General features: G+C 42.5%; 5 protein-coding genes across 8 annotated transcripts in view; 3 read left to right on the top strand and 2 right to left on the bottom strand.

The window, feature by feature from the left end:
• Positions 1 to 1,404, top strand: part of sox8a (SRY-box transcription factor 8a) — a 5,675-nt gene extending 4,271 nt beyond the window's left edge. Inside the window, exon 3 of the mRNA XM_061700498.1 lies at positions 1 to 1,404. This exon is cut by the window's left edge and continues 1,964 nt beyond it. The gene's annotated coding sequence lies outside the window, so the exon portion shown is untranslated.
• A 32,990-nt stretch (positions 1,405 to 34,394) lies between these two features.
• Positions 34,395 to 35,695, top strand: LOC133415121 (dexamethasone-induced Ras-related protein 1-like). The gene is made up of 2 exons (XM_061700952.1): positions 34,395 to 34,677; positions 35,172 to 35,695. The coding sequence occupies exons 1-2, from the start codon at positions 34,407 to 34,409 to the stop codon at positions 35,693 to 35,695; spliced, it is 795 nt and encodes a 264-aa protein (XP_061556936.1). The 5' UTR covers positions 34,395 to 34,406.
• Positions 35,696 to 36,768: 1,073 nt separating this feature from the next.
• Positions 36,769 to 54,021, bottom strand: med9 (mediator complex subunit 9). 2 transcript variants are annotated; one of them, XM_061700747.1, is made up of 3 exons: positions 37,620 to 38,920; positions 37,334 to 37,473; positions 36,769 to 37,189 (listed from the first exon to the last, which is right to left on the bottom strand). In XM_061700747.1, the coding sequence occupies exons 1-3, from the start codon at positions 37,650 to 37,652 to the stop codon at positions 36,970 to 36,972; spliced, it is 393 nt and encodes a 130-aa protein (XP_061556731.1). In that variant the 5' UTR covers positions 37,653 to 38,920; the 3' UTR covers positions 36,769 to 36,969. The 2 variants fall into 2 exon arrangements, with proteins under 2 accessions (XP_061556731.1, XP_061556732.1); XM_061700748.1 differs by lacking the exon at positions 37,620 to 38,920 and adding an exon at positions 53,818 to 54,021 and having other exon boundaries at positions 36,770 to 37,189.
• On the top strand, positions 41,384 to 66,969 carry LOC133414979 (ubiquitin carboxyl-terminal hydrolase 22). Of its 3 annotated transcripts, XM_061700745.1 has the most exons (14): positions 41,384 to 41,967; positions 42,430 to 42,462; positions 51,158 to 51,290; positions 52,777 to 52,890; positions 53,509 to 53,610; positions 54,104 to 54,270; positions 57,183 to 57,342; positions 58,419 to 58,524; positions 60,103 to 60,261; positions 63,487 to 63,613; positions 64,087 to 64,178; positions 65,174 to 65,236; positions 65,457 to 65,606; positions 66,026 to 66,969. In XM_061700745.1, exons 1-14 carry the CDS (start codon positions 41,848 to 41,850, stop codon positions 66,066 to 66,068), a joined length of 1,569 nt encoding a protein of 522 aa, XP_061556729.1. In that variant the 5' UTR covers positions 41,384 to 41,847; the 3' UTR covers positions 66,069 to 66,969. The 3 variants fall into 3 exon arrangements, 2 of the variants coding, with proteins under 2 accessions (XP_061556729.1, XP_061556730.1); XR_009770083.1 differs by lacking the exon at positions 66,026 to 66,969 and having other exon boundaries at positions 65,174 to 65,367; positions 65,457 to 65,545; XM_061700746.1 differs by lacking the exon at positions 42,430 to 42,462.
• A 4,281-nt stretch (positions 66,970 to 71,250) lies between these two features.
• LOC133414787 (somatostatin receptor type 2-like) overlaps positions 71,251 to 71,588 on the bottom strand; it is a 1,116-nt gene continuing 778 nt past the window's right edge. Inside the window, exon 1 of the mRNA XM_061700412.1 lies at positions 71,251 to 71,588. This exon is cut by the window's right edge and continues 778 nt beyond it. Coding sequence (XP_061556396.1) covers positions 71,251 to 71,588 — 338 coding nt within the window.

Raw genomic sequence — 71,588 nt, 5'->3', positions numbered from 1 at the left:
TTGTTCCTTATGAGCCATTCAAGTAAATTCCACATTAATCTGCCATTTCCTTTTGCACAGAATTCAGCAAAGATAGAATATCGCTGCAACATTCACACAGCGAGCGAGCGTATTGGTGTTTGGGAAGTAGTTTGTCAGACAGCATATTTTACTTTTAACACAACAGAGCAGGAGAAGGAAGTGTCAGGTGTGAAATGTGACCTCTGTTTCAGAATTCTCCAACTTATTTCACGCATTGGTCCTGCAAAAGAGCCAAAACGGGTGGCCTCTTTCACGCACAAGTCAGAGCCGTAAAAGTTAACGTAGCATTTCACACAGACTGAAGCAAAGTGGTAAATTACTGCAAATGTGTGCACGTTCACACAGCGACACACTGTCCCGAAATCAGTAAATAGGATGACTCTAAATTGAAATATTTTGCCGGACACTGATCGTTGCTTTTAACACAACAGGGCAGGAGACGTGAGTGTCGCGTGTGAAACTTTTTATTGCCTTTTAAGCTTCTTCTTGGACAGAAATCCCATCAGAGATGCTACTCCAAGTGATTATCAACCTTTGCTGTTCACACAATCAGATAATTAGATGATGATGATGATGATGACCAGGAGGATTCATTGATTATCAAAATAGTTGTTCCATCCAAATAAGACATTTGAAGACATCTGCTTCTACTTTCAAAGACAAAGATCAACATTTTTGATGATTTTCTGACATGGTACAATCCAAACCAGTGATTGAATCATAATTTATTTTAATGCCCTGTTTTGTTTTTTTCAATAAAAGGATCAAAATATATTTTTTATCCGATTAATTGAAGAAAAATAATCAACAGGTTAACCGATTATTAAAGGAATCGTTAGTTGCAGCCCTGGAAAACGCGGATACATTCAGGCTTGAAAGATGCTGTGTGAAAAGGGATACTGACTAATTTCTGGGACGTGAGAGGTGTACACATTAAGAAAGAAATGTTTTTAGTTTCCCTGCATCAAAGTCTTAACAAAAGCGACTGGTATGAATCTTACAGTGTAAAAGTCTTATATATATATATATATATATATATATATATATATATATATTTATGTTCTTACATTATTGCTTTCTCTCATACACAGATGAAATGTTTTTTTTTATTATTATTACAATTTTTGCTTTGATTAAAACACCTAAAGGAAAGACATCATTCCGATTAAGACAGAATTCCAGGAGGGGGGGGGAACAAAAAAAAAAACATTCCTTGCGACAGAACAGGTGTCGGCGAGCTATGTCCGGCAAATTGCGATTAGTCATGACGGAGGGCTGAAGGAAATGGGATAAAATAACACGGCCTGCTCTGAGTGACGCGTCAGCTGGACGACACATGGGTGTGTGTATGTGTGTGCGTGCATGTTCGATATGTAAATGTTTGAGTCCATCCCCAGAGTGAGGTTTTTTTTTTTTCCTCCTCGCGTTTTTATCTTAGCAGCCATCAAGTGCCGACGACGCGTTTCCGTCTGGCACAAAACGTCTTTGTGCCTTTTTGAAAAATATACTGTCAGTATTTCCCGTTAAATCTTGACTTTTCTTAATCATTCCTTACCGCTCTTAAAATTTCTCCAATTTTCTTTTGTACATTATTATGAGTGTGTCATTTTGAGGACAAAGGTTGTGAAAATGATTGTTCTATTAACTCGAGTTTTTCCCATTCAAACACTTTGCGAAGCTAACCCATGTGCTCGCTGATATTTTTGGGTGTTTTTTAAATAAAATACATGTTCCTGATATCTCTTATATTGTCTTTTTTTACTCACGTATGCATGTTGTCACAGCATATATCGTAGCCCAGACCCGTGCAGAAGAAGGGAGATTGTTGTCACGCGTGTGATGTGGCCAGTACTTGCCAAAGATTCCTGCAGTTCCTTCAATGTGCTGGCTGATTTGTTTGGGTTTTAAAATACCACATGCATTACCAACCTGCAGCATAGTCCAGGCATCTTAAGAATACTGGAGATTGTTGTCACATGTAGGACACAACCAGTACTTCCATCAAATTCCTCCTTTAATTTTGACGATGGATTTTTGTTTCATTCCCATGTACTGTATGTCTTGCCACCCTGAGCCACAGCCAAGACCTAAAAATATGGGAAAGTGTTGCCACACATAGGAGAAAGCCAGTACTGGCCAAAAGTTCCTGCAGCATTTTTAATGTGCCGACCGATTTATTTATTTATTTTTCAAAAAGGCCGATTTTTATTTTTTTTAATTTTTAATTTTCATTTTTTTTGTGTGTGTGTGTGTGTGGTGGGCAAGACTTCCATCTTGCGGAGATCTTTGTCACATGTAGGACGCATCTGGTATTTGCGTGGGAAATTGTTGCCACCTGTAAGACAAAGCCAGTACTGGTCCAAAACCTCTGCGTCTTTAATGTGCTGGCGAATTTTGTATGTTTGTTTGGTTTATTTTTTTTAAATACATGCATATGTCTTGCCGTAGGCCAAACGCTCTTACCACCTGAAGTCATAGCCCTGACATACAGTCAACAATACAGGAGATTGACGGCACATGTCGCACACAGCCAGACTCTTTTTTTTTTTTTTTTTAATTTAAACAGAGTTGGAAATAATAAATGAACAAAACAAATTGATGATAATGATGCTTAGTCGCTGACGGGCAGTCATTTTTACCCCAAAATGAGTGACACTCTCCCGACCCCGTCGAAGTTCCGTAGGAAGAGCGGCGCTCAATTCTTCCTTTTTAGAAAGCGAAGACGGGAGAAGAATGGAGCGGAGAGACCGTCCCGCTTTGAGCGAGTCGGGGTTGGCATGCATGTCAAGCCGAGTGCCAGGGCCGCACTGCTGAATTTTAATGATTCATTATGCCGCGGAGGGGCCTCATTGTGTCCCTTTATCCGGAGAGCGAGAAAGGAATTAATTGGACAGAAAATGGAAGGGCAAGGGGAACTGACGAGCCATTAAGAGGGTCCTGAATGGACAATTAGATGCACACGGAGAGAGATTTTCTCCCTCCGTTCTCTCACTGTCTCATATTTATAAATTAAAAAAACAAAACAAAACACAAACTGTAGAATCATATCAGCGCACATAATCTGTGGATAATAAAAGAAGATAATACCACAGCAGATGGGGTGTGGGTGGCTCAAGAACGAGTTGTTTTTCTTCCCTCAAAGTCCTGTTTTTTTTTTTTTTTTTTTTTTTGCACTAGTGTTTGCCAAATACTTTCAGGAGGAACTCTTGAGAAAGAACAGGAGTGAATAAAAGTGAGGGGAAAAGGCTCTTCAGGGTGCTTGGGTCCAGTTTCCCTGGAACTTGTCCACTTGTTTCTTATGGGGAAGGCCTTCTCGAAAGGGCCGCTGTAAATACAGTGGATTTAAAAAGTCTACACACCCTGAAGAAAATGTAAGGTTTTAGCGATGATGTGAAAAGAAAGAGGAGGGAAATCATTATATTTTGACCTTTCAGAGTTAAAAACTCCAACCTCGGTTTTATCACACCATGAATATTTTTCCACATGCTCTTAGGAGAATTCCTGTATGCTTCTGCCACATTTATTTTGGGTGTTTTTACTTACACCTTGTCACCATATAAGGAAGAAGGAGTTTTAATAGAAAACCAATTTTAAAAAAAAAAGTCTCTGTTCGATTGCAAACTGCACGTATAGGTCTTTGTTTTTGTTTTTTCGTGGTTGTTTTCTTTTCATTAATATTCAGGATACTGACATAATAATTTGTACTAGTGTACCGAGCAATAACATCTATATCATATATTATCTTACTTATTATTATATTCCTGTACTATGTCGATGTTCATATAACGTAATAGTTATATAGAATCATAAGGAAGTAGAGATGAGGGTATGAGTAAATATAGTTGTACTTTTTCCTGCTCCTATTTGAATATGTGAAATTCAACTTGATTTGTAAGTCATTTCTTTTTAATATTTTTCAATCGTCTGATTCAAAGAAAGGATTCAATTCAAACTCAGTTCTACCCTGTAACGCAGACATATGAAGAATATGGGAGATTGTTGTCAAGTGTAGTACACGGCCAGTTGAGAAAGGTTGTGAAACCTGGATTTCTTATTCACACTCCCAAAAAAATAAAATAAAAATCCCACATGCGTTTGTGAAATTGCAAGGGTGCTTTTGCAAATGTTCTAAAAATAATTTTCCTAGCTGTCGACTGTGACTGTTATCACATGTAGGACACAGCCAGTACTTGCCAGAAATTGCTGCATGCCACTGCATAGTCTCACTGATCTTTTGGGGAAAAGCTTGTGCATGCAAAGCTAAGCCAGGTGTTGGCTGATTGATGTTTATTTGTTTGTTTTTCATAAAATACATGGTCTTCATCACCGTGACTCTTATGGTCCTGATTTTGGCCCAAACATTCAAGGTTGAATTCATGGGACCAAATCACATTTCCCACATGCTTCTGGGAGACTTCATGTATCTTTGGCAACTTTGAACTTCATTTCGTAAGAAAGGCTTCTTTCTTGCCAGCATAATCCCACTGACTAGACATGAAGAATATGGGAGATCGTTGTCACATTTAGCCAGCACTTGCCTGAAACTCCTGAATATCTTTTAACGTTTCTGTTGGGGTGAAGATAATGATTTGGGGGTGAATGTCGGCTTGTCACGTCGATTATGAGGGAGAGAAATGCCAACATTTTGGAAGTCGGACAAGTTGAGGCACTCTCGAACAGATTATGTATATGTATGGTTTAAATAGTTTATGTGTCGTGGTAGGTAGGAGAGAGTACAGGTATGTCTGGCGATCGTGGGAAAAGATGACGCAGTTCATGGAGTGAACGGTGTCGTGCGGTGAGTCAGCGTCGCTCACGCCGTGTTTCATAGCTCTATATCCGTACATCGTTATTATTTTGCCATCAAAAGCCCTTTCTCAGCCTAGTTTTGGTTTTCTAGAATAATATTCTGTGGGTGGTGAAACATCAGTCAAAAGGCTCTAAAATGGCTGGCAGCGTGAGGAGCTCTGCAAGTTTGGCTAGCCGACTGTAGCCCAGACACTTGGAGAACACGGGAGATTGCTGTCATGTGTAGGACACAGCCAGCATTTGCCACGGATTCAGTTGTACGGGTTGCAGTTCATATTCAATTCTGAAACGATACGTCTCGGTCTCATTTCGTGCATGATCAAAAGCTGGCCATTTAACAGGGGTGTGTGGATGTTTTATATCCACTGTAGCTTGTAATACAATTTGGATGGGAATTTGGGGGAACTTCCATGTGAGCGAAGGAATGGAGGAAGGGAAGATACAAACGGACGGAAATATCTTGGAATATGTAACGATTGTACCGAGGTTACATCCCAAAGGACACGCGTGGGGAAACTGGCGCTTCCGCCACCTGACCACATCCCATTGGTTTGTCTTTTTGTTTTTTTCTTCACCCCCAAGTGGGTTAGCTCGCCCGCTAGCGTAGCCTCATCCTGACTAACGAGCCTGGCTGACTCAGGGCATGTTTCAGAGGATAAAAAAGGGGGAAAAAAACAAAAAGAAATAAGAGGGAGCCGGGAACTGGGAAAACGGGGAGATTGTGAGGCTGATTTAAAGGCAGAACAAAGTGGATAGGAAGAAAATTTCTTCATCTCCCCGAATCTTGCTGGCTGCTTTCCACTTGGATTTCTTGTGTTGGCATCCACAAATTTAATTGGCTCTTGTGTGAAAGCTGTTTAGCTCGGGGGGAACAATACTGATTGTACTTTAAGTTTATTTCTAACCGATAATGCAGAATTATTGTTCTTAATTCAAATGTATTAACTGATTAAAAAATAGTATCACCAAGATATTATGACCACTACCATGAGTACAGATGCAATACGAACGGTGAACTGGCTGGTTTTAGACCAGTGATACGTACAGTTCAGTTGTATTTAACTTTTAGTAAGTACATTTGCATTTTAGGTACAGATTCTTATTTTATTGTTGCATATTTGATTTTCTTATATTACGTATATAATAATATATATTACATTTGTACAAATAAAGGCCTTGACATTAGTGTGCCAAGCTGCTCCACCTATGCTGGCTCAGTTTTTGTTTTTTTTTCTCCCCCTTTTCAATGCCCTTACACCGGGCTCGTGCACCAAATAAAAAGTCTCCAGTATTTCATTTATTGACGTCTGCTGTGTGTTTGCAGCGGCAGGCCAAACATAACAGGGTGGCAGACAGAATGAACATTCACCTCCGCAAAGGAAGGCCGGCGGCCAGCGAGCGCTGGCTCTCCGACGTCGCCTAATTGACGCCGGCTCCAGCGCGCCGCCCTACGCCGACTTCTCGGCTACCTCCGTCCGTTATTTCCCACGAGGACCTTGTGTGAACTTCCTGAACATGTCGAGTGGATGCAGATCCAAACCATAATAGTGAGTTCCGGGTAAAAAAAAAAAAAAAAGGATTGAATTAATAAAAGAAATCTATCAGGCATGGAAAAAAGGAACAAATTAGTTTTGAATAAAAATGTACCCTAATGGTGATAATGATCGCATTTAGCAAAAGCGATTTGCAGATAATTCGTCGGGGCTGTTTTAACTTTTCCCGGCGCACCAGATGGGGGTGAAAAGATTAATTCAGACAGTGTTTCTACTTCTTTTAAGAAAAACATAGCACTGTCTACTGCTCATGCATTTCACATTATTGTCGAATTCGTGCATTTCATTGTGTTAATGGTGTATTAAAATGCCGCTTTTGTACTCAGCACAGATTGAATGTTTTTAATTTAATACCAAAAAAAAATAAAGTAAAGTGGAGAGGAAGGAAAGAAGATGCAGCAACAAATTGACATCTGGTCACGTTGTGTTTCTCTGAACAGTTGTCCACAGTCTTTCACTTTGTCTTTTTCCTTTCACTTCGGCTTGGCACGTGTGACTTGCGAACGGGGTGGCAACGGCGCTGCTCATCTTCTATCCACAGCTTTTCAATACTTGAGTATTTAGCTGCCCATTGATGCGTTTTGATTCTCCTAATCTTGACACTTTGTTACTTATTGCCATTTCTCATTAATGCTCGCGTACCAGAATGGGACCGCTTCAACGGCAGTCAAGGTGGAGGGAATTATGAACAGTTCCATCGAACATCTGTGGGGTGATCTGAAGAGGGCGGCGCACAGGAAATGTCCTCAAAATCCGACACTTTTGGAGCATTTTTGAACAGAAATTCATATACAGACTCCTACTCGAAAAGATAATACATAAGTCAAAGGTGCTGCCACAAAGTCCACCTTTGAGGGTGTGCTTACTTATGCAACCAGCTTATTGCACATTTCAAAAATAATAATTATAATTCTTCCCCTTAAAATTTGTTTTCATTGCACAGGTTAAAAGTCACATTTAAGGTGGAGAACATTTCAAAATGATTTATCGGTTGCATTTTTTACATCACTAAAACCTGGCATTCGAACAGGGGGTGTGTAGACTTTTTATATCCCGTGTATATAGAGAGCAGAGCACAGGTTGGTTAACTGCGAGTTAAACCCTTAGGAGATTCCAACTCGGTCGCTAACCAAAAGAGCAGCACCCAACGCAGCATGTAAACAGTCTCTTGAATGAATTCAAGTTAACGATCGGTTTTCAAGGTGCGAAAATTTGGGTCATCAGTTAATTTCCTTACATTTCTCCGTAATAAATAAACAATGAATTATTCCATCCACATCTAACTGGAATTTGATCAAGAGTTAACGCCCCCCACCCTTGACCCCCCCACCAGAAAGTTTGGTGGAAATGGTCAGCATAGTTTTTGCGTAATCCCGCTAACTAACGAAGCGCAGTCAAAACAACACCGCTGGTCTTTGCGCTCGGCAGAGGTAATAAACGCCGTGTCAACAAGGGAAACGCTCATCTTGCCAAAGTAATTAATGATCTCGAATTAGCATAATGACCCCCCCCCCACACACACACACACACACACACACTCCGCTTCCTCTTGCAACACACTCACTATCGCTCCAACACAAATTGCACTCCTCTGTCAGCAGCCAGCCAGTGGAGAGTGAGAGCGAGCCACCAGCATGTGGGACCCACGAGGAGACCGGAATGTGGAGTGTGGGAGGAACAAATCTTTGACGCTCGCGATGTGCCCGAGTGGCCGAAAGAGAAAAGACAAAAGCGGGAGAAGGATGGAGCACTGAGTGAACTTGAGAGGAGTAATGATTAAGTCCCATCAAACTCAATTCCGCCCCTCGTACACACCACAAGTCTGTGCGGTTCTTTTTTTTTTTTTTTTTTTTACACGCAACCGCAACATACAGTATGAGGAGACCATTATTTTTTTTTTTTGATATTAGCTTGATGCCGCTGTGATCAGCAACACATGTCCAGCCGCTTGCAAACGATATCTTTTTGCGGTATGTGACGAAGAGCAGGGTATGTTCTTGCAGTGTGGTTCCGGCCCATTCTGGAGGACCTGGAGCCCTGCCAGTCTCGCCCCGCTCCTGCCTTCGATTTGGACGGCCTTCCTTATGTAACTCAATCTATTGTCGCACAGGGAAACAATGTGGGGGCAACATGGCTGTGTGTATGTGTGTGCAAGTGTGTGCGTGTGTGTGTGAGAGAGAGAGAAAGCTGGGCCTCATGCGACATGAAAAACTAGTATGTACATGTGCATGTTTACATGGTGGTCCACACGAGTGTCTTGAAGAAAGTCGTGTATATGTGCATCCAGTATGTACATTGTGGTGGTGTGTGCGTGTGTGTTTGTGTTGGTACCCAGACAACATAAAAACTAGTGGGCATGTTTGAGGGGGGGGGGGGGGGGGGGGTGACTGGTGGGCATGCATGTTTACATGGTTGTGCACACAAGTGACTTGAGAAAGTTGATCCGTACGCAACATGAAAACTGGGTACGTGCATGCGTGTGGTGTGAGTGTGTACGAGAGAGAGAGAGCGATCGAGAGAGAGAGAAAGAGAGAGAGAGAGAGAGAGAGAAAGACTTTGAGAGAATACATTTTGGTTCCCAAAAGTCAGATTTTAAATCTTCCACCTAGCAAGGGTTAAGGTTTGTGGTTAGGGTTAAGGGTTAGGTTTAAATGTGATCACATTCAGGGCAATGATGAACACTCCCTTCACTCTTTTTTTTTTTTTTTTTCATTTTGAAAAACAAAACAACACAAAAAAAACATTCAATTCAATCAATAGTCACAGGGTTCTTATTCTAAATTCGACGTGTAATGTTACACCTCAAGTGTTTGGCAACAAATGATCACAATTGCGGCTTTGCATTCAGGAAACTGCAAAGCTGAGGTATTTTAATAGTTAAAAAAAAAAAAAAAAAAACGCAAAATTGATAAAGCAGCCTTCTTCCATGTCGACACAATGGACAGAAGTAACGGGTCACTTGGCCGTTACACCAACAAAAAGTGATAAACATTTGGAAAAGTTAACCCTCAAAATGAATGCAAGAAGCTTTAGAATAAGAGAAAAATGTGACATGAAATTCTTCCTTATTCAATGTTGGTACATAAAGCAGCATTCCCTACTGTAGCTTAAACAAGAATGATCAGAAGAGGAAAGTCTCAGCGGTTTGCGTCAGTTAATTGTGGCCGAGCAACGTTGGGCGCTCTAAACCTCTGTGTGGTTGCAGAGGTCAGCCGCCGTACAATCCTCTGGCGCCTGCAACCGCGACACTGGATTTCAGAAACGAGGGGTGGTGGCGGTGTGGGGGGTCAGGGGGGGACTGAAGGGGTCACTGGGCTCATGCATTTACGATGTGCCTGATAACCGACACCCTTGTCACAGTAGACTAGCGGTTTGATTTGGCTACAGCGCCTTTAAATGACACCCAACGTCAATAGACACAGCGGCATAGACGCGTAAGGGCTAATCTTGATTTGAATGAAAGGAAATGATAGTATCACCAGCTGTAGGAGGGCGACAGTCAGTGGATGTCTATGATATACTAAATAATCCTCATTTAATTGAATTTCTTTTTAGACATCACAACAATTGAACAACAAATTCAATGTTCCCCTTCATTCTGCCTTGAAAAAAACCTTTGTTTTCTGATTTTGGCAGGGGACCAAGAACCGAGGCCTGTGGAGCTCCAAAGGTCATTGATACACTGCAAAAATGATTGGAAAGATTTACATCTGGGTCCATTTGGATACAAAAAAGATTAAAAACTTAAGCACTGGTCAAAAAGCATGGGCAACAAACCAAGAACTAGTGCAAAAAATGTATATCAGAATAATTCACATCTCAGTCAACTTAAAGACCCCCAAAAAATTATGAAAAACACAATGCACAGAATAATAATAAAACAAAACAAAACAAAACTGTTTGACAGGGGACCGAGACGTGAGCCCTGTGGAACTCCATGTATCATTGATATATTGCGCAGTGATCATCAAAATTCACACTTATTTCGACAAAAAAAATATCAAAACTCAAATGGAGGTCATTGGTCCAAAAAAGTCAATAAACAAAATCTGCTCAGAAAAAAAGTTAATATTATTTGAAAAGAGAACCAAGAACTTATCCCTGTTAAACCCCCATGTTTCATTGATATACTTAAAAAAAAAACATATATAGAGACAAACAAAATGCTTAAAAATTGTGTCTTTAATAAAGCTAATTAGTCCAAAATCATGGACAACACACAGCCCAGAATAATAAATAAAATGAATAATAAATAAAATGTGCTTGACAGGGGCCCAAGAGGCAAGCCCTGTGGAACTCCACGCATCATTTATATACTGCATAACGTGATCGCAGAAATCCATACCTATTTCAAAGTAGAGACAAAAAAATAGCTCAAAAGCGAAACTGAACTTTGAAGTAATTTTATTTTCATGCCTTTAAATAGAGATTGCAAAGATTAACCTCAGAGAGACCACTGACCATTCCACCATGCTTTGCATAAAAATGTCATTACATACTTGACTTCATTGATGCCGCTGTTGTGGCCACTTGAGTGGTTTTTTTCTCTCTCGCATCTTTCATGTCTGCATCAACTCTTGTTTTGCTTTGCTCACAATAATGAGAGGGTGCATCTTCACGGAGCGTAACATGTGCGGTTGCACATGCATCTTGCGGGATGGGACGAATTCCAGGGCAGGAGGCAGGAGTGGAGCTCGGTGGGAGCAGGAGTGGGCGTTGGGAGGGGGGGCATCGGGGTTAGCAGCACATGTGCAAATCTTTCAAGTGTGGTTTGTGATGTTTAGTCTCTCGTTGTCAGCATTTCTTGAATTCAGTCCAGAAAAGCTTTCATTGGCCATAATCGCGGCTTTGCTTTTGCAACCCCAAGCCATGTCACCCGTTTTCGACGGATCATTCAAATTTGATCTTCCGAGGTCAACGTGACAAGGATTTTTGCAAGATTGGGCTGCTTGGTACGGCACGACACTGCTTTTTAATACACTTTTATCAATCTTTCCTCACCTTATCTCCAGAGTACTTCTTCGATTCCAATATGTAGCCGTTAATGAGACATAATATGACACAGCCTGTCGCCGATGTGCCGACTGTGAAAAATGCATCGAACAAAAGTCCATTTATTGTGATACGTACTACGTACTTTATTACTATTTCATTTAATGATAACGATGTCTTGAAAATATTACCGCTTTTAAAAAGAACGGTTCGAGTCATATTTTATACCGTTCTGTATTCTATCTATCTATCTATCTATCTAGTTATATTTTATCATAGATTTTACATTGGTCACATTAATATCATTAGAGTGTCTCTGTTGTAGTTCCTTGCCCAATAAAAGGGCCACATGGAATTCAATATTCACACATTTCAGCACACAAACGCAATTTTATTCTGTATGTCCTGTCTGTATGTAATATTTATATGTAAATGACCTTAAGAAAATACAGTACCAATGCGCCATCGGCTATGATAACAGTGCAGGCCAGCAGAGGACAACTGCTCGGCGTGGTAATAACCTTTGCTTTTCTGATGCCCTCCTTCGCTTGGCAGCTGTCCGGTTACGCACGCAGGTCCTCGGTTCATAACAACAGCTGAGGCCGAAACCTCTTTTCTCGCCACAATCTTCGCGGCACGGCTGCCGACAGCACCTTGCAAATCGCCACATGGGAGCTGTAATCCCATCAGTGGGGATATAGTTTTCCTTCAGCAAACGTGACTGAGCGTGCATTGGAAACATCCTAAAATTAGAACGACGCTTTCAATTGACCAAACCCGAGCAGAATAAATGCTTCATTTTGTGACCTTCTTCTCACACGCGTCCTCTCCTCGTACAGGAGGGAAATGGAAAAAATGGAGCATATTGTGTGCTCAATGTGGGGAATTTGAGTTGTGTTTTGGAGATTTAAAAAAAAACAACAACAACAACAACAACTGCAGGCCAAGCTTCACCTGTTCACATCACCATGGAAACCAGCCACAGAGCTCAGGATTAGCCATGAAAAAGTTTTGAAGAAAAAAATAAATCAAGCTTAGTTGTTTGGTTGTGGTTAAACAGACCTGTTTATAAACATGCCACCATTAATATTTGTTTTTAAGTTGAGCATTCTTCCGCAAGATGGCACTGCAGCACACACAAACATTTTTGCGACTTTGCCTTTGACACTGTGGCGCCATCTAGTGTACACAAATCCACTGTACCAGCTCTATAATTCACACTTTTTTGAAAGAACACAGCAGTAATCATTTTATTTCTTACATACTGGACAATAATTCATCACTAATAAAAGATGAATTATAATGTCTCAGTACCATCAGACAATGCTGCCGGAATATATAATATCATATATATATATATATATATATAGGTGGATGTCAATAATTTAGAATATCGTAGAAAATGTAATTAATTTCGGTTGATCAAATCAAAATGTTCATCTTATATAAATATTCACACACAAAGAGATTTTATGATTGATCTTTTTAAATATAATTTGGATGATTCGCGCTCACAGCTAACAAAACCCCAAAATTCAGCAAGATGTCGTGTAATAAAAATATTACATAGGGAAAATGATATTAGGTAAGATTAAGTAGGAATTGACATTGAAATATTTCCCTGTGTGTTTAATGAAGCTATGAGTTTCACTTTTGAATAAAACTATTGATATTTTTTCCCGGATATTCGAATTTATTGAGATGCACGTGCACAATGTCATTCTTGCTCTTATTTTCTACGGCTGTGTGAAAATGCTGCACGAGGCAGCGTTTGTTCATCTGTGAGGACTTTGGCTTTGGAAACAAAACGGTTACGGTGTGAGTCAAGTTTCAAAACTGAAAATACACACAAAGAAATAAAAACTTGCTCATTTAAAACCATAGTTCAAAGAAATGTACCGCAAAATACAGTTGCAAAATCACATGAGTGTGGAAACGACATCATTTCCCAGTGTCTGCAATGACGCACTATTTCATATTTACATGAATATTGATATGTGCCAAATATAGAAATGAATGCACATTAAATATTTAGGAACGCGCGAGTTAAATTAAACAACATTTCCGCAACTGCGGGGTCATAATGTATCATCGGTCTGTGAATGACGGCAGAGGTGAGGTCATTTTTGTTATTGTAATCATCATTGCCAATATTATTGTTATTATTATTTAATTTAAAAAAAATGTTGATGGGGCTGTAGTTTTTCAAGGATGTTCCATTAAATATTACATAATTTAAAAGTCTATTATTGAAATGATTTTTTTGTGGGTGTATTTGGATTTTTTTTATTTGTTTCAATGAATACATTTATTTATGTAGCACATTTCATAACTCAATGTGCTTTACATGATTAAAAGCATTTTAAAACAAAGAAAGAACAGTTTATAAACATTTAAAAACAACGAGGAAAAAAAGAGTACAATTAAAACAGCGTACAGTGCAAGAAATATCATTTAAACCTGGAAATGCTCTAAAAAGCATCAGAAAAAAAAAAGAGTTTTTAACACGGACTTAAAAACATTCACACGTTATGCATTCTTTCAATGGTAAAATTGAACATTTGTAATTTTTTTTTTTTTTTTTTTTTTACAAAATAAACATTCTGAATTTGTTGCAAATTTAGAAAAACACAATAATAATAATAATAATAATAATAATGGTGTTGAGCTTGTATTATAAATGATCTTAAAATAGTCTAGTAAAGCCATTATGGACGGGTTTATGAACCAAAAGAGTGGAGGTATACAAAGCGCCATTGTGGCTGCTCAGGAGAGTGGCTAGGATCCAAACAAGAAGCCTCATGTTGTGAACATCCAAAAAGAGGCGCACGGTAATAGCCGTGGCTCTTTGTGAGGAATAAATCCATTTCAAAAATGGGAAATGAAGAAGAATGGGGGGGGGGGGGGGAAAGGGTTTTCACTAGCACTTAGGCCACAAAAATATTAAAAGCTGTGCTTAGTGACAGTATCTGTTGTCATGGTGACAAACCCCAGGTGCAGATACAGTATGTAGTTTACATTTGCCTTTGCTTGCAATACAATTCACAGACGAGGTTCGCGAGTTTCGTATGCCTCAACGTGGGGGGATTGGTTTGACTTGGGCTATTCTCCGCGATGACCAATGAGACACGTTCTGCTTTTTGAATGAAGTGGAACAACCTTGGCAAAATGTCAAGTGAAAGAAAGGCTTCTCCAAAAAACTGATAATCAGCATGTGACAGTTGCCTGTGGTTTTGGGACACATGCGCTCACACGTGGACACACATAACAAGACGCTTTTACACTCCCTGTTGAAGCCGGGATTTTTCCCGTCTTTATATTCGTACACTCGGACTTATCATTAGGAAAGCACAGGCAATTGCCTGGGGCCCTGACATTTGTTAATATCTATCGATTAGATGGATTGATGGCCGAGTCCAAGGACCTTCTGAGCCATGCAGCATTCCCTACTGTTAGGGTTAGTTAGGGTTAGAGTTCGGGTTTAGGGTTAGTTTCGGTCAGTTTAGGGTTAGGGTGATGTTTATTTGGGGATTCATTTAAGGATGGCGTTTTCCTCTTCACACTGATCTCACAAGGTTTGCTGAAGTCCTGTCTTGTCCTGTCCTACATTGTCCTGTTCTGCCCTCACAGGTTTTAGCGCTACTGTCCTATTAAAAAAATAAAAATACAAAATAAAAACTTGAATCCAATGTGACATTGTAGTATTCATATCATGCTTGGTCCTGACTTTTCTTTTTCTCTACTTCATCACTCCTCTCTAAAACTTCATTGTGTCCGACTGAAATCTTCAATAATTATCCATCATAATAGAAAGAACAACCGAGGCAGTACAAACAAACAAACAAACAAAACTGTTGGGGCATAAAAGGGATACAGATCCTCGGTTTTGCTCGACCTAGCGGCTGAACAGGACAGGTTGGGGAGAAAGAAGGTTTGCTGACGTCTCGTCATAAGTATTACTCTGACTTAAGAGCTGTAGTTTTCTTGGTATTTGTCCATTTTATGGTTTTGGAATCTTGAGGTTCCACTGTGTTGTGTGTTAATACTTTGGGGCTGTTGACACAAGACAACTTTGAAAGAAAGACAGACAAAAAGTCTGAAAAAAAAAAACAAAATAGGTCTCAAAGCTTTTAAAATTATCGGCTTTATCGTTCCTGACTAAATGCCCTTTCAAATAATCTTTTTTTTTTCAAAGGTAAGTGTGAGGTAACAGCATACGGTGTCTCTGTAAGTAATCTTTTTTTTTTTTTTTTTTTTTTTTGCTTTCAAAACCTCCTAAACATCAACAATTTGCATTCGACGCGCAGCATTCTCATTGCTCGTTATCATTGAATGCGTTACAAAGCAGATTTTTTGTTTTTTGTTTTTTTTGGGAGGCAACGGAATAGAACATCAGGCGTGTTTAGCATGCAGGCTCTGATGAACGACTTGCCAGAGTCTCTTGCTTGACAGGTGACACGTGAATACACGTACATGCAAATGCATCGCGCTTTTCCTACACGTGCTCGTCCAATTAGGACTTTCATTATTTATCTCTTTTCCTTTCACTGGTTTTCCTGGTGTCAATTAGGTTTCGCTGAAGGAGATTCTTTCGCCTCTGACTCCTTCTTACTTACACGTTAATTGACCTCCATTGACCCAAAGTGCTGTTAGGAATTGATTGAAAGTGTGACTTCTTAACTAGATTTCACCATAGGACGCAATGGAAATTGAAGTCATTATTTCGCCATCATTCAAATGTATGAACTGTGCAGGCATTACAGCCACACAGCAATAACGAGGCGCTCACTTTAAAGCGACTGCGCCAGCGCGAAGCCCCTGTCCACATGCTGGCTTCCAAGTGAAACTTTTTTTTCCAACCACACCTCGCTCATTCGACTTTCTCTCCGTGACGTGCGTGCACTCGCGGCTGACAACAAGGCGCACCAAAGCAGCCACGACAGCAGTCCACACGCTGCCTGTCACGTCTAACTTGTATTTTTTCTTTCCTTTTCACCTTTCTGAAATGCTCTAAAGCGGCCCAGCCAGCAGGCTATCCAAAGTTAAAGTTCATTTCTGGGTGCAGGCGTAGCTAGCTAGCTAACTGTACGTTGCAATTGCACCGGATAACTGCTGATGCTAACAAAGGCGCTCAAGTTCTTATATAGCAGGGAAGGGGAACGTGCCAGAAAACATAGTCTTCGCCCAGTTTCAGCAATCGTCTTAACATGGTTAATGTATTTACAAACAAATCTCTGAATTCACTTTCCTGATTATTATGTAATGCTCACAGACACGTTTCCAGAAATAGGCAGCAAACAAACTTGGTTGTTTAATTTCACACTTTATGGGTGGCCAGGTCGTCCCACCCAAATATTTGTTTGCAAATGTCATTTTCCATGATATGCGCCTTTTTCGACTGGATGCGGTTGACGAAGGGACACCAGGTGACGCTTACGCAAAGTGACAATTATGTCAGCATCAGGTTGAGAAATATATGTGTTGTGTGAATCAAGGTGCCTTTGGGCGTCGCCGAAAATGCTCCGTTTGCCACTTTGGGCCTTTGTCGGAGAGATCTCGGCTGAAGGAGAACTTAAGTGACTTGACACGCGGATGTCAAGAGCAAGGGTCCCCAAAATTGATACAAAACATGTGCCAACTGCCTGCAGGCACATGCAGTCACACGTGCACAAGACAAGACAGAAATTGTTGAACTACTTGACGCTTTGACTTGATTTCTCCACTGATTGGAATGTCTTGTCATGCTTGTTTACCGATTGAAAGAAATATAGATGGGTGGCATGGGTGTGTATTATCATCAGCGCTCTACACCATATAGATGTTTATAGATTGCACATTATTGGCAACAAGGGGACACACACACACACACAAAAAAAAACACCACGAGACAGCACATTGGTTGGACATAAGAGCAAGACAACGCATACGATTACGTAGGAAAATAGTTATCAGGCCCCGAATCTCACCACGGCACCTTCAAATCAAAATGGCTGACTGGCTGTCCTGTCGTAAAGAACACGTGAGTCTGAGTTGGTGGTCATGGGTAGTAATATATTTGAAATGTCCAAAGTGGGAGTGTCGACGAGGCGCAAACAAAGACCCAAAAATAGGGAAATGTGCACCAGGATACACGTTTGCAAAATCGACTGAGTTTGTTTATTTTTTGGGTGTGACCAAAAAAAAAAAAAAAAAACGTGATTTATCTGCCGGAAAATGTCTTGCGTGCCTCACAAGACCTTCTTTCAGCCAATGTCAAAGAATGGACTCTGCATTCTTTCACGTTTTGCAACATGTTTTTTTTTCCGAAAGAAGGAGGATGGTAAGAAAAGAAAAACAAAAGATGGAAAGTTACCATGAGGTAAGCACACTCATTTAAAGCCCAAAAGACCATGTCCAGCGTTAGCAAATGTGTCACTGTGATGCTAGCTGGAGATGATCACCAGTAGCCACGTGGATGACTTAGCCAAAGTTTTGGTTTGTTTAGTTTCGTTTTTTGAGTTTTTCTTGTTGTTGTTACAATTGCCGTTGGTGTGACAAGACTTTCATCACACCACGGCGCAATTGAAGCGATGTAGACGTACTTGGTTAGCTTCCGGCGCTACATTGAGCGCTAACCGACAAGCTGCCATGTGCTTGTCCCTTGCGATCAAAAGGTAAAGTGTTTTATATATGTTCTACGTTTGCGTTAGCTTACAATAGTGGCTTAATTTTATACATGTGAGGGTTAATATGGGAAAAAAATGAATGTAAAACAGTTAATAATGTTAAAATGTGAGTTTAAACATTGCCTGCCAGGAGGCACCATACCTCTTCTTATTTGGGCTGTAGGATACACCAAAGTTAGGATTCGATTCGTATCTCAATTTTTGACCCACGGTTCAATGCATGATTCAATTTTGTATATGTATAAACTAGTGTTATTAATATAATATTGTTATGAATATTTGTACCACCTCGTCGACTGTGCGTGTATTTTCTTCTGTGATCCACTTCGATCAAATTGTCTTTGAAGATGCATTGACATGTTCGACATATTGCCCATGACTTGGGGAGGTTTTTCGAAGCACTCCATCTCCATCAATTTCCATTTCTGTTCTCGAGCAGGTAGCCGACGTGCTCTCATACTGCTGACCTAAATGAGCGTGGAGGGTTGGCGATGTCACGGTTATTAGTCGTAATGTTCCCGCTGTGCCGCTTCGCGTAGTCCAGCTGGCCAGTTTTGCTCAGCTGATTAGCCAAATGACACGCACTTAGAGGAGGCTTGATGCAGAAATCTTCAACCTAGGCTTAAGTTTTGCGTTCAAGAAGAAGATGATTTATTTTAAAAAAAAGGCAAGACACTAAATTAACACAATCCAAAAATCTAGCTGCAAAGTAACAAATAAACATGGGGAAACTAAACACTCACCACTACAAAACAACAGTGACTGTAAACATAACGTGTGACGACAATGGAGCAACACAGACTGACAGAACGCAGGGAACTAAATACAAACAAATTGACGAGACAACGAGGCACACTTGGACTACACGCAAGTAGTGCAAGTGTGCTGCAGGGAGCTGATTGGTAGAGCCAAGGGACCACCAATCGGGCTGACGAGAACAGGTGGAACCGAAAACCTAACGAGCAAGACAAGAGATGAACACGGGACAAAAGAAAACAAGACAACAGAACGAAATATAGTCAAAACAACAAAAACAGATCCTGACAGGTAGCACAGTGTAGCCTATCGTGTTTCGGGTTTCGATACCTCTATCGTTACAAGCCTACTTCTGAGTGAGGTGGCGTCGTCCTGGCGAGATGGGATCGTAATTGCAGCAAAGGGAGGTCATGCCAGGGATTCAGCTGTTGCTCTTAGCTCAGGTAGGCAAAGTGGAGTTGGAAGAATAGTTATGGACAACCACGTTTTATGATTTAGTCGATGCAAAGTGCTTGAAAGGAGGTTGATTCGGAAGGGTTTAGCATTGGGGAAAGTGGATACAGAAGTATAAGAACGATCCTTCGGGAATGCATATTCTGTTATTATGTTTGGTGCAGGGTGATGAAATATTTCAGTGTTCTCTGCTTGGCACGTGCTGCCTTTAAAAGCACACCCATGCGTATTAACACCTTCCCTGCACGTGTACGCCGAATTGGGACTTTTATCACGTACTTTTCTTGTGGCATTTTGGTCCAAGGCTGGCTTTTTTTTTTTCGCAATTAAATTGCGCTTTTCCATTTTAAGCAATCACGTACCTTTACGGCAAGGCCAGAGTCGGAATTTTCAATGTGATCTCCTCCAGCCTCTGTAATTGATCGGACGCACGTGTCTGAGCTGCCTGTTGTTTAGCTAGTCTGAGCTAGCGACAAGACCCACCTGGGCCCACCTACTTGGCACACACGCACAGGAAATTTGTGTACATCGAGCGTCAACCCCCCCCCAATGCCTTCACACGCGGACGTCTTCCGTGGACCAGTGTTCTTAATTGAAGCTGATTTATTAGTTCGGTAGTATCAGTATGCCGCTGAGATCGGCCATCTCACGTGTCCGGGATGAACTGAGCGGTGCACAGCGAGGACTGAAGAGTTTGTCATTTTACCTTGAGATTAAATTTGAAAGAATCACACATGAGTACTTTCTGCGACTGGTGCCTGGATTTAGCCCGCTCCCTTCGGAAGATATTGACGTAATTGGGAGAATTATGATAATCATAAACTGATAAGCTTCTTAATGAGAGGAGATGACGTGATGTTCGTGCTCGCTTCCCTCACCCGTTCCTTCCACGTGTGTTCATTAGCCGGGTATACACGGTGCCTCCAATTTGGCATTTGGTCTCGGATGAACGGCGCTCAAACGGTGCGGCTAAACACTGTCGTTCCAGGGTGTGACGCTGCTCCTTTAACGCACCAACAATTGCCTCTGTGGTAACGAATGGGATACATTTGTGACAACTTAGTGTCGTGATTGCTAAAGGAGGACCAGGGGTAGAGATTCATGCGACAAACCGAGAAAGAAGAGACAACAGAAGACGGGAAGCCATGCTAACCTGAGACCAAGTGAATTGTAGAATACGGTAACGAAAAACCAGAATTTACCGCTTAGGTGGTACAGTATCGTACACGTTAAGAAGTATAGCTGAAACCGCGTTACAGAGGCAATAACTTATCTATGGACAACAAATTGCCGAGATAAATTAATAAGCGTCCAGAGAGAAAGTAAAACTTCAGCTACACGGCAAGCACATACGTCTGAAAACTGCATATGAATCTGTACGTTACCATCAAACGCAGATTAATCTTTAGTTTAGTTTTATAATAAGTTTAGTATTAACAATGTAATTTACATTTGTTTTCTCTTTTTTTGCACAGTACAGTACTGGGTCTTATTTTTGAGTTTTGAGATCTGTTCTCAAAATTATATCTTTGTTTTTGTTTATTTTGAGGGTTGTTTTTAACGACGGTATTTAAAAAATATATATATCAATTTAGCTTAGCTAATGGACTACACATTCAGAAATACCTCCATTATAGTGTGAATGTGTGTGCGAATGGTTGTTTGTTTATATGTGCCCTGCGATTGGCTGGCAATGCGAAGAAGAACATCACGAGCGCAGACCATGAAGCCGAAAAGCTACAGGAGCTGAAGTCATGTCGGAGGGAAGCCACGCGACCTTCATTACAAAAGAAGCGTCCATTTAAGTTTGCCAGCAATGCCAGCAATCTCTCCGAAAGTACTTGTGGCCTGTGGCAGGTCTGAGAGAGCGCACTGACCTGTTGGGAACTACGATGAATCTCTGAATATAATGACGACTACTGTACTGTGTGTTCCCAGAGGATTGGAATGTCACCCTGATGTCTGGAACTGATGTCTTGATGCATGGGAACATGTTGTCCACTGAAGGACAGCGAGGAAGAAGCAACGCTATCCTGCCAGGCAAGCAGAAAGCCCAAAGCAATCAATGTAACTTCTAACCAATCATCAAGAGCAATCCATGAAGAAAATACATTCATCAATGATGCATCATTGCGGCAAGGTCAGAGAAACATCCTGCCCCTCTTGGGTCATTGAGCCTCATTCACAAACAGTGAATATGCAGTGAATAATTTGTGCTTAAATCCTGTTCTTACTTGAATTTGTTCGTACTTTGGGAGCAAATTTAGAACCTCTTCAGATCACGAATAATGAAGGATCAGCTTAACGTTAAACACAAGGCAAACTATTTAAATTCATAAAAACCGAAACGATAATCATTGAAACTGTGAATTTGTTAATGGGTTGACTAAATGTCCTAAATAACCGTGACATGGATACTTCTCCATCAGTCATGTACTTAAAAATCTTGAATCTTCAATTTTACACTCCCGGTACAAAATATGCGTATGTATGTGCAATAAAGGTATATGAACACTCGTCTTCATCACAAGGTATTAAAAATCCCAAACAGGAACAAATAAATAATTGCCTGTAAGTGACAGATGAACTTCTTTGAAAGTTGACGGCCATCTCTCACAACTTCAAACCTCCTTGCCGATCTTGTTTCGATGCATCAAACGCAGGGAAAGATGGGCATGGTTGGTGCGGATTGCAAATGACGGGCATGAAACGGTCAATTCCAATGAATTCTGATTCACTGACATATGCAAGGCGGTGAGAAGAAAATGATGTCATAAATCCGACGGTGATTTACACTGAGTAAGAACATTTCTACGCATTTATTAGTGAACGATGGCCAATGTTTCCTCAGTCGAACGGTCAACCACTGATGCTACATCACGTGGCAAGTCCAATTTTCATGCCTTGCTTTTTCTTCCACTGCTTCTTCACTTGCTGGTGAAAGTGTGGAAATGTTCCCAGAGGTTAATTCGTACAAAACCGAAAAGCACAGCACGCACCTGGGCTGACTGATTTTGTATCTCGGGAAACGAAAAGAGAAACGACGGTGTTTTGGTTGTGAATCATCCACGCGTGATAAGTCCACAAACATTTTTATATAGCATCATCACGACCGCTAAGAGCATCCATGTACTCAATTACAATATGTCAGTTCACGAGCAGGTACAGGGTCCGGCGTCATTTGAAGCTCTTTGTACTTTTCATGATAACCTATTTATGGTTTCAAGACATGAACAATACCCATCGCATGTAACAAATCTCATGAGGCGTATGTCAGGGATGTGTTCCTGAGTGTAAACAGTATTTGGGCGGCGGAAATTGTAAGTCAGTGTGAGTCCAAGTGCACGTCTCAGCATGCACCCGGCACATGCGCTCCTGCGTGAGACCGAGAACAGGATCGACGTCAGCGGCTGGTTACAACGTAGCTTTCCTGTGTTCAAGCACCCCCCCCCCGCTTTAGCGTCTTTCATTCATCTCCTCGATCGCCGCAGTGGAGGAAAAAGTGCGCACCTTAGAATGGGGGGTGAAGATGTTTTCTTTCACCTGCACACGGCAAATTTTCATTGACTTGGAGTTCAAGTCTTCTAAATTTGACACACCGTAGAGAAGTGTTGTTAGCAAACCGGCTAGCATCTTTCTTCTGTTTTTAAATTCGTTACATGAACTGCGTCACCTTTTCTCACTTCCTACCAACTACCGCGACACATGCTCTCTTTGTACCATGCATGCATGTACCGTACAATACTCTGTTTGAGTGTCAGGTGCCTGAACGTATTCGACGTACAAACGCGTTGGAATTTCTCTCCCTCAAAATCGATCGAACATTTGATTTTCCGCATTGTACATCCATTTCAGACTGTTTAGGCATTGACAGTGTTGATGTTGCAAGAATTGTAGGAATAACCTCTTGTCGCCCGTGTGAACAAAATCCCCTAAGCTGCGCTAGAGCATAGGTGTCAAACTCAAGGCCCGGGGGCCAGATCCGACCCACCACAAAATGCGTTGTGGTCCACTAACGGGAATAAAGTGCATCTACTGTACTTCATATGATTCTTGCTCACTGGCTTTTGTGCTAAGCGTTTTGTCAGGAAATCTGTCCCCAAATTGCAATTTTTCCTCACTTTTAACAGATATTACAAGCCTTTTTGTTTTACCAAATCCCTACCGAATATAAATTGAGCAATAGTTACTTATAGACTTAAATATTTGGTTGTCACTATTTTGATGACCCCTGATTTCAAATGCAAACAGGACCAATTGTGTATATGTAATACTACGATTAGGCGATTCAAAATGTATATGGTTTTTATAGCGACCCTCTCATTTTCAGCCGCTAATGCAAGCTGCTGTCAGTGGCAGTATTTCATTATTTTAATGTTTACCATTTACGTGTGGCGTTCAAAACAATGACATTGTTTGTGAATTGAAAAGTGTCATCATCTTCCAGCTAAATCTAAAGACATATCGTTGGATAAAACAGTTTTCTCAAACAAGTTTTTTCAATTCTGGGCCACCTGCTGCTTACTCCTCTGCACTTCAATTTGTCAAACACTGCAGAAGAAGGATATTATGTTCCTCTGAATGTGGACATAGGAAGGACAGATAGATCATTGTTCAGGGTATTAGCCGTCTTTGCATATTCGTGTTTGGGGATTTAAAAAAAAAAAGGAGGAAAAAAAAGGGAGCTGACTGCGTATGCTTACGTGGTGCTTGTCCAGCGCTGAAAAAGGGCAAAGATTTGTTTTTATTTTTTTTATAGAACTTTTTGTGAGAATAACGTCGGAGGCAGTCAACCTGTGCTCAATTCAAGCGAGAACAAGAACAGCATGTCTACGTTGTCTGCGTCGTTGGGTGGAGGGCACGGACGGGTGAAAGCAAAAGAAAACTGTTGGAAAGCGGAGGGCGCAAGGTGTGAAGACACCTGCTCACAGGCCAGGCTGTGTTTTGCCTGCTTCGTCAGGGGAGAGAACAGCTTATCCAGTGTGTGCGCGTGTGCGTGCGTGCATGCGTGCGTGCGTGCGTGTGTGAACAAGATCTCGTCGTCCTCTCCTCGCTAACCTTTTCCATTGAAAGCTCTACAGCTGTACTGAGGGTATAGTGTTCTTTTAATTAAACTTTGACTGTGATGTGATGTTGGGTCAAAAAAATAAATAATAATAAATAAATAATAAATAATATCTTGGCTTTTTGATCCTGAACTTGTACTTCTCTCCAACTTTTGGTTTTGTTTATGGTTTAAAAAAAAAAAAAAGGCAAAACAACAATTTGAATTGCTGAAAGATTGTCAGAATCGAATGTAACATCAAACTTTTTTTTGTACAGTTCCATACTAAATTGTGGTGATAACACATTTCCAAAAAGTGTTTCACAAAAATAAAAACCAATCACAGCAATAGAACAGATGTCAATGGGTAAAGATTTGTGAGCCCCCCCACCCCCACCCCACAGATTGAAACTGCGTCACTAAACAGACAAGACTTATTTACTATTTATTTACTATATATTTTGGGGGGGGGGGGAAAGATCTTAGTGGTCATATTCTTGATTTTTCTCTGCACTTCACATTCATTCTTTTGATTTATTACATTTGAATCTGCTGTTTCATTTCACATACTGTAAATTGCCAAATATACCGATGACTAATATTATTCACGCAAAAAAAAAAAAGCCTCCCACATGTGCAAATACAAATATTTACAATCCGTACACATAAATTCTGCTTTCTGGCCGCAATCAAGGCTATGAATTATGCAACAAATATCCCCTTACACATTTTCCCGTGTATATGTAATTGTTATGGGTCAGTGGGTCCATCAACAACAACAAAAATACAGCAGCGGGGTTAGGCGCAGACGCCCAGCAGCCCCGTCGTCAACACCTGCTGCCGCTGTTGCTGCCGATGCTGTAACGCCGTGCGCGTTTCCTTGCGTGTGTCCCTCGCCGGTTAATAATCATAGAAATGTTTCACGTCGTTCGGAAGCGGAAAATACACTGAATGGAAAATTGAGAACCCGGTAACCTGTGTCAGCGAGCATGAAATGTTCTTCGAAAGACATTTGGGGATTTTTTTTTTTTTTTTCAAATGGAGTGTTTATCAATGGTTTATACGCTGGTTATTGTTCGACAACATCTTAATAAACTTGACCATAAGTTGCTATAAGTCAAATGATACGATTTAAGTTTGGCACTACCTTAAATCTACACCTGATAGCGAGGCAACACATTATCAGAAGTAGTTTAGGAACTGGTGACACCAAACTCAAGGCCCGGGGGCCAGATTCGGCCCACTGCCTCATTTTACGTGGCCCGCGAAAGCAAATCTTGTGCGTCGACTTCCACGATTCTAACTCAAATCTCTACTAAAATTTTTAATTGCCATATTTGGGAAAACAATAATCCGATATTGCAAAAACTATTTTGCTACCAAACCCCCTTTTACAGTAACTTGAACAACAGTCGCACAAACTATTATCCCTGACTTCGAATTTCAAAACTAGTTTTCCATGAATTTGTTGTGTATATGTAATCATATGACGAGGCAATTCGACATTGATGTGGTTTCAGTCATAACATCCCCTCTATGTGGGAAACTTCCGCAACAATGTGACGTGCGACAAAAAATGGGTCTGCCACCGCTGATTTACACTGTATAATAATATAATATCATTTGTAACCAACTTAAACTTTACTGGAAGAATGCTGTGCTACCATTTATTTCAATCATGTCGGATGAAAGCGCAATTACTTGAATCCTGTTTTACAAATTCTGACACCCCAGTTTTCCCCAGCGTTAGGGATTAGGATTAGGACAATTTAGGACAAATTGCGAAACCCTAACACCCCGTTCCCTCAATACATCTTATTTGCTAATGCTCACATGATGAAGATGATCTAAAAACACACTTTGCCGCAAAGGGGGTGACAACGCATGCCACTTTGTCGATTAAAACACAATCTCGTTGCATTTATAGCACTTGATTACGGCTCATTAGCAACCTCTGCTGCTAATTGTTGTAGTACATCTTGTTCGTGCAAAAAGGACGCGCACCAACGGTCACCTGGTGCTCACCGGAGTATGTGTTCTGTTCTGCATACATCCGTCTCCAGACTGATATTCAAAATGTTTTCCAATGTGGCCGTCACACTCTCGGCGGCTGTAAAGTTCACCAATCGCAAGCCAACTAACCGAACAGCACTAAATAAACAACCCGATTTTTTTTACTGCCATAAAATTTAAAGGTACACAATATTTCTGGACGTCTCCTTTGGCTAACATTTAGGAGGTTCTTTCACACAGAGAGACGTGACACAAGAAATGTTCCTTTCACGTCGAACCCAGCGACATGGAATCCAGTAATTATAGAATTAAATAGTATGCAAAGATGTAAACAGTTTTTGCCACAAATTCAGTGGACATTGTGCTGCTCCTTCTCGTTTGTGCACCTTGGCCACCTGAGGGCGGTAATATACAGGCATGGGCTGTGTTCACACCGCTGGTCAGGTCAGACATATATATATATATATATATATATATCGGCTACATATTCAATTTATATCCGCGTACGAAAAAGGATAGGAAAACATCGGACTTGTACTGCTCACATTGTCAAGTCACATCGGGCAAAAAAAAATTTAAAAAAATAAAAATACAAATAAATATATATATATATATACATATATATATATATATTTTTTTTTTGCCCGATGTGACTTGACAATGTGAACAGTACAAGTCCGATATTTTCCTATCCTTTTTCGTACGCGGATATAAATTGAATATGTAGCCGATGCAAGTGCAGTATGGACACGCACGTCGTCAAAAGACGACAGACATCGGAATAGTTCGACAAAACAGACGAAGGAACAGAAAGTTTTGTACAAAATCTTAGAAAGTGTCACAAATGCATCATGACGAGACCGACGCGAGGGGCCACGTTTACTTCTGCGAGCACGCCGCCTCGTGTTTGTACGCGTGCGCAATGTCACGTCCTGTTAATATTATTGACTGACTTTAAGATGATGAAAATGCAAATTGGATTGACATGTGACACAACTGTGTCAGAAGAGCATCAGTCAAGCTCTGATGTTTCCAAGCAACGCCAACTTTCCGAACGGGTGCAAAGCAAAATGTAGATTGCCACCCCTCTCTTAGAACATTTGTCTCAAAACGTTTTCTTGGGGGGGGGGGGAGGTTGCAAAGAGGCCTAGAGCAACATTGTAGGAGCTGCAGGAATATCTGGAATGTACTGGCTGTGTCACACACGTGACAACAATCGCCAATAATCTCCTCAGTTTACAATGGTCCCGTTTTACGACGTTTTTCATACATCACTCCACTTACCCTAACCATACTGACGTGCCAGTAGAATGCACGAGGTATTTATTCCCTGGTAGCACATGTTGTATAGTCATATATATAGTATTTTTTTTTTTCATCAAGTTTGAACCATTCCTTTTCCTTGAGGTCAGAAAGTAAGCAGGTTCATTGAGTTATTCATGTCCGAGGGGTCGTTGATTGCCGCCGCGCTCCGTACACCCGATTGGTCGAATCGGGACGGCGAGAAGGCAAATCTGACCGTGACGCATGAGCGAACCTGGGCGGCCCACGCGTTCAGGTGAGAGCTCGGGTAAGAGAGTGCATGCCGTGTTGCGTTTGCATGAGGTCTTCCGCATTCATGTGCATCGTGTATTTCGCTTACGCGCGCACCTGTTCACCTCTGCCGCCGCGCTCGCGCTGGTCCAGTTCCCGTCAGCCGCTAATATGCAGCACCTCCAGCCAATTATACTTAATCAGTGTCATTCTGTTGCCACGCTAACAGATGGAACGTATTGACCCAGTCTGCTGCTTCGAGTGCACCGCGGGTCACGCCTGTTTTAATGGTCATCACAGAACCCCACTTATCGCAAATGGGAGGAACTTTTGTTGTTTTGTCACATGGCCCAAGAACTGCTGGGAAAAAAAAGCTATTTTTAGAAGAAAGAACATGAGGAAAAACGTTATTTTGGTCCCTCCAATCTTGAACATTGGGTCATTGAGTCCCCCCCTCCCCTGCATAGCCCATTCATGCATCTGAATCCTTACCGCTAACCTCTGTATCAATGATGATGTGTCTTCGCTGATGCGTTTCTCCTTCCGTTCACGAGAACACTGAAAGAAGTAAATACCTGCTCAAGGGCACTGAAGTAAGGATGCCCTTGTTTCCTCATGCCGTCCTCTAATGCCCTCCATTAGTCCTCTCATCTTTACCGGCATACTTTATTGAACACAAGCAGTTTAAACACAAATTATCCCAAATTGGCACAGCAGTCGAACTGCAGTGATTTGTCTTATTGGTATAATTAGTCAACAGTTTGAATTGAACTAATTTTCTTGGAAAAAAGTCTGTTTTCATGGAGAATTTCAGCAGAATGCACCCAGACGGTATTTGTTTGTGCTGGGGCCTGATTTTCCAATTGGATACTCAAAAGCTGGCTACGTGATCAAAAGTGGATTCACATTTTCATCCCCTCATCTAACATAACATAATATAACCCCAAATTACAAAACAGAAGCATTGCTGACAAAATGTGTTGTTGTTGCATCAAAAGTTGCCGTGGCTTTTATTTGAAATTTCTCTCATCACCAAACTGGACTCTGATCCATTTTTGAAAATTATTTTATTATTGGGTGCTCAGAGTACCCTTGCTTCAGGTTTGGAATGTTTTAGAGGAATTCAAAATGATTTAGGGTCATATACATATATATTCAGGCATGCACAGACCTGAATAAAGGCCCAACCATCAAATGGCCCAAAATAGAGCCCCTCAAACCTGGATCTGATACCATTTTCAGATGCTCAGAGTTTTCTCACCATTCAGAATGATTTCAGGCCGTGCGCCCCAGTCTTCGGGAACCCACATACCTGACAGTGCTTCAACAATTGAAAATAAACGACCCCCCCTTCACGCCTCTGTCGTGCTATTGAGTTTTGGAATGTTTTAGGGACATTCGGAATGATTCAGGTCATTGTACCGTGTTTTTCGGGCACCCTTTGACGGATATAAATTTACCAAGATTATCCTGTTAGTGGCGGTAAAAGGTTGCATTCGATAAGATGGAGGCCGTATAGCTTTCCGGGGAGTCTTCTATCATCAAGGTAGAAAGGTGAAGAGTCTGTCTGCGAGCTTTTCCGTCTGTAGACTAATTACCAGGACAGCCGGTGAGAGCTCGGAGCAGAGTTGCGAGACTTTCCGGAGAAAATGCGGATCCTGTCATATGAAGTTACATTTGTTTGGGGGGTACGACTGAGGATTTCATATTTGACATTCAAGCGCCATGCGTGTGTGTGTGTTTGCGTGCCTTTGCGGAATTCAAACTTATCAGCCCGTCCGAAATTGATGCGCAGCCGTTCTCTCACGCCGTCCTCTCCGTTTCGTTTGATCTCAGCGTGGCGCCGTCCGAGTCACGTAACTAACAGCGTAGCGGGCGGCGGCTGACGACGCTTTTCATTTTGGATTTCAAAGTGAATTACCGCCTCTTTTTATCTTGACACCACATTGACTCTTCCCATAAGAATTTGTTTGGCTCTCTGGCGAACGTTTATGCACTACAACCAGGAGCGCACAGCGAGGAGGCGGCGGGCTACGTGGTCTCGCTAGTCCACAATTCCGGTAAATAAGACGGAGGAACATGTAAAACCCAATCAACCAAACATTTGTACACGTGGCTACAACTTTTCGGTGAGCATCTTGCGTCGGTTGTCTTCCGATGCGGCCCGCTCTCATCATCTTTTAAACTGCTCGGCTGCATCAAAACATAATCGGGTCTCTCCGAGTCGAGAGATCGACATCGGCTTGCGTGTCGCCGACGATAACGCGATCATCAAAACATGCGTGCGGTCGGACAAATGAAGCTGGGCTCCGGGCAGACTTGAGTGTGTTGGAAAGTGCGGCGGCCCCGTTCCTCATTCAACAGCTTGGCCTTGCTTGACACGCCGTCACCGTCGGACAACCTTCCGTGCACCCGCACAAACGCATTCATCAGCGCGCAGATGTTATCTCACCCAATGAGTAACAGTGGACGCCGATGGGAAAATGTTGTTGTTGTAACTGCTGTTGCTCGTTACAGCTGCCTGGAACTGACCGGCAGGTCTACGGCTTTTATTGCATTTGAGCATGTTTGATGGATTATTTGATTGCTTGTAAACAAGTTACCCCAACGAACTAAAGTCATTTCAATCTGCCCATGCGGTCATATTACATCACTGACTCAAACAAGTCAATGACGACCTCGTTTATCCTGAAAATGACACATAAGTGTTTTAAAAAGATGACACAGACACAATAAACAACATTGACAAATGTAAAAAAATAAATAAATAAAAAACACTGAAATACAAACTACAATGTCTAATTTAACCACATTGAAACAAGAACATGGTGCCGGGTGTCCCAAACCTTTTCATTCCAAATCGTAACACATCATATTCCACTCCAATCATTGAGATGAAAATCGAATTGGTTCTTCCTCGGCCGAAGTGCCACGCCTCCCCAAAGTTTTGTGGAAATCCCTGATGTGATTAGGCTACTCATAAACACAAATAAGTAATCAAATGTGTTGCAGATTGGTTATTCATGTAATAGATTATCTAATGAAACAGCTTGTACCTACCTGTACGTGTTAATACACACATACGTGTAAATACGCATGCAAACTCCCTCATATTCACACATATACACTTTGCATATGTTGCGGGCAACGGTGAATGAGACTTGGCACCAAGTGACGACGTGTCATGCGTCCCTTGCTTACGTGTTTTTGCACCGTCTCTTTTTCGACTCTCGCCGTGTGAAAATCTGTTTTGACGTCTGCTGTTTCTCGCGCTGCAATCTGCGTTTTGTCCCCAAAATAGCAAATGAGGTTCATACCACAAAACATGATTTAAAAAAAAACAACCTTCGGAAGCTGCTTGCTGCAGCTTCTGCGTCATCATCCTTTATAATGTATTTTACTGAGCAAAACAAAGTTGATGATGGTCTGTGCCAATGTTGCCAACTAAATGGAATTTACGATGAATTTGTCTCCTCCATCCATACATCCATTTTCTATAGCGTGTGTCCTCGTTACAGTTAAAGCATATCCCAGCTGACTTTGGGTGAGAGGCCGTGTAATCCCGTGTTCAAGTGCTTTAAGAAAAACAAAGCTGACCAAAGTGCTTAACACAGCATATCATGTCCATCCATCCACTATCTGAGCCGGGCATTCTCTTACCAGGGATGTAAGACCGACATTAAACACAAGGTAAAACACCATTTGGAAAAGTCATCTGAAACAATGAAAACTACAACGCAAAATAAAGACATCCATGCCTTTATCTCCTCAACACACTCCAGATGTTGTTTTGCACAGTATATATTTTGTCACTTGCCTGGCTTGTCAATTTGCACATGATCCGCATGAAAAGTGAACCGAGGTGCCCTTTTCTGCGGAGGACTGCTCCAAGAGGAAGAAGATAAGGAAAATAAAAGAGGCCCAAGAATGGAACCTTGAGGCACTCCAGACCTGAGAGGGGCAGCAGAAGACTCGGGAACACAAACACTCATCTGGACGGAGATGTCGGCTGTTGTTCCTTGTATCTGCTGGAGCCACCCACGCAGCATTTTAACTTGAAGTGCAAAAAATAAAACACTCAAGTCTCAATTCTAAATCATTCCCGTATTTGCTTCTTCATGTTCCAACGCGTTCACACTTTTAGCAGCTAAATCTGTATCGTTGTGTGGAAAACTAACATCTGCTCTGTGCCAGCTTTCTGCTCAATATGCAATTAAGCCACGTCAAACATCACCCAAAGCGGAGCGAGTGCAGCTGGAGTCGACTTCCTTCCCGTCTTGATCCGACGCCGCCTTTCGTGACTCAATCGCGTCTCGTCCCCTTCAAATGAAAAAGGGAGTTAAAGTGAGAGAGTTTAGAGTGTTATGTTAATATCACGCCCGTTCATTTCTGCGTATACTTATAGGACAGGAAAAACATGTATACAGTTACTTAAGTTTTTATGATAGAATTAGTAAAAAAGTAATTCATCTCCAATCCAAATTGTGTTTTGATAGTCGAGTAAGCATCACCGAACAGATTTTTTTGGTGGACCTCGTGGGTAGAATGTTTCCATTAGATCTCACTGGACAGACAAGATAGACGAGTTGGTTTTCACACCTTAAAAATTCATCTCTACAAATCAAACACAGTTCTACACTATCGTATTTAACGTACAAACAGTCCTGACCTTTTTTTGGCCCTGTGTAGGCTACGAGGGATGAAATCAGATAGTTGTACTTAAGCCCGGCTGTTCTGGGCTCGGAGCGACGGGTTTGTGTAACCGGGGTGGAGGCGGTCCACCGCCGCTCCCTTCGAACATTGGTCAACAACGAAACCGGCGTGTTCCCTCCGCCGGGCACACGCGTCGAGCCGTTCGCTCTGCTGTAACACTGCGAGACGTAAACGTAAGTATTGTCACTCACAGGTCATGTAATGTAGCAATAATGTGTTCCAATCTGCTGTGGTAGTGTTTGTAGAAGGTCTTGCTATGGTAACAAGAAAGAAAAACACCTTCCCAGAAGATTCTCTTGCCCTTAAAGGGCAAACAGGAACAGGATTTTCACCTGAAAACCATTGGAGGGTCATTGCTACTGTATATGTGCCTTTAACGTAGCACGCCATCGTTGTGTGTACTCTGAGGAGGGGGGCTGAAGAACAGCAAAGCCCCCAGCACGTCCACCGATGCAGTAAGGTGGCCTTGGAGCAGAGTAAACACGCCTGCTGCTGCTGCTGCTGCTGCAGGTCTCAACATTCACATTAAGTGTCATTCATCCCCTCTCGGATATGTTTGACCTTTGTCAGCATAAACACGTCAGTTTGGAAAATGTCACTCTGGCATCCTCTGAGAATTTCTTTGAACATTGTACAAAAATGTAAACAGTATATGTGCTTAACTAATGATAAAAAAAAAAAGGTTAAGCCATTGTAGCAATATGGACAGTTGGAACAATTAATTCAGTGATTCTTTCACACACCACAGGAGGGCGCCCACAGATCACTTGTAGTTCACGTACCACACTTTAAGAGTCATCCGTCTATTATACATGGTTCGACGGACGCCTGGAAACAAATTGGGAACGACCAAATCATTTAGGGGGGCTTGAGACCAATTTTAGGGGGGCTAAGAGATATACATTTTGGACGACCACAACAACCCACAAATGTGGGGTGGTGAGGCGGGGGCTTAAATTATTCTTATTTTTTTTTAACAGACCGAGTGACGGCACTGGCTTCTGGGTTTGAATCTTTGAAGTTTGCACCTTTTCGTGCTTGTAGGTTTTCTTTGGCTGTTCTGGAATCGTCCCATAGTCCCAAAACGAGAATGTTCGGTTCGGGAAGATTCGTGTACTTGATATCCACTCGTTGCCATTCATTACACAGAATAAGTCATGGCTGCAAGTACAACAGCTTTGTGTTCAATTGAACAGGCACACATTTCACACTGAGTAAGTTGACACCAGATCATCATTATTTCAGTATTTATACTTTTTTTTGTGTGCCATTTTGGTTTGGTGGTGTGCGCTAATATATATCTATATTTGTTTTTAAGTAAAATGGGTGTCACCTCGGCTCAATAAAGTTTGGGAAACACTTTACGCTTTTTTTCACCTTTTCTCGGATCAAAAAAAAAAAAAGTGAATTTGTATCTTCCCAAATTGCAAACCTCAACGGCAAGAATCCAAAGTACTGCACTGTACCAGAAAGCCTGCTCTTTTTTGTGCCCCCTTCTGGTCTAACCTCGCACTACAGTTTTGTTTGATGATGGGAGGACTTTTTGAGATGCAGGATTTTTTATGTTTTATTTTCCCCATCTTATTACAGGCCTGTGTGGACTGAAGTCACGGACACGCGCACACACACCCCCCAAAACCCAGCTTTAGTCACAATTTATTTGGTGGTGTGTCTGCTGTGGAGCGTGACGCACAGCGGAGGCGCGGCCATCTCCCTCCATAAAAGCGCCACCATGCACCACTTGTGGCATCGGTGAGACCCACGGGTTGCGTGTCACTTGCACACCAGCACCCATCCTCACACACAGTGGATTCTTTTTTTTTTTTTTTTTTTTTTTTGGAACTTGCATCCACCATGATCAAGAAGATGACACCCTCCGAGATCGAGTTGAACATCCCGGCCAAGAACTGCCGCAGGATGGTCATCCTGGGCTCCACCAAAGTGGGCAAGACGGCCATCATCTCGCGTTTTTTGAACGCGCGGGTGGACGAGCAGTACACGCCGACGATAGAGGACTTCCACAGGAAGTTCTACAGCATCCGAGGGAGCGTTTACCAGCTGGACATTTTGGACACGTCCGGGAACCATCCTTTCCCAGCCATGAGGAGGCTCTCCATCCTGACAGGTGCGTTTTGCAGTTTTGGAGACAATTAACGTGCAACACCGCAAAGTGCATGTGACAGTTGACTTATAATTCAACTCATGTGCTCAATTAACGCACGTGCGCCCAATGCAGTTCACCCATAATTCAATTACTCACAGTTTTCCTCATGAATGCCATGCGATCTGCTTCAGCGATATCAATACGATGCAGTTTATTCGCTATTTTATGGTCAATGTGTGGATTTCAAGTCAAGGCAAGACAGAGTTCACTCAGGATATAGAAGGGGGGGGAGTATGCAATGCAGTTTAGTCATTAACAGCAGTCAATGCAATGCAAAGTTGTTCATTCATGTCATGTAATGCCATTAGCGCGCAAGATCAAAAGGTCTGGGCATTGCGCTTTACTCATATAAAAATACATGCAATGTAGTTTCCTCATCAACATAATGCAATTCGGCTGCCGCGTCACCAGTTTGTTGGTATTAACCGTCCAATTGCCCCTTCCGTCTCCCGCAGGCGACGTGTTCATTTTGGTGTTCAGCCTGGACAACAGAGACTCCTTCCAGGAGGTGCAGCGCCTCAAGCGGCAGATCTACGAGACCAAGTCGTGCCTGAGAAACAAGACCAAGGAGAGCGCCGACGTGCCGCTCGTCATCTGCGGCAACAAGTGCGACCGCGAGTCCCAGCGCCAGGTGCGGGACGAGGAGATCGAGCAGCTGCTGCGCGGCGACGAGGAGCGCCGCTGCGCCTACTTCGAGATCTCGGCCAAGAAGAACACCAACGTGGACCGCATGTTCCAGACGCTGTTCGCCACGGCCAAGCTGCCGGACGAGATGAGCCCCGACCGGCACTGCAAGGTGTCGCTGCAGTCGTGCGAGCTGCTGCACCGCAAGTCCTTCCGCGCCAAGAAGTGCAAGGACGCCTACGGCATCGTGGCGCCGTTCGCGCGAAGGCCCAGCGTCCACAGCGACTTGATGTACATCAAGGAGAAGGCCGTGGGAGGAGGTCAGGCGAAGGAGAAAGCTTGCGTCATATGCTGACCCCCGCGGAGAGGGCAACGAAAGACTTTTTGGGACCGCAGAGATGAAGACGTGCAACTGACTGGGACGAAGGTCCTCCACGCGGTTGCCGTCAAGTGCGCCTCGGCCGACTTTGTTTACATGCCTCAGCAGACTTGAATGTTTGTTACACTACGAACAAAATCTGAATGTGTACTTATTTATTATGTCTGTCAATATATTTTGCATCAAATGAATTAAAAACAAAAAAATTGTTACTTTCATAATCTTGCTTCCCTCTTATTTGGATGCCCCGTTTTAAAGACCAGCCTCGCATATTTGCGGTTCGCAAAGTCACCTATCGTCCTCTGTTATTTGCTCTTAAGAAAATGTGCTTTTCCATTCAGTTCAAACAGGACATCTGATTGGAGATATGAGCATGGTCACAGAGCAAATTCAACTCGTAAGTCAAGACACCACTGTATTATTTTGAGGCCACCTTAGTGGCAAGGAAGTATGTGTGTTGAGGAGTTTCATTTTGACAAACGCTTTGCCGCCATCTTGTGATACATGCAGGCAATTACAGTGCCGTATAAACCTTTTCGGGGGGTGTCAATTACTCAAGAATTTTAGGTAAAAGTGTACCAAATGACTTTAATGGGCTTTTATAAAGTAGACAGCTTCTCACTGCTGTGGGAAATGAATGCAACACATTGAGTATGGTTTCGCCATTAATAAATTATCACAAAATGTAAACGGCTCTCCTTTTTGGCGCTGGACGTAAAAACGAGCCAACCAATCCACTATTTATCAACTTAAAAACACTAAAATTGTACACCTTAGTGGAACTCAAAGCAGCACAGGTAATGTACAAAATAGACTTTGCACACAGTAGTCAGACGGTGTTTGAGATTTGAGTGTTGTTACAATCTGGTGCATTAATTAAAAAAAAGAAGACCGGCACAAATACAAAACGCAGATGTTTAAGTTAGAGAAGTTGGGAAATAACTATGTTTTGCGATGTTCAGAGCACTTAAAACTACGGTCCATAAGCGTTCACCGGGTCACGTGTCGAAAGAATAATAGCCAATGATTCAATCGGTTGTTCTGCATGACTTTATTACAAAACAACATATAGCCAACCAAAGAGAAATAATATAGGACGTCGAAATCGCCTCCCAGAGCAATGGAGTAACCTCGAAGTCAGTCCCTCGTGAAAAGTCCATTTGATCCGAACCAACGTGTAAGGCTTACAATGTACGCAAAGTGTCCCCGGCATCTTGGAAGTCCGAGCTGCTAATCCTCCACTTGTGCATTCAAGACGCTTTGGGCACGTCGAACATGCACAAGCTTTTGTATTTCTGCAGCAACTGGTTCTTGGTGCGGACCTGCTCCCGCAGCGTCGCCAGCTGCTGCTGTTGCTCGGCGGGGCTGCTCTCAATACCCGGCATGACGGAGATCTGTTCCCGGGCCTCCTGGATCTTCGCCTTCAGCTTACTCAGCTCCTGGTGGACGTCCTGGCTCTCCTTGTCCATGCTTGAACACACAACCGAAGACGACATTTTATATTCTGCTGTTCTTCTTAGTCCGGCTGGAGCGATTATGTCAACAACGAAAGCATTATAATGCTTTTCCGCCAGGAAAATCGAGCTCCCCTTAAAGTTACGACGCTTAACTTACCACTTGATAATATCGTGAACCAAAGGCAGCAGAGAGCAATCTTCGCCCTCTTTCGCCTGCTTGGGTTGCGGCACCGCCATCATTGCTAGCTTCCCGCTTTCTCGTCGCAGATCGATTGCGTCATGCACTAAATGCGCCTCCTGATGACGTCAGAACATAAACACCCAAAGGACGAAAGTTAAATATATATACATATATATCTGTATATGGTGAAGTACTTAGATTTTGTCTGTCACCGTTGATTTGTTTAGCAATATTTACATACACACGTAAATCATTATTTTACCTGACTCGACCCCTCACAGGCAGACAGCATCATTTTAATGCGTCACATTGAGTAATATTGGTCTGGTTTCTTTCTTCCTCTCTTTTCTTCCTCTTCTTTTCACTGTTGACAAATCTCCAAAATTGTATCTCATGTCGATTATCTAACAAGGTTGATGGAATATTTTGCTCTCCTCGTGTACAACCTAGCAGCCTTGAGGGCCTGTAGCTAAACGTAACACCTGGTAGCTTCGGTGGTTCAGTCAGTGGACTGTGATGAACAATTTTTAGATGTCTTAAGGGTGCCCTTCGTCCTTTTAGAAGAAACAAAGAAGAAAAACTCATAAATATGGATCAACTCAATCTGTGAATGCATCGCCGCTTGCTGCTCACGCTTTGGCAGGCATGTCGCATCCAGCTGAGCTGACCCGTCTTTTTCTCCCACTTCATTGACCAAAATTCCCATAATATCCGGTCTCAGTCATGTAAGCGGCCTTGAACCTATAGTAGAGAGGTTCAGATCATGTTGGCACTGTCGAATGCCCCAAAAGTGTAAAAAAAAAAAAAACAGTTTCACCAAAATGCTCTGGAAAAGAAATGCTTGGGAAGTCAAACAAACTTCTGTGACTGTTGAGATAATAAATGCTCTGTGATGGCGACAACTGCCTGGAATTCACTTTGTGTTACAGGAATTGGGAAAAAGACCAAATCTGAAACGAGGACCAACAGCGTCACGGAGGTGATTGTGTTGGACCGCTGACGAGGATGTATGTTTGCGGATACTACAATTAGGCTGCATTTATTGAACACAGCTGTACGCACAATAGCTTTGTTGTCTCGCGGCCCATGGACCGGATTTGATCTGTTGACCTTCAAAAGCACACTGACCTACATATCGTCACGACTATTCATTTCAAAGACTCACACCTGCCGAATAATTAGGACACACCCTCAGCGAATCGCGATCGTAAATTAAACGTAAGGGCATAACCGAAGGCTGCTCGGCCCATTCCAAGTAATAACACGTACAGAACACAAACTACACACAGACAGTGTGCGTTGATGCTGACCCAGATTTGAGCTTGTAGGCCATATTTGTCATACCATGGTCACCTCGCGTTTATAAGCTGTGAAAAGTGGGTCACGACCCAGCGGTACCTACTCGGTCTCTGTTCAAATATGCGACGTTATATCGTGAGGAAATTGACACATGCTGACAATAAAGGCTGCGGAATATCCGGTTGAGTCGCCTTGCATTCGTTAACGTCATGACGACCGTGCGAGGTCGGCGCTACGTAAGACCATAAATCATTGATCATTTCGATTCTGTTCTCTTTTTTTGTTTTTTTCTCACAAATGTCTGACGAATGGAATCAGATTTTCTCTCTCTTTTTTTTTTTTTTTTTTTTTTAACTGAACCTTTATGTACCCAGGTGGGTCCCATTGAGATTTTAAAAAAAAATAATACAAATTCAAGAGGCATCTGGCCAAGACAGACAACAGGAAAAAACAAATTTACAGACATAGAAAGAGAAACAAAGACCAATTTGCAAAGCACAACATTTTGGATTTCACATCTCGGAATCAATTGTTCAACATTATTTCATTTTATATTTAAACAACAATCACTTCCTTGAGGCTTAAGTCATTGTGAAGAATATTTTCTACATATTTTATTAGATTCTGCTGGTCTATCTAATGTTGTGTGTGTGTGTTTGAGCATTCATAATGTTATTACACTATTGTCAGTAAAACATGATTTAAAATGTGTGGTGTGTGTGTGTTGGCCTCATTGTCAAAGAGTCTTTTTGTGTGAATCCATAATAATGCTGCGGGCCGGGGCACGTGTCTGTCCTCCATTCACCCCATAATAAACACAATGGAACGAAATATGTCAGAGAGGAGCTTTAACGACAAATAAAAGGCAGCGCCATCCAACTTACTGTCCGTCCAGCACGCTAAAAAAGGTCAGGGGTCATTTATCCTGATAAAAAATACGCAGACCTTGTTGGCCTTCATATCCCTCATTCAGTCGTCAGTGTTTGGCAATAATTTGCAGAGCGACACTAAACTGTGGATAACGTAGAACTGTGCTGCCTCCAAGTGGAAGCCGACAAGACCCGGCATGCTTTGTATATCTATAGCGGCATATGTCTATGTTTATCTTGACTGATAGGGCCGTTAGTTAAGCAAACATAATGGTGAATAGTCTCATAATAGAGCTTGCTCTGCGGGGGGGGGGGGGGGGGGGGGGGATACAATGCGTGTGTGTGGTTCAGTTGTCAGGTATTGCATCGACTCGGCCACGGCACGTAGTCTCCATCACAGTCGTGGCTTAGTTTGAGCGACACTGTACCCCCCACAAAATCGCAGTTCCTCGTTCGCGCCCACGTAATTTTCGCTGATATATATATTTTTTTCACATTACTTACTGTAATGCCCTCGCACGTGGGAAAGGAGAGCCACACATGCACTTTTTAGTTGTTTATTTATATGAATGCCCGGAGAACAGTAAAGCACAATCAGCACACTTACTCAGGAGCTGCTGTAGGCTTCAGCTTATGACCAGACACTCACACACACACACACACACACACACACACAGACTCGTCGACGTCTCGCCACCCAACCAGGCCCCGCCTCTTAAAGGCACATATTTAACACAAAGACACTACAATGCGGATAGTATTTTCGATACATTTTATGCTTGCAATTTTTTCGTGTTCATTCAAATGCGTATTTTCCGTTTTAATGTGTTTAAAGTGTGTGGGAGGAATAGAATGATGTCAAAACATTTTCTTTCTTTTTTTTAATATGGTCTCTATATGGCAGATTTGTGTCTGGAACATATTCCCTGCGATGAATGGAGGTTTACTGTACATTTGTAGTTATTATTATATATAGTTAATGCGATTGATTGCCTGCAGTTCTGGAAGACGGTACCATGGAAATTGGTGTGAGAAGTGGGATGGTTATCCCATTGTCCAATTGGAAGGGTCTGTAGGACTGGTGACCACTGTGCTATTATGACAATTGTTTGTAGTGGTCAGTTCAAATCATAGGTGGAGAGTGCTTCTCCTCAATTCTAGGTGTAAGAAGTGGGTAGGCTCCAGAGATTTGTGAGGCACTACTCGACAATGTCAGTTCCTTAGTGTTGTGTGAAAAATTGTGTCAGAAGTGGGGTGGTCAGCCGTGACCATCCAAGGCAGCGGTCGCCTATGTAACTAGTTTGTTCATGAAACACGAGTCATTCAAGTGAACGCAGCATCCACACTACTGATCCCATTTGTCTGCAATTATGCGGTCACTACATCATGGCAACGAGGTTTTGGTAATTGAGATTTACACGCCTCATTTGAATCCGTTTGATGCACTTGAGTATCTGTTACGCGTGGCCACTAGATGGCAGACGATAATCGTCTTTTAACCTTGCCTGCTCGTGAGAACGTGATGTTTTCGTCACATTGCTGTGAGTTTTAAAATCGTAAATAATTTTTAAATTTTTTTATTATTTATAAATACACAGTTGTATCTCATGATATGTAACACATAAGACATTTTAAATATTTAATACAAAATATAACATTAGTGGAGATATTTTGGTTTGGTATTCAAGAGTTGGGATTGTTTTTAGCTTTTTTTCAGTGTCAATTCATTCATGTAACTCAACGGCTAGAATGTGAACCCCGCTCGTCCGGCGCGACGTGGACCAGAAACGAACGTTCCCAAAACATTCGTCCGGCTCGGCGTAGTGACGTCACCCTTTGTCTTGCCCAATCACGGCGCACGCTGGCCGGGGCATTGTGAAGCAGTAGTTGAAGCGTTAGCAGGGCAGGCTAAAGTGAAGGAGAAAGAAAGCTAACTAATCGTCAGACTAGTGTAAGAGGCGCCGGCTAAAAAAAACCAAAACAAAACAAAACATTTTTTTTAAAAAAAAATGATCATGGAAAAATAAGCAAGTGTCAACACAGCGACGGCAGACGGCTACTTGACTCCGAGTGGACTCCGCAAGAATGTTTCCAGGGTGCTAACGTGCGAGGCGGCGCTTGTCAGATGCCAGAGGAACGGAGCGTTTTTGGGATACTCCATCGCTTGTCCCGTTTCCAAGCGGAAAGCATTTGTGGACAAATAGTTGGAGGGGGGTGGGTGGGTGGTTGAGCTACAGCTAGCTGGCTAGCCCAAGCCAATCACCCCGGAGACTTTTTGACGCTGTCAGCCGGCAAACCCCAACCGCGAATGTTTTGTCTGTCATGAGTCCGGCCGGGTGCCCCCATGTGAACGGTTATAAGGTGGACAATTGGAAGCAAAACCTCCGCGTCATATACCAATGCTTTGTTTGGAGTAGCACTGCTGAAACCAGGAGACGAAAGGTAAACAACAACAACAATTTGAAACAACGTCTGCTTTAAAATTTTTTTTTTTTTAATTCTGCAATGCACTGGGACATTAACGTGACACAAAGGAAGAGGGGCACGGTGCAGGAGTGCAACATGATGCACCACAAATCAACGTCGCTAGTAGTGGTCAAGTCGGTCAGCAAAAGGCGCTGCTCCCTTGCAGCCAGACACAACACTTTTCATTCATGCCGGTGTTGAGTTCGGGTCGGTGGGTCAACATTACCATATCAAATGGACCCCATTGTGTGCATGCAAAAGAGGCAATGATGCCAACGTTTACAACGTGCGCCCCAGCTGGCCACTCACTTCCCCATTGAGCTCCTGCCTGTGTGTCGTGTCAATTTATCAATGATTTTTTTCTTTCTTTTCTGCCTCAAGTTGTGCTGTGCAGCCTTTTAAGCGTCACACATTTTTTATTTTGTTGTGATGAAATAGGTGCTTCAGGGTGATGCGGGATGGACAGAGCTGGTGAGTTGATGCTTATCCTCTTCCTCCTCCAGCTCATCTTCTTCCTCTCTCTCTCTCATTCTTATGCACATGTACAGTAATCATCGGAAAGCTAACACGTGTAGCACCTATTCGTAGAACTTTGCCGTTATGTGATGTGATTTTGGAGGCAAGAGCCGGTGTGTGGCTTACAGTACCCAGCTGTGAAAGAGCCAGAGTATGCCTGCGCACTGCCCAAGATCTGTATCCCAATTTCTGCCTTTGCCAAGGTCATGATGCTCAGTTTGGTTTTCCCACAATACTCATATAACATATTTGTTATGGTGTATTTGGTTTGCATTGCTGTGTCACACAGCATACAGTGCTTCCTTGTTCAACAACGGGCAGCACAGGGAGATCGTGGTTAGCACGCCTGCCTCACAGTTCTGAGGTTCTGGGTTTGAATCTCAGCGCCGGTCTACTTGTCGGGCATTTGCATGCTCTCCCTGTGCTCGCGTGCGTTTTCCTGGGTTTCCTTTCATGTTCTGAAAGTATGCTTGTTAGGTTAATTGAAGTCTCTTAATTGTCCAGAGGGGTGAATGGTTGTTTGTCTATACTTGCCAATGCGACCAGTTCATGGTGTTCCCCACCACTGGCCCCAAGTCAGCCGTAATAGACAAGCGCTATTAAAAAAACATCAATGTGTTTTTTTTTGTAAATCAGCTTTATCAGTTCCTCGGTCTAACAGTCACCATCAATAAAAGTGTATTAACTCTACAGGCATTGTTGAAAGAAACATTCTGAACCACACTATCAATACAGGGTGTCCTCTGTTTACGACAGTACTAGGGCCGCAACGATTAATTGAATAATTCAATTACCAAAAAAAAAAAAAAAATTGTCGAAGTCTGCCTCGAAGCTTCGCGGGGATCATTTTTCCACACAGACAAATGTAACTAAAGTCCCACGGACCACTCCGTTGCTGTGATGACGGCGAGCCAGGAGGAAAGTGCATAAACGACAGAGAATGTCTGCAGTTTGGGATCATTTCCCATGTAACAAGGAAGATGAAGTGCAGTGTGTCTCCCACAACAAACAGCACATCTGTTCGCCAACACTAGGTATTGATGTTTGACGCTATCTTGTGGCATCTTGGTGCTTAGGAACTATATTGAGACTTTGTTTAGTCAGTCCACAGCGCCTGTAAAATAGGAAAGTAGTGCTTTGTCGCCATGTTGTGGCAGCTAATGGCAATTCTGGACCATCTTAGGGGGAGGCGTCAATTACTCACGGATTTTTGCTATTCGCGGTAAGGCCAGGTCCCCATCCCCCGCGAATAGTGGCGGTCGCCTACCCCGCATTGCCTTTCGCACGCTTGTCATTCCGCCTCTGTTACTGTGTCTGAAGGCAGAAAATTCGCAGGTCACTGGCATTTCCTCTGGGAAAAATGAAGTATCTGCCTACCTACCACCAGCACGAGGGGAACGATCGGCCTTGACGGGCGCCGTGAAAGGGCTTTAATAATGCGCGGGTGTACCTAATGAATGTTTGGTGAGCCCATATCGGAAGCAACTCAGACGAGAAGCTTTTCCCTGTTGTGGAACCTGTATCTCTTTGTTGCCAATTGTACCGCTTCTCATAAATTTTCCTTGACTGTCATAGCAACCGCACTGCAAGCAGTGGAGTCCGAGATGCCGTCAGTCCCTACCTTGCTGACTGTTGAAGACTGTCTCAGCCATTTAAAAACAATACAACAGATATATTTTATGTCTTTGTTTTCTCATTAATCTCAAGTTGTTGTTTTTCGCCCTGTCTTCATTTTTTGCTGTCGATCTCATCGACCCAAAGCTCAAATCGTTTCTCAGGCTGCGATGGAAAAAATGGGTAGAAAAGCCGTCACCTCTTCTTCCTGCACAATCGTAAACTCCCGTATGGCGATAACGAATGGCGGAACAAATGCCAGATTGAGTCGCGGCCCACTGTGGGCTGGTATGCGTTTTTTTTTTTTTACATTTCCGTACGCTGGTGATATCGTCTTGGGATCGTGTTTACCTTGACACACTGTGTCGTGCTTAAGATGCGGACGACCTACCAAGAAAAATAGTAGGCCTAAGCCCTGCCTTATTATGCTCTTTTCGTGTTGTTCCACAAATCAGTTCTTTGCCTTGTTTTTTTTTTTTTTTTTTTTTAAAACCGGTGAGTTCCTCCCTCACCGAGCTGCATTACGCTGGTCCTATTAATAATTTATATATATTGTGAACGGGGATGCCAGTGGCTTCGTTCGCATGAATATTCATAAGGTCATGGTTATTTATTGCGCGTGTGCTCCTGCATACGACCTACCGTATAGAGAGCTATAGAAGAAAGGATTCCGCCAGGAAGGAATGTGTAGCGCTTTTCAAAGCAAAATGACCATCCAACGGTGGCTTAGTTTCCTGTGGAGAATTTACTGTCAATTAGATGAAAGGACTGGAAGCTGTATGAATGCTCCATTTTCCCAGTTTTTAATGAACCGATGATCACAAGAGCCAAAAATAAATAAATAAATAAAATAAAAAACCCACTGTCCTCTAATTTTCACAATGTTGCTGGGAATCTACCCAATTGTAATGATGGCACTTCATTGTGATGCTCCCTTCTATCCCTCTTCATTGCAGATTTACACCGATGGGATTCAAATGACTCTCCAGATTGTTCCGCTCATGTTTGTGGTGTCAGTTTCCCCCCCAAGTATTGATTATTCTCCCCCAGTAAAACTTGCGCTGAAACTCAAAATCTGACTCGCATACCGCAACAACCCCGATCTTTTTTCCAATTTGGTGTGAGCCTCATAAGCTAAGCTCCAGGTTCCTCCGTTTCTCCTCATCGTACAACCTCACAGATTTCACACTTTGCTGGGTTTGGCCACGTCGGACTTCGGTCTCTGGCCCTCATCCAAGCCTATTTCTTTCATGTAATGTAGCTTGTAGCCATAGTGACAGGAGTGAAACTACTCAAACATCCGCCAGGGAAAGTTTTGCTTCTTAAATATCAAATATTTGTGATAATTTGTACCATAATCAAAGAGCTTCGATCCAATGCTATGTTTTTGTCACTGACTGCTTGAGCACAAACTCAGAGCAAGCTTGTGACCAATTATCAATTAACACATTAGCCCAAGGATAAGTGGTATCGAAAATGTATGGATGAATGGATGAAGAATGACATCAGACCTCTCATTTTTGCCTCACTGAAATTAGCCAGTTTTGAGGGGGTGATCCCATCTCATGTAAATTAGCCACTTCTCCCTCTGCTCCCTAAACTGGGGGAAAGGGGGGGGTGGGGGGGGGGGGGCGGCGGCGACAATGTTACCATGGCAAATAAGGGCAAATCTCAGGGTTTGATACTGGTTGAGTCCCGAGGAAAAAAAGAAAGTGAGTGCGTTACCGGTACTGCGAAGCGTGCACTCATAGTCACCATTTCATCAATAGTGGTTATGTGCAAGCACCGTCCGCATTCGGCAAAACAGGATGAGGCACTTCCTTCTGGTTCAGGTCACTGGCAGAGCACCGTGGAAGGAGACTGGGACAATGCACCTGTAGAAAAATGAAACATCTACAATGTCTTTTGCTTTACACACGATGTCTTCGAGCGACTTTTGTTGGTTGAAAATTCCGAAATATTTAGTTTTGGGTGCTCTTGCCGCCAATCATATTCAAGGACGCTTGAACCAATGAAGATTTTGAAGAAGCTCACGGTGTAACCCCTGTTCTGTCTCATAGACAAGAGGCCTTTGATTGATTCTCTCCTTCACCTCTCCCTCCCACCGGTCCACATTTCTTCCTCGCCAATCCTCCCGCTGCTACTCCTCATTTGACGGGCCAGCAGACACCACAGAGGCCGCACTCCGAGCTTGCATGCTGCTTGTGGCCCAAGTCGGCCAGCGCGCTTTCCTTTTGTATCACCATCTGGCTAATGACCTGTCAATCACTCTCCAGGGTCTGGCCAAGACTAAGAACCCAAGAGGCAATCAATCTCCTCTCGCATGGACACTCGATTATTCTCTTTTGTTAAAACCTGGGACCCCCAGGTGGTGTCTTTGGCCTGGAAATGGGTTTTTGTCCTTGTGGGAGAAAAAAAAAAAAAAAAAGCAAAATGTGAGAATTAAGCGGTAGAAAATGGATGGATTGATGGCTAGCCAGTCTGCAAATTAATGAACTTGGTTTGGTCTCAAATATAAACTGACCTAACAAGTCTTGTGCTAATAGTTCCACAATTCTCCCACTTTAGTGATTTTGCAATGTCATTGGGGTAATTTTCTTCATACCTTGAAGGAATGAGACTGAAGAATCTTAGGGTCGTGTACTTGGGCAAGAATACGTTGGTGCTTAACCTGCTGTAGTGTGGATGGTATACCAGTGTCTGTTGGTTATGCCTGGCTAGATTGCAAACTATCATCATGAATTATGGAATTGGTTTGGAATCCCTTCACAGTGTAGCCGACCTTAACCTAACTCAGAATTAGGGTAAGAAGTTTGGCCCTCTGGACTTAACGAAAGGACTGCTGCTTCCTCACTTTGAGAATAGTTGGATGAGGCGGTTCGGTTATCTGAAAAGATTTCCGGGTCAGACACCTCCGTCTGGTAGGAGATCCCGCGGGGTCCAGAACGAATATCCTGAGAGAAAGGACTTCGGATATCTGGATGGCCTTGACGGAAGGTCCATTGATGAGGTGGTTTGGTCATCCGCTAAGGTGAGTTTTTGTGTTTTGACACCTCCATCAAGTAGGAGATGGTCGGTAAACCCCAAATTCTCTCGGGAGATTCTCCCATCTGGCAGGGGAATGCCTCGGAGTCCCCCAGGGCCAGCTGTTGTGAGTTACTTTAGGGAAAGGATGCCAGTACTAACACGCCTGATGGCATCTGGTTGCTGTGATGACAATTTATTGTATAACCTTTTGTTAAGGTCACAATAAAGTCGTCCATCTGTGCCACAATCTAAGCACAGCTGCGTGCCTAATCTGCTTTTCTTGTATACTTGATTGTTGCTGTTTTTTGGGTTGTTTTTCTGCTGCATTAGTCAACCTGAATTGCATTAAAATGGGCTGGTGCTCTAGTATAGTGAGGCTTTCCTTCTTCTTTCTGAGGTGGTTGGACGGGTTTCTTTTTTTCTTTTTTTTTTTTTGAGGTGATTTTTGAAGTAAGCACACTCTGACAGCCTACCGCTTGGGTCAAAGATTTATTGATTACCAAAGTATGAATAGATAGAGCCAATTTTGAACAATTACCCCTTAAGTTTCCTTCATCAACTGATTTTATAATCTTGAATATCACAATGAAGCCAATGGAGCACAAATCCATCAGATATTGCAATTCCTTTCTAATGTGTAACAGTGTTAATGTTGATTAGGCGACAGCTGCAGCCCCCATAGGGTCATAATCATATCTATTTCAGGTATTGTGTTTTAATATGTATATATTTTGCGTGCATCTCCGCTGTTAATTTCGGTACGTGCTGTAGATGTACGTTGAGAATTATGTGCCAGCGAAATACAGTGTGAGTCACCGCTCTCATATATCCATGGCCTGCACTGTATTGAGTTTATCCTCCCCTCCCCGGTCTGTTCTTTGCGGCAGTAGTGTGCGCTTTGGTGCCAGACCTTTGTCCACATCTTTATAGTTGTTGTCATCCTATCTTCTTGAGCTGGCTCTCATTGCAAATACGAATGCATATGGGAAAATACGGAAATTGATCATGTGTGGTATGCGGATTGCTTGATCCCTGGACCTAACACATCATCCTGGTAATTACAGGCATACATCTGCTCTTCAATCAGCCAGCAGCTTTTTTTTTTTTCTTCAGTGAAGTGTGGTCATTGCTTTGAACACCAGCCAAAGAGCTGGTGTCAAAGAGCGTGCTCCAGATGGAAGATCCGGTCTAGCAGGTTGCAAATATGACCCCCCCCCGGTACCAGTCTGACAGTTGTTCCAGTCATTTGAGCCACTGGCTGATCAATAGCTTCTCTAATAGAACATTAAAAGCCCAGGGTGGAGTGCGACTCACGGCTGATGAGATTGAGGAGTTACATCGCTTGTGAACCGTGAGAGTAAATCAAGCCGAGCAGGGCACCAGGAGCATGAAATGATCACCTGTCTATTCATTGAGCGTCCAAAGTGCTTTGGAAGAGACGATGTCTCGCTCTTAGCTTGGGTGTCGCAGCTATCGTTATCCAGCCCACACAGTTCCCCAGTGGAAATACAAGTCACAACTGTAGCACGGGGAACCAAGCAGAACTGGACCGCTTGGTAGAAACGTGGCGCTAAACCCGCTGATGTGTAGTGAGAGTTCATAGTTGTCCATTTGCGTGCAGCAACAGGAATGAAGCCCTGCAATTGACTGGTGATTGGTCCGTGATATTGACTCTTGTCTTGGTAATCAAACGTTTAAAACTCTGCTTCGGCCGTCGGTTTGGGTTCTCGTAGCTCTTTTCCCTACACGCAAAGGCCACCCACGCTTCAGTGTCACCCCTTCCTTCCCAAACCACTCACACCCGGTTGGCTAACTGTACCATGTCAGTAAAAACAAATGGAACTTAGTGTGTGCTAACTGCAATATCCCCTGCACCTCAATGTCATCACTATTGAGCCCTCCAAAGGCTAAGTCAACACACCTACCGGTGTGTGTGTTTGGCGACGCATTGTGTCGGTTCATGTGGACACGCACTTTCCACTGGCATTATAGATATGCATGGGACTGCTCTTTTACCCACCCACCCACTTGTGCAGAAATTCCAATTTCCAGTCCGCCCACTCGCACAGATGAGCCATTCCAACGCGCGGGTATTTTTGTTTCAAACATGTTGGTGTTGCTCCATGTAATTCTTTATGCAATTCTAAGCAATAACAGTGCGCATTAAGCCAACCTCTCAAAAATGTTTATTTTGTTTTTTTTGTGCCCACTGTTTGTCTTGGAATAAATTTACATTTTCTTATCTCCTTGTTTGATGTTAAAGTATTGCTATTTAAGTTGAAGAGCCACCACCTGTTGTTTATTTTCCTCATTTGGACTCGCAAGCGCGTCCTCCAGGGTGAAGCAAGTGAAACCGACTTTTATGCTAGCCGTTAAGGTCGGGATGGTGTCACCTCATGCCGCATCGTATTCTCCATTCTGCAAAACGCAGACAATGCAGTGCGGGGTGGTGGAGTTTGTGTCCATTAGCTTTATCTGTGACGCGTGGGAGTGTGCGTCTGTGTTATGATCTAGTTTCTTTCACACAGCGCACCAGAAACTGAAACCTTGTAAAAGTCTGCTGCCACGCTCCGATCACACTACCCCCTCCGCTCCCCTCCTCCTTCCTCCATCGCTGCTGTTATTATTCAGACTTCTCTTCCTCAAGCGGGAATGCACCTGGAGCTCTTGCAGTGTGATCAAGTAGATGCCCTCGATTTGGCATAATGGCCCTTTGTTGACTTAGCAGTTGCTGAAACATGGTATAATAATCGAAACTGATTTACTGGCATCGTCATGCAGATATAGCCTTCACAGCACTGTATAGGGACAGAACAATTTTTTATTTTATTTTTTATTTTAAATAACTTTGTTAAAATTCAGCATGCTTGCTTGAGAGCTCAACAAGGGCCAAACATTTCTATCCAATATTGATAATGATATATATAAAAGAAATTCCCTTATGGGGTAATTTCAGTGACTATAACAAGTCAGAGTTGCAAAATAATTTGTAAAATTACTATTCAACTAGTGAATCACTCCTAGAAATTAAGATTTTTCTCATAAAATTACCTGTTTTCACACAAACTATCACTTTGTATTGTCAAAGAACGACAACTTGTATTTTGCGATATTTCCAACAAAATTACAAGCATATTGTAAATTCTGTCTTTATTATCGTCAAATTTCAACTTTATTCTCAATAAAGTCAGATTTTATTCACCTAATTTTAGGAACTTTGTTTTGGTGGGGAGGGAAAAAAAACCATACAATTGCAACTATAGTTTTGCAGTAGCCTATTACTGTTTTGTACTGGTAAAAGTCTGAAGTTATATTTTAAATATTGATTTGGTTTGCAAATCTTAATTTTTTTTCCTCAGAAAAACTATATCAGGACTACTACAAAATCAATGCTATTTACACAAAATAAAATTTTGATTGAGTAAAATTGAACTCATGTTGACCTTATTATTGGAAACATATTTTATGGTCCATACATATGCATCATCAAAAACAGCAGAAGGATGCCTGGTGGGATACAGTGTGGTAATTTTCTGACCACACGTTTCTTTCGGTTGCCCTAACAGTCCTTGCTCGGCCGCTCCATTTTGCGACTACGTTTTAATTTTGGCGCACACAAGACAAATTGTGTTCCTGAGACCCGAGCTCGCGTTTCATGTTTGGGCCTGTCCGCGATCGCACAATACTGCAGCCGCTCCAGACCCGATTCAACTCTGCCGGCCAAGCATTAAATCCCATCAAGCCTCGCTTGTGTGAGAGAGTTGAGAGTGGAAATATGTTGCCGTTGGGCTGCGTCTGGTTTTGCACTGGGGTAATCTCCGTCTGTCTCCAGCCAAGGGGCGTGCTGAAGAATACACCTTCAAATTCACATGGCAGGCTGTTCCGCCACGCTCGCTTACATTACTAGCTCTTATTTCTTTTTTAAATTTTTACATTTTTTTTTTTTTTGCTTGACTGTCCTCTGTTTTCTCCTAACCGAACCGTTCTCGTTCTGTCTCCCTTTCCCCAGGCCAAGTCTTGTATCTGTCACATGTGTGGCGCCCACCTGAACAGACTCCACTCTTGTCTCTACTGCGTTTTTTTCGGCTGCTTCACCAAGAAACACATCCACGAGCACGCCAAAAACAAGAGGCACAATCTAGGTAAGGACGCGACTCATAAACATGGATGTATAGATGGATTGATTTTATGCTTCTTTTGTTGTCATTATTCTAGCGTGGTACACACCCCTTTTTAAACTATGAGAGCCAAACTTGACGATGAAAAAAAATCGGCTTTGTGCCAATACGGCACACCACACATGAGGACGTCACCGTCGACAATTGCGAGGCTCCGCCCCCAAGCCAAATGTATAGATATAGAAAGAAGAAAGAGTAGACCGGCCGAAACGATTACTCTACCCTCTTATTTGCTGACTCCCATGTCACTCACCAGGTCATGGCCCACCTTTTAAAGCCACACACACTCAACGTCATCTATATCATAATGTGGAAACGTGAGGATGGCGACCCCAAGTGGACAACAATAATATCTGTGCGTCACATCCACATCTTGTTGTTTAATAATGCAAAGTCAGTTTTTATCCGATTAGTTGATGGGATAATCGGTAGAATAATTGATTCTCAAAATAATAGCTGTATCCCTGAAGAGTAGTTGTAGAATACATGAAGCTAACATAACTATTAACTTATCTGGTAACTGTATTGCAGTTGTAGTTGCAGTACTTCTTGTCATTTCTATTGTGTTAAATGACACTTGACACGTTTTACAAAGACTCCACACAACCAGTTGATCCTCTGTTTGTGTCTGGCAACAATAAGAGATTCAGGTCGTTCCCTGTTTGGTTATCGTTCTGTTTGACGTCACACTCACGGAGTGACTCGGCCTAATTTGTTGTTGACCACACACACGCACATAAAGATTTGCTATCCTAAATATTGAACAGGTTTAACATTTACGATTTTCCATGCAATAGGAACATGAGCCACTCTCCTAGCGCAGCACGTCACCCCTTCAAATTTGAGCTCTGTCGCTGATCAACTCGGGCGTTTTAAGCTTTAAACTGCACTCTGTCACTTTACATTACAAAACACAACTTCACTATGACGAGGGGCCATCATTAAATACTTAAACTACAATTACAACCACGGGTAGGTGTGATTTCCCGACATTTTCATATCCAAAAAGTACACACCGTCATGCAGGACATGCACACCCTCCGCCAGAACGCCAATATAACACAACATCACGCATTAGCTCAATTTCCCAGCGTGGGCAATGCCAAAAATGTAAAGATCTGTCAGTCGACTAAAAATAGGTTGTCACGGCAACAGAGCTAGAGGTATTGTTTCCGGCGGAGTTTGAGAATGGAGGAGGCTGGCTGGCCATGGCTGCACACACAGGTGGCGACAGGAGACACTAATTCTGTTCCGTCCTCTGCGGTGATTGTCGAGCGCAAGCGGGAGACTGAAAAGATTGGGTCGAGTGGGAAATTTAGGCCAAGAGACGGCGCTCCTCTCGAGGTTAAACTAACTGCCAAGTAAAGCCCATTGTGTGTTATAGTGCTGTAATTATGGCGCAATCTCTTTTTTTTTTCCCTCTCTGTCTCTCTCTCCCTTCTGCTTCCAGCTATAGACTTATTATACGGCGGAATATATTGTTTTGTGTGTCAAGACTACATATACGACAAAGATATGGAGCAGATTGCCAAAGAGGAACAGAGGAAAGCCTGGAAATTACAAGGTATATACACAAGTTCTGACTTGGAGTCACACTGGGGGGAAAAAATACAACAACAAAAACGTGGTCAGACTATGAAAAGAAAGTAGTAATCGTAGGAACATAAAGTGGCAATATAACAGGAACAACACATCTTTTTAATGGGTGAATATAAAAGGTTTCGCACAAATCAAAATATTGCCATTTTGCAATATCTTTTCCACATACAAATGTATAATTTATTCCTGTACTAAACAGACTTTGTTATCATGAAGTTACAAATTAAATCACGTAACATTTGCCTGAGTGTTCATAAAATTAAAACTTTTGTTCTTATCATGTTTTGCCGTGTAAACGGCTATTGTATGCTTTTTTTCCCACGAAAATAGTTATATTTGTACATATTTCGACTGTTGTAAAATTTCAACATTCTTGCTATATTTACACTTCTCTGGTAAGATTAAAACTTTTTATTCTTGTAAAATATTCTTCTTAATTAAGATTTTATTCATGTAAAACTACCCCTTTAATTTTTTTTTTTTTTTTTTTTAAATACTAAAAGTAATACTAAAACGATATTTTTGTGATTTGAACCTTTTTCCTCATAGTCAAAACTTCATGCTTTTCCTTTCATATCCGCAGGCATAGGCGAGAAATACACAACGTGGGAGCCCACCAAGCGAGAGCTCGAGTTATTACGACACAATCCAAAGCGGAGGAAAATCACTACGAACTGTACCATAGGTGGGCCGTGTTTGAATGTCCCTCAAGGTTGTTGTTCGCTATTCGGCATTGAGCTGAGCGTAGGCCCCATCGGGCCTTCGTGTTTATGTGCGCGAGCGCACCATGTGCACGCCAAAGCGTTTCGAACCACGCTGAGCACAGTCTCCCCAAAAATAAACCCCAACGCTCGCTCTGTTGGATTCCACCCAAAACCTCGTTGTAACTCACCTGCTCCGTTGGCCGCGACTGGAAGACAGCGGCTCTCTAAACGAATCCTTCCACAGCTTTGGCTTCTCCTCCACGATTCCCACGGTTTCCGCTGGCAGACCTGCCTTATCAGTACTGTACATTCTTACAAAACTACCGCTTTCTCCTCGCCGCTCAACTGTCGGGATAAATGCTTCTTGATCATGGATTCAGTGCTCACTTCAAGGGATCTAAATTGTGTGCGTTGCTTGTTTGTCCCGCGCCCCCCCTCCCACCTTCCCCCGCCCCCGCTGTTATGTCCCCGCAGGTTTACGAGGGTTAATAAATCTGGGCAACACGTGTTTCATGAACTGCATCGTGCAGGCCCTCACGCACACGCCGCTGCTGCGGGACTTCTTCCTCTCCGACAGGCACAAGTGTGAGATGCAATCCAACTCCTGTCTGGTGTGCGAGATGTCGCAGCTCTTTCAGGAGGTAGGACAAACGATGAGTGATGAATATACGGCGGTGCTTGATGGGAAAAAAAAATAAAAATACAGGAATAACATAATAAAAACATTTCAACAGTTTGTGCATCATTGTAAATTCTTTGTGCAGCTTTGTGCAGGTAGTAGAATACAGACGTAGGGCTATAAACGCACACAACTGCCCAATCAGCTGCAGCAATGCTCGTTTTAAATCAAACTTATACGCCTTTGAGTACTTTTATTGTCTGTCTATGTGTGTTTCTGCACCGTTTGTGTTCAAATATCCATTGCTTAAAGTTATAACACCGTCACATCAATGCTAGTTTTGTTAGCCCGTCTATGGCCTTCTCCACTGTGTGTTAGCATTTAGCTAGTGGACTTACGTATAATGCAAAGTTAGGTGGTTTAAAACGTTTAACCGAAACATTTTGCAGTGTTGCCTCGCCAGTTCCGCCTCATTTACACTAAAGTTTTGTATTACAAGTCATAGGTCCTGACTGCTCCCACAAGCTATTAAAGGCGGGATACATTGTTTTGGGTGTCACGACGACATTTACAGAAAACATACGGAGCAGAATGACGAAGTGGAACAAAGTAAAGCCGAGAGATTACAAGGTACAGCTTGGTGGTTTCTGGCTCACAGAAGCGCTGGTTTGTTTTTACAAAATGGGTTACACTGAACAAAAACGAAAATATGGAAACTCAAGGGGGGGAAAAAGCCCACGGTAAAGCTATGAAAAATTGTAATCCATCCGTTTTCTGAACTGCTTCTCGTGTTTCAAGAATAAAGTGGTAGTATTATGAGGAAAAAAAATACGAGTCAATGTCAATATTCACACATAAACCAAAATTGAGTGATTTATTGTAAAATTACATCTGTGCTTTTTGTGCCACTAAAAGGTCAGTGTTACATGAATACGGTGGTAACTGTACTAAAAGGATTTCAGAATAAACGTAAAAATTCCAACACAAATGTACATAGTATATGTTTGTAATATTTTGACTTCTGTTAAAATTACAGCTTTGTTCATGTAAAAAAGAATTTTTTTCTCAAGTTACACAATACTTTTGTAAAGTGAATCTGAGAGATAGAATGTCAAAATTCTCACACAAAAAGCAATGTTTTCTCATGAAAGTTTACTTTTTTACAATTAAAAACTAAATATTAATATAATTTTTTTAAATTTAATGTTGAATTTCCCGTACAAACCAAAATAATTTTTTTTCTGGTAAAATTATGACTGATCTCATACAAGTCACAACTATATGTGCAACACCACAATATTTTGACGTTATGGTCATTAATTTACAAATTTTCTTCTCTCGTCCAAAGTTTTGTTGTTGTTGTAATTTTGACTGTTCTCGTGCAATTATGACTGAATTCACTTATTTGACTGTTCTGCTAAAATTCAGGCAATATTTTCGTAATGATTCAACTTTGTTCTCTTGCCAATTCTCGTTCTTCGTTTACACCATTTTGCAAGTCATGGGCGCTGACAGTTACATAATCGCTGCCTATTGCGCTCCCACACTGCCTCATTTTTTTTTTTTTTATTCTCGACACCCTCTCACTGTACTGTATACAGTCAACGGCCTCACAGATGGAAAGTGGCGCTAGAATGATTTGAGTCATCGCCCTCGCCTCTTCCTCAGCTCGCATATACAGACGCGCACGCGAGCAATCCCTCTGCCTCGTCTCGCTCGGCTGAGCCCTAATCGCTCGCCCCCCTCGTCATCGCTCGGGGCGGGCAGCAGACGCTGACTGAGTATTGAACTGCGCCCGTGTGACTCAAAATACACGCTCATTCACACATTTGTGGAACCTCCAAAGTCAAAACTGTCAAAAGTGAAATAAAGCGTAGTCGTGCGAGATGGCAACAAATTGTGCGAGACTTCTTCCATGATGAACTTTTTTTTTCTTTCTTGTGCCCCAGCAGGAGGTTAGCAGTCGTGGGGGGGAAAATACCCCCAAAGTTTTTATAACTACATCCCGACTGATATGGATTATTTGATTCTGATATTTGGCAGAGTAAAATTCCGATGGCGGGATTTAATTTAAAATATATGTCATGAAAAAAAGAAGTTTTGGGTCCCTTAATGCATACAAAAATAAAGATATGAATTGCAAGTCTAATATTTGACCGTTTTACAGTACTTTGTCTTTTAGTATTTGTTTCACTTTACAACAGAGAGGAATTATCAAGGACAAAAAAAAAAAACATGCAAAAGATTTAAGTCATGCATTATGTATGCGACATAATGAGTGAAGTTATTGAAATAAACATTATGCATGATGCCTTTTAACGTTAATCCCATTTCTTCTATTCCATTATTTTCTTTGCCATTAAGTGATGACTTCAAATAAAAAACCAGAGCCACCTTTCTCAGATGTCAAAAACATGTTATCTTTGACAAAGTTGCATTTGAGATATATGATGTACACAGACAACGTTAAGCTGAAACGGGAGCCTTTTTTTTTTTTAACTTGTTTTAAAAAAGTTTCATGTCAAGAAATGTGTGCTCACTGTCACGCCAATCGCTGAAATTGACCTAAAACTTGGTATTGTTGTTTTGTTTGAATGTCATTATCTTTTTCTCATTATCCAACCCCATTAGCATGTGCTCCCCTGTGCTTGTGGGGGTTTTCTGCGGGTACTCCATCTTCCTCTCTTAATGTCTCTTTATTTGTCCCTAGGTGTGAATGTGAAACCTAATGAGCATAAGCGGTGTCGAAAATGAATGTGTACATATCAATTGAAAGCCGACATACGCTACGTAAGCAAACGCTTTGTGTCTAAGTGAACTTGTAGGATAAAGTCTCTGTTAAATGTTCAGCATGGGTCGCCTCAATAAATCAAAGTTGACGGCGATGCAGCCGCAACGACACGATCACCTCTCCTCCTCTTCCTTCCCCTGCAGTTCTACTCGGGCCACCGTTCGCCTCACATTCCCTTCCGGCTGCTGCACCTGGTGTGGACGCACGCGCGCCACCTGGCCGGCTACGAGCAGCAGGACGCCCACGAGTTCCTCATCGCCGCGCTGGATGTTCTACACCGGCACTGCAAAGGGGACACCATCAGTAAGCTCGGCCTCCCGACTAAATAGCGACGTGCGAATGGGTCTGTATGTCGCAAGTGCAGGAAGGTAATGGGACGCGTTTACCTGGGTGGGTTTGTTTGTCTGTGCACCTGTGCACCTTTGTCTATTTCATTGTTTTATAAATTATGTAATGGTTCGTGTTGCCGTGCTTGGAAAGCACTGCCGTGAGTAGTGAAAACAACAATTGATGATCCCTGATAATTCTTCATTATTTCCATATTTTAAAGTTAAACTGTAAATATACCACAACCTCTGACTCCAAAACACTAATATAATTTTGTCTTACAACATTAACCTCAAAAACAAAAAACATAGAGATGATTTGTTTTGATTTTGTAAAAATGTTGCATTTGCAGCCCAAGCTGTAAAAATATCAATTATCAAGCAATAACGAGACCTATCTTGTTTACTGACTTGAGCTTTTTAATAGCGTAAGAGTAATAATAGAGTAAAAATGTACGCTTGTGCAAAAAGACGCACCCTAACTTCCGCTAACAACACAGGCTACGCTTAGATCCTCCCCGACATACAAAGATCACCTCAGCATACTTCCTTGACACCAATTGGTACTTTCATATCAGCTAGCGCATTGATAACATCTCGTGGCATCATTGGTTTGTAAAAGAGTAAAAAAATAGGTGAGTTTTTCAGCAAATAGCTGAGGCTAGGTTCCACAGAAAAAAAACGTGACTAGGGGAATTTGTGAATAGAGAACCTCGATTAGGCGAGAATTCACTGCATCACCAATGGATACATATAACTTGCGGACTATAAAATGCTTGAATGCACCGCTGAAATCAGAGTCGGAGCTCTTTTCCTAGTCCAAGGTCCAAGTTCCCAGTGTTCTCAAATGCAGCGTTTTGAGGCATACCTTGACTTGACTGACAATATTGTGTGCCGAGTCGACATTGTGAGGAATGTCAATTGGTGCAATGATGGCGGGCTGACCAAGCAGCCCGCCTCCATTTGCTTCTCGTGAGAGTGAGCGCGAGGCCTTTTGAGGTGTTAAAGTGTCTGTTATCTGCATTTAACCTTTCACCTCACCGCGCTCCGCAGGAGACGACAACGGGAAGAAGGCCAACAATCCGAACCACTGTAACTGCATCATCGACCAAATCTTCACCGGAGGGCTCCAGTCGGACGTTACCTGTCAGGTTTGCCAGTAAGTGCGAAGCAGATAAGAGCGCTCCTTCGCAGCAGAAGTCATTAATTGCCACATCGCCTCTCATCCCTGCGCGAGGGCCAGTCCCTATACAGTTGGTGAGACGACGATAAGGAGGGGAGGGGGGCATGGTTGTCTAGACGGCAAGCTTGGTCCCCACCCCACCCCCGAGCTGTTCTGTCACATTAACACAAGCACGCTGCACTGACCTCCACCAGCCAGCCAGCCAAGCCGCACGCTTGCTCAATATCAACCGCTCATGTGCAGCTCGTGGCGCATTAGCATTCTAAAGGCCCATTTAGGCCATATCAAATCCTCATTGACGCTGTAGTTTGTGCAAAAGAATGTTTTTCTCCTGGAACGGCACAAAATCGCTGCCCTGTTATGCAGGTTATCAATGGCTACCTGCTGGTACCTCTTTGTATTACAGTATCATGACTCATCGGTTCGGTCGACTGCCACCGTGAACATGACTGCAGTCCCTTTGCATTCAGTCAAGCGGGGTACAGTGGACCCCCGCTGTTCACCAGGGATAACAACCGAGCTGGACCGCAAATCCCGAAAAGCTGCAGATAACTGACTTCCATTATAATTTCCATTTCTTCACCGCTTATCCTCACAAGGGTAGCGGGCTGCTGGCGCCTATGCCAACTATCTTCGGGCGAGAGGCGGGGTACACCCTGAACCGGTCGCCAGCCAATCGCAGGGCACATAGAAACAAACTATCATTCGCGCTCACATTCATACCTACGGGCAATTTAGAATTTCCAATTAACCTCTATTATAATTGCGCTGGAATTTTTTTTTTTACCTGAACATTTCTTTAATAAGTGGAGATAAACAAATAAGCGTATTGAAAAATAAATAAATCCACCGATCGGTGAATCCACAGGTGCCGAACTGCGGGTATGCCGGCGTCCAATGTACACACTTAACAATATTTAGTATCATATCTGATAGACCCACTGTTCAATCGCTGTGTGCGTGTATTTATTGCGCTTACAGTGTGTGGTAGACTCAAGATGATCAATAGAGCTCAGCACAGTGAGCACACACATAACCAGATCTCCACGATCTGTACTGTATATACAGACCCTCAACATAACCGTTCACTACCACTTGTGGGTTACGGTATAGCACCACGACACCCATAGATTTCGCTAGCCCGTCTGGTATTTTTACATTGTGTGTTAGCATAAAGTTAGCTGATATTCATCATTAAGTGATGCCGTTGATTTAAATACACAACGTGTAATGCTCTTTATTTTATGTTTTGACAGTAAATTTGGCAAAGAAAACAGCTTGAAGCCTCTTTTCTTTTTTTTTTTCCCCATAAGAATTGAACTGGTTATCTATGTAACTAAATATCAAAATCAAAATGAAGTTTGTGAGTAATGGCCAGTCAAAGAGTGAGTACTGCTCACACAAAAGTATGGCGGTGTTGCATCCAAGCTCACGTGATTACAACTCGTGTCATCATCCTCTCATCAGGACTCGTTATGGGAGACAAAGCTCCGTACACACAAGCGCACGTTACTTCTCGAATGATAATGTTTCCTGTCATCTCCACCTTTGCAGTGGGGTTTCCACGACGATAGATCCCTTCTGGGACATCAGTTTGGACCTGCCTGGCTCATCCACGCCGTTTTGGCCCCTCAGTCCTGGAGGCGACGGCGGCACTGTCAACGGGGAAAGCCACCTGTCGGGGTCCACGACGCTCACGGACTGCCTACGCAGGTACACTTGACATGAAATGCTTCTTCTTCTCCATTTTAGAGTCATTCTATATCAGTGCTGGTTATCCAATAATACAACAGGGCAGTTACTTGTTTATGACACCTCGAGGTTGGAAGAATAAAGGCAAAATAAAAAAAACTGAAATAAAACATAACATCAATAATAAAATGAATGACTAGAATAACAAATATACAACAACAATTCCAATGAAGTTGGGACGTTGTGTTAAACATAAATAAAAATAGAATACAATGATTTGCAAATCATGTTCAACCTATATTTAATTGAATGCACTACAAAGACAAGATATTTAATGTTCAAACTAATAAACCTTATTGTTTTTAGCAAATAATCATTAACTTAGAATGTTATGGCTGCGACATGTTCCAAAAAAGCTGGGACAGGTGGCAAATAAGTTGAGGAATGTTCATCAAACACCTGTTTGGAACATCCCACAGGTGAACAGGCTAATTGGAAACTGGTGGGTGCCATGATTGGGTGGAAAAGGAGCTTCCCTGAATTGCTCAGTCATTCACAAGCAAAGATGGGGCGAGGTTCACCTCTTTGTGAACAAGTACGTAAGAAAATAGTCCAACAGTTTAAGGACAATGTTCCTCAACGTACAATTGCAAAGAATTTAGGGTTTTCATCATCCACGGTCCATAGTATCATCAAAAGGTTCAGAGAATCTGTAGAAATCATTGCCAATCAAAAGCAATTCATCAACAACACCCAGAAACGCCGCCGGCTTCTCTGCGCCCGAGCTCATCTAAGATGGACAGATGCAAAGTGGAAAAGTGTTCTGTGGTCTGACGAGTCCACATTTCAAATTGTTTTTGGAAAATTGTGGACGTCGTGTCCTCTGGGCCAAAGAGGAAAAGAATCATCCGGACTGTTATGGACGCAAAGTCCAAAGGCCAGCTTCTGTGATAGTATGGGGCTGTGTTAGTGCCAATGGCATGGGTCACTTACACATCTGTGAAGGCACCATTGATGCTGAAAGGTACATACAGGTTTTGGAGAAACGTATGCTGCCATCCAAGCAACATCTTTTTCATGGACGCCCCTGCTTATTTCAGCAAGACAATGCCAAACCACATTCTGCACGTGTTATAGCAGTGTGGCTTCGTAGTAAAAGAGTGCGGGTACTAGACTGGCCTGCCTGCAGTCCAGACCTGTCTCCCATTGAAAATGTGTAGCTCATTATGAAGTGTAAAATACGACAACGGAGACCCAGGACTGTTGTACAGCTGAAGTTGTACATCAAGCAAGAATGGGAAAAAATTCCACCGACAAACCTTCAACAATTAGTGTCCTCAGTTTCCAAACGTTTATTGAATTTTGTTAAAAGAAAAGGTGATGTAACACAGTGGTAAACATGACCCTGGCCCAGTTTTTTGGAACATGTTGCAACCACAAAATTCTGAGTTAATGATTAATTTGCTAAAAACAATAAAGTTTATCAGTTTGAACATTAAATATCTTGTCTTTGTAGTGTATTCAATTAAATATAGGTTGAACGTGATTTGCAAATCATTGTATTCTGTTTTTATTTATGTTTACCACAATGTCCCAACTTCATTGGAATCGGGGTTGTGGTAATGTAGTAAATAATACAATTCCCATTACAGGATGGAACGTACAGTCAAACCTCACACTCTCTTTAAACCCATTTAAACACACTTTTGAACACATTGCAAAAGTATTTCAACACAAAAAACCTGCAAGGGTAAAATGGATAGAAAATGCAGCAGTATAGTGTCAGCGTATTCGTTATGTGCCTTTAAGAGGCGGGACCCGGTGGGGTGGTGTGTGGCGTCGGTGAGTCTGCGTGTAAGTGTCCTGGCCTGAGCTGTGGCCGACAGCAGCTCCTGCGTGAGTTGCTCAATGCGTTTGTGTTTTACTGTTGTCCCGGCATTCAGTAAACAGCTGAAAGAGAACCAACAGCTGTGGGACGACCAAAATTACTCCAAGAGCGCAGCGACGACTCATCCAAGAGGTCACAAAAGACCTCACAACAACATCCAAAGAACTGCAGGCCTCATTTGCCTCAGTTAAGGTCAGTGTTCATGACTCCACCGTAAGAAAGACAATGGGCAAAAATGGCCTGCATGGCAGCGTTCCGAGACGAAATCCACTGCGGAGCAAAAAGAACATTAAGGCTCGTTTCAATTTTGCCAGAAGACATCTTGATGATCCCCAAAACTTTGGGGAAAATACTCTGTGGTCTGATGAGACAAAAGTTGAACTTTTTGGAAGGTGTGTTTCCCCATTATATCTGGTGTAAAAGAAACACAGCATTTTCGAAAAAGAACATCATACTAACAGTAAAACATGGTGGTGGGTAGTGTGATGGTCTGGGGCTGTTTTGCTGCTTCAGGACCTGGAAGACTTGCTGTGAAAAATGGAACCTTGAATTCTGCCGTCAAACAAAAAATCCTGAAGGAGAATGTCCGGCCGTCTGAACTTGGGTTGTGGCAAGCCCTTAAAAAGGTGCATCATGCTCGAAAACGTGGCTGAATTACAACAATTCTGCAAAGCTGAAATTCCTCCACATGGGCTGTAAGAAGTCATGGCGAAGGCTTGATTGCAGTTGTTGCTGCCAAGCGTGTCCCAACCAGTTATTAGGTTTAGGGGTCAATCACTTTTTCACACAGGGCCATGTAGTTTTGGATTTTTTGTTCTCCCTTAATAATAAAAACCTTCATTTGAAAACTGCATTTTGTGTTTACTTGTGTTGTCTTTGACTAATATTTAAATTTGTTTGATGATGGCAAACATACAAGTGTGACAAACAAATAAGAAAGGGGCCAAATACTTTTTCACACCACTGTATGCTCACTAGCAACCTTGTTATTGGCAGAGCTGATAACAAGGTTGCCAATTCTTGCAATGTCTTTTCCCTCCTCCCCTCTTCTCCTTATCTTATTTGCTCGCCGAATTGCTTTTTATTTTCTTTTTTTTTCTCCCCCTCGTACCCTCTCCAATGTCGTCGTCTTCGCCTTTCCCCTGACTTTTTTCCTTCCCCTCTGCTGCGGCTCCTCACACACCCCCTTAGTCGCTGCAGCAAAGTCTATTAAAGCTACAGGCCCGGTTGCCGTGGTGATAGAGGCGTTGGCAACACCGGCGAGGCCGAGTCGCTTTTCGGGTGTACCGACATGCAATGCAATGCAGGACGACCGGACGGAAGCCTTCCTAAGCCCCTTTTCCATGACTTTTCCGCAGGTTTACGCGGCCCGAGCATCTAGGAAGCGGTGCCAAAATCAAGTGTGGCGGTTGCCATAGTTACCAGGAGTCCACCAAACAGCTGACGATGAAGAAGCTGCCCATTGTAGCGTGTTTCCATCTCAAAGTGAGTCCGGACACAGGCTTTCCCCCGTCTCATTGTTGCACCATTTGAATTGCATCTTTTGCCAAAACGCTGACCAGCTTTTCGTTCATTCCACAATTGGATCCATTTGTATCGTCCAAGAATACTTTCGACGTGAAGCGCTGGCACAGCGCACCCTCGTCCGCCATGTTTTATTTATCATAGTCTCGGACGCTCATAATATATTGATGCAATTCAGAGAAACGGGCCGACTAAAAGATGGTCGTTTTGGATAAATCCGTGTTGTTGTTATCATTTCTGTTAATTCACATGCATGTAACAGCCAGGTTTAAAAAAAAAAACAAGCTGTCTTTTATTATCTATGTTGTAACCATTCTGCATGTTGTTTTTTTTCGTTCCCCCCTCCACTCCCCTGTCTCCCACTTGTCATTTTCTCCCCCCCTCCCCGCCCCTCTCTCCCTCCTCTCCCATCCTCCCTCTCCGGCCAACCCCAGCGGTTCGAGCACTCCGCCAAATTGCGGCGGAAGATCACTACGTACGTTTCCTTTCCTCTCGAGCTGGACATGACGCCCTTCATGGCATCCAGGTGGGGGAAAGAAGAGCACACAAAATCCCACATACTCTATTGCCCTTTTCTTGCACCCTCACGTCACGTACAAAATGCTGTGTTTGTTTCTGTGCACTCACCAGACATAACATTACATATCTGATGAGATCCAATCCAAGGGTTTTTCTTAAATATTGTACGTTTACCAAATCATATTGTTCATAGGTAGGTTGATAGATGTAGACTTTTATTCAGAGGTTCAGCCAAAAAGTACAAGCAAAAACAAAGAGAAGAGCATTGAGAAGAGATTAAAAGAAATGTGAACCTAATCCAAAAAAGAAAAACTAAGATATAGCTTAATTCCACAGTTTGTTATGTAAACCTCCATTGTCAATATTCATTGTAATAAACATGCTTTTGGTTTTGAAGAATTTATCATACTTTGTTAACCTCATATAAATATATAATAGAAGCAGTTCGCAGTATGATGCAGTTGAGTTGTAATAATAATAACGTAATAAAAACATTCTTAAATTAATTTGAATGCGTGTAAAAAAAAACAAATTATAATACTGTTTTGGTGTGGGAGGAAACCGGAGTGCCCGGAGAAAACCCGCGCAGGCACGGGCAGAACATGCCCGCAGGTGTGAATGTGAGTGCGAATGGTCGTTTGTTTGTATGTGCCCTGCGATTGGCTGGCATCCAGTTCAGGGTGTACCGCGCCTCCTGCCCGATGATAGCTGGGATAGGCTCCCTAGTGAGGAGAAGCGGCTCGGAAAATGGATGGATGGATGTTTTGGTGTGTATGAGTGTCAGTGGACCATGCAGCAGTGTGCAGCCCCACCCTGCGTGGAGCAGTCCATTCATCTCTTTTGAGACACGTGACTCCACCCCCACCCAAAAAGAAATACAGAATGTGTGCGTCACAAATTGCACAATGGCGCCACGTTGTGGACGTTCTACAGCATTGCTGCATGTTTTTTTTTTATTTTTTATTTTTTATATAATCTTCATCTCTCTCGTGTCTCCCACAGCAAAGAGAGCAGAATGAACGGGCAGTACCAACAAACGGTGGACGTGTTAAACAATGATAATAAGTAAGTATGAAATTCTGACTTTAAACTGAGACAGCATCTACGTACTTTGGCAGGTGCTGCTGTTTTGGTTTGCGACTGAGTTCAAATGAGTTTAGCAGTTAAGCGCCCACGTGTAAATGATACAGTCTGAGGTAATGACAGTAATTGAGACACTATTACAGTTGGCGCCCACTATTTGAGGACACAGACTTACAAAAACAAACTGTGTTTTTATGCCCAGGTATTCCTTGTTTGCGGTGGTCAACCACCAAGGCACGTTAGAGAGCGGACACTACACCAGCTTCATCCGACAGCACAAGGACCAGTGGTTCAAATGTGACGACGCCATCATCACCAAGGCCAGCATTAAGGATGTACTTGATAGCGAAGGGTGAGAAGGCGCCACGCAAATCATACACCCGAGCAAAATGAACAACCTGTTAGTAGCTCAACACCCAAATTAGACATTTTTGATGTTGCTCGTATCTTGGAAAAACTTGTAAGTTGCCTTACACGAATCTCAAGGCACCAACCGTATAAATGTAACAAAACAATACAGTCAAACTAGAAGAAACTAAGAAGTCGTGAGGAGTTTTGAGGTCGCAATGATTAAGAAATGAGGCTGCACCGTCCCAATTCGCTCACTCCACCACAGTCCTGTTTCTTTTTTTAAATGTATTTTTTGGGGTGAAAATGGAGCATTCCCATTTACCGAAGTACAAGAACACTAACAAAATGTTCCGAAACACATTTGTGTATTAAATATATCTTCTTTATCTTCTGTCTTGAACCCCACCCACCCTTTTCTAGGTATCTCTTATTCTACCATAAACAGTTCCTGGAGTATGAGTAGTTCTTGTCCCCTCCTTCCCCTTCGTGAAGACCATGAAGAACCACTGTTGGACAGTTGGCAACACACACACACACACACGCACGCACACAAGCCTACCTGAACTACCTGACTGACTTAAAAAAAAAAAAGAGGCTGCTCCTCCGAATGTGGAGGACATTAAAAAACAAAAGACAACGTATGACATCATGCAACCTTTCAACAACAACAAAACAAAACAAGCACTGAGCTACTTCTTGGCATCTACCTGACGAAACTGAATGAAGAGGACGAAGAGTAAGAGGAGACGTCCCTGGGCACATCTTAGTACAGTATTCTGACCCCCCCACCCCCCCCAAAAAAAAAATTCTCTCCCACGGTGCTCTCGTCTCATCTGACCAAGCATTTAATTCTGATGGCCGCCATTATGCATCACGGGAAAGCAAAAATAAAATAAATAAATGTATTAAGAACTTTGCAGGAGCATTTTTATGGCTATTATATGCTATGAGCGGATCTATTTTTTATTTTATTTTTATTTTTTTTAATTTCATTTTATTTTAATTTTTTGAGACGAGCCAAGAGACGCTTACCCGCCAGGCCTGTTGCTAAGGCCATCGTTACCATGGAAACCCTTTGGACCGTCGGTGTGCTCCCTCATCAATTTACCGTCTTCGATGTTTTCAAATCTGCTTGCCGGCAGGGACTGTTTTTTTTTTGTTTGTTTGTTTTTTGTTATGGTTATTTTAGCACTCATGGACACATTTACTTTGTTTACTACTTGTGTTTTATTTTATTTTTTAAAATAATTTTCATATCTCCTTTGCTGTTCCTGTTACTGGAAATATTTCCGGATGTATATGCTACTTTCATTCTTGTGGAATTGTTAGTATATGATGATGGTGCTGATTAAAAGGACGCTTACCTTTTTTTTTTTTTTTTTTTTTTTTTTTTTGCTGTGGATGGACCAAAACATGGCCCGTAACAGCCATATGACCACGCTGCTGTCTTCTATAACAACAACTCCTTAGTGGAATCTCAGTTGATGTGTGCTGTAGCCCTGTAAAGCAGGTTGCATTGCACATGCACGGGACCGCAGCCCTGAGCCTGAGCGGGTGATAACTTCTTCACAGCAACGTTGCGTTTGCCGGTGCATGTCGCAGTGCAGTGCAATAAACACGGCACTCCACATTAAAGCGCATACGCAAGGGTGTAATTTCAGGTCTGCTGTGATGGATTGTGCCCCTATAGGAACATTTCAGAGAAGGCCCAAAGCAATTATTACAATGTAATGTTGTGCATTCAAAATATGACTACAAGGTGTTATAGTGACACTCACTGGACATAATAGGAAACACAAGGGGAGATCTTAATCTGTGATTTTGCACTGAATTCTGTAACAAATTACAATAATGTGACATTTTGTTGCGTGTAATTATTTCATTTTACAACAAAAAGAGCTTGTTTCAAAAAAAAAAATTCATTATACTTAATGCAATTTTCTCCATCATACATAGGTCTGTAGAAACACAGTGCCGTGATAGCTTTCCCCCTCTCAAATGTTTTTTTGTTGTTGTTGTTGTTGCCGTTTCCGCACTGTAATGTCGAATATCATCAAACAAATCTTAATATCAGACAAAGATAATGCAAATAAACATAAAATGCAGTTTTTAAATTGTGATCTTATTTATTCACGGGAAAAAAACGATTCAAATCTACCTGGCCCCTGTGTGAAAAAGTAAAATCACATTTTTGGGTTAATTTCCATTGGCCACACCCAAGCCTGGTTCCCTCCACACCTGATCAATCAAGAAATTACTTCAATAGAACCTGTCTGACAAAATGAAGTCAGCCAAAAAGATCCCAGAAAGCTTGCAACAAAATGCCATGATCCAATGAAATTCAAAAACAGATGAGAAATATAGTAATTGACATCTATCACTCAGGAAAGGATTACAAAACAATTTCTCAAGTTTTAGGACTCCCGCGAACCACGGTGAGAGCCGTTATCTACAAATGGAGAAAACATGCAACAGTGGTGACCCTTCCCAGGAGTGGGCGGCCTACAAAAATGACCCCAAGAGCACGTTCAGGAGGTCACAAAGGAATCCAGGACAGCATCTGAAGAACTGCAGGCATCCCTTACCTCAGTTAAGGTCAGTGTTCATGACTCAACAACAAGGACGAGAACAGACAAAACAAAAATGGCATCCATGGCAGAGTTCCAAGGCCTAACCACTCCAATTTAATTACTGGACAATGTTGTGTGCCTCCACGTTTATGTTCTGTAGTCCTACTTAGTCTTAAGCAACAGTTTCACTTGATGTACATTGAAATACACCAGTTCCATTGTTTAATTTACTCCATGCGATAAAACCAATCCAGCTTTGTTTATAGAGCGCTTTAAGAACCTTACAATTGACCAAAGTGCTTAAAACAACATCGAAATAAAAACAGCGAGGAACAATACACGTAAGTAGATAAAGACCGATACAAACCGAAGGTATAAACACCAATTTGAAAAATAGCAGAAAACAATTTAACAGTAAAACACAAAAAGAGATTAGTATATAAGTCAACATCTCAAACTGAGGCAAAAGCTTGAAGAAAAAAACTGCATTTTTTTATTTAAAAACAGGAAGTGAATGGGCCTGTCTAAGGTGAAGAGGCAACTGAGAAAATGCGGTCCCCTCTAAAATACTGTAACTGACTCCCCCCAATATATGCCTAATCACATCTACAGTTGAGTAAATAAATGCCCCCTGGCCACTATTTGTGGAAATATAGCATATTTACTACAATGCTTATTAAACTGTAACATACTGTATCTATTCTGTGCTTAGGGTGCCATTAGCAGTTCACAACAGAGACTGGAAACGTCACAGAAAGGAATAGAAGTGGATGTCCTTGGGGGGAGTACGTACGTGAACATTGAACAGTTGGCGCACATAACACACATGCCACTGTGGTGGACATGTGCATTCAAAAGTTTGGAGAAGGTCAAATTAAATTCACCTGTAAAGGTTATAGTTGATTTAAGGTTCATCCTGATGTTTGAGTAGTCCACTTTATGAGGAAAACGGGCTGTTGTTGAAATGGTGCCACATACTGACCGAACAACAAATGGGCGTATAAAAAGCACCGTAAGCGTCGCAGTAAGAAGTGGAGTGGACCAAAATTTGATTAGTCATGCCACAGAGTCATTTCTTGTATTATGGTGCTTATGAATTATTCAGCGGGACCAACACTTGTGGTCACTGTTGCTATGGAAATATAGAACACTCCAAGTGTGTCCTCCTGCCTCAAAAAGAGGCAGTCGTAGACTACAATTTGTATTAGTCACGTTGGCATGTCTGCTATCACTTATACATGAAATCAGCACCGGCAAAAAAAATAAATAAAAATAAACTTCAACCCTATGCAGCGATCCAACAAATGTGTTATAGTTGTGTGTTACGTGTTTAAATCTTGGAGCCGATCTCAAATTCATGTTTTGCACACAGCTGGGTGCAAAAAAAGGGAAAGAAATACACTACCAAAAGTTGAATACTTTTTACAAATCATGCAAGCATATATAAGACATAGTCCCCCCCTCCCACATGTATTGATCATGAATTGTTTGAATAATTTTTCTTTTTTTACTACAAAAATATAATACTACTAAATTCTTGTGAGAAATTGACTCATCCCATCAAAAGAAAACCATAAAATTCAAACAACTACTATCAAATGAAATAGGCTTTAAAGTGACATCCAATATAATTTAGCTGGTCACATGTTGTTCTGTTCCTCCAGTAAATTGCGCATTTCTTCCCTCGTATTACATCACATTGAATGACTAAAATACAATAGTTAGCAAGCAAGAAAACCGAAGTCCATTGAAAGTGCCACGTCCATTTAGTCTGATTTAAAACTGCTCCGGAGAAAATATTTAGGGGAAGGTTGGACTTTGAAATGGAGTTTTGAAGTCATATTTACACAACACTACGGTAACGCGGGTCATGTGGCTCTCAATCCAGTGGCTCTGACGAAGTGTGTGCGCATCTGTGTGTTCATTCGTCTGAGGGATCATTTTCTAATGTCAATATACACCGAGGAAAACAGTCCCGGTTTCATTTACAGCGCAGAGCAAACACTTGCATGGTGAGTTAGTCTGAGGAGAAACAATGGCGGCAAAGTGGAGACTGTGGAGTATAGTACTGCCATGTCCAGAGCTATGGCACAGCAACGGGCGAGCTAACATTCTTAATCTGCTGAACCAGAAGTCAGCTGATCAACACTGATCAGGTACTAGCAATAGTAGTTGGCTTTTGCCAAAGGACGAGTAGCAGAGTACTTTGGGTCTCCGTGGGTCGGCCATCATGCAGAAGTTGTCCTGGCAACAGGAGCTGAACTCGACGGAAGCTGGCTGGATCTCGTTCGGTACCTGGAAATGTAATTTTTGCTGTGAAAGATCATGTGATACAACGGAGCATTTTTGATTGGCTGTTACAAGTGCGACGTTGCAACGCTGCTCACCTGTGATTCAAACTACGAATCGCAGCAAAGCTACTTGCCGCTAGGTGTGCCACTCATGAAAACTCGCTATAGAACCTTGCTCACTGCGCGACAGTTCAATTTTGTTCGGTCACGTTGCTCGGTGGGCGTTGGCCCTAGAGGGGAGCAGGTCAGACAGTCAGTCAGGTGACATACTGGTCTTTAGGTCAAGATTCAACAGAGTACTTTGGATCTCCATGGGGTTGGCCATCATGTGGGACTTGTCCTAGGGATTGTTGGGCTCAGTTGGCTTTTCCCAATTGAAAAAGTGTCCGTCGTGAGTCGAGCCATGTCAAGGTGACCAAAGAGGTCAGGTCAGATTAGAACAGATATAGGCCTGCAGGTCACCAAGTAGTTTAGGTCGCCGTTGCGTCTGCCCGTCGTGAAAGACTCGTCCTGGCGACTCTTGCGCTCATTCTACTTCCCATCAGAAAAATTTTAATAGCGAGCAGAGCCATGTCAGCGGGAGTGAAGGAGAGCAAGTAAAGATCTGATACTGGTCTACAGGACACCATTCATCAGGGTTTCTGCGGGGGTAGTTGTCACGCGAGACTTGCCTTCACAGCTGTTGCTGAGCTCAGCTTACCTCCCTGGCAGTTGGCTTTTGCCGATAGAAAACATGATTAGCGAGTAGAGCCGTGTCAAGGTGAGTACAGGGGGACAAGGAACATCAGATACTGGTCTGCAGGTCACCATTCAGTAGACTACTTTGAGTCTCTGTGGGGTTGGCCATCATGCGGGACTTGTCCTGGCGACTATCGCTGCACTCGACCTCGTCCAGCCCGCCCACCTTCTTGAGACACAGAACGTTCTGGAAGCTCTTCTTGAAGTTCTCTGACAGGAAGGCGTAGAGGATGGGGTTGGCGCAGCTGTTGGCGTAGCCCAGCGCCACTACGAAGGCGAAGGTGCTGCGCAGTACCGGCGTGGTGCTGAGTGTGCCCGTCACCGAGGTGACATTGAAGACGTAGAAGGGCAGCCAGCACAAGACGAAAACGGCCACCACGATGG

This window comes from Phycodurus eques, chromosome 16 (assembly GCF_024500275.1).
Source record: "Phycodurus eques isolate BA_2022a chromosome 16, UOR_Pequ_1.1, whole genome shotgun sequence".
NCBI classification, from domain to species: domain Eukaryota; kingdom Metazoa; phylum Chordata; class Actinopteri; order Syngnathiformes; family Syngnathidae; genus Phycodurus; species Phycodurus eques.
The sequence above is the reverse complement of the archived record's forward strand: the minus strand, read 5'-3'. Positions and strand labels throughout refer to the sequence as shown.

What these genes read in the sequence shown, in the direction of transcription:
- LOC133415121 (XM_061700952.1), top strand. Translation starts at nt 34,407, where the DNA reads ATGATCAAGAAGATGACACCCTCCGAGATCGAGTTGAACATCCCGGCC. An exon ending in GAGGCTCTCCATCCTGACAG is followed by an intron (nt 34,678 to 35,171) that starts GTGCGTTTTGCA and finishes CGTCTCCCGCAG; the next exon opens with GCGACGTGTTCATTTTGGTG.
- med9 (XM_061700747.1), bottom strand. Translation starts at nt 37,652, where the DNA reads ATGATGCTGTCTGCCTGTGAGGGGTCGAGTCAG. An exon ending in CCTGTGAGGGGTCGAGTCAG is followed by an intron (nt 37,474 to 37,619) that starts GTAAAATAATGA and finishes TGACGTCATCAG; the next exon opens with GAGGCGCATTTAGTGCATGA. An exon ending in GTTCACGATATTATCAAGTG is followed by an intron (nt 37,190 to 37,333) that starts GTAAGTTAAGCG and finishes TGTGTGTTCAAG; the next exon opens with CATGGACAAGGAGAGCCAGG.
- LOC133414979 (XM_061700745.1), top strand. Translation starts at nt 41,848, where the DNA reads ATGAGTCCGGCCGGGTGCCCCCATGTGAACGGTTATAAGGTGGACAAT. An exon ending in TGTCGCAGCTCTTTCAGGAG is followed by an intron (nt 54,271 to 57,182) that starts GTAGGACAAACG and finishes CTTCCCCTGCAG; the next exon opens with TTCTACTCGGGCCACCGTTC. An exon ending in CTGCAAAGGGGACACCATCA is followed by an intron (nt 57,343 to 58,418) that starts GTAAGCTCGGCC and finishes CGCGCTCCGCAG; the next exon opens with GAGACGACAACGGGAAGAAG.